The sequence below is a fragment of the Tinamus guttatus genome, unplaced genomic scaffold (genome assembly GCF_059628265.1).
Source record: "Tinamus guttatus ecotype Peru unplaced genomic scaffold, ASM5962826v1 Tinamus_guttatus_pri_ptg001139l, whole genome shotgun sequence".
Classification (NCBI taxonomy): Eukaryota; Metazoa; Chordata; class Aves; order Tinamiformes; family Tinamidae; genus Tinamus; species Tinamus guttatus.
In genome coordinates this window covers 1-56,219 of record NW_028289673.1, presented here as the reverse complement: position 1 = coordinate 56,219, position 56,219 = coordinate 1, and the positions used below count along the sequence as shown (strand labels likewise).

Genomic DNA, 56,219 nt, shown 5'->3' with positions numbered 1-56,219 from the left:
CTTGTCCCCATTGTCCCCCTTGTCCCCCTTGTCCCCCCATTGTTCCCCTTGTCCCCCTTGTCCCCCATTGTCCCCCCCCCTTGTCCCCATTGTCCCTGTTGTCCCCGTTGTCCCCCTTGTCCCCATTGTCCCCGTTATCCCCAATGTCCCCTGTTGTCCCCATCACTCCCATTGTCCCCATTGTCCCCATTGTCCCCGTTGTCCCCAATGTCCCCTGTTGTCCCCATCACTCCCATTGTCCCCATTGTCCCCATTGTCCCCAGGTCGGCGCCTCCCTCTTCGCCAGCAACGTCGGCTCCGGTCACTTCGTGGGGCTGGCGGGGACGGGGGCGGCCGGCGGCATCGCGGTGGGCGGCTTCGAGTGGCACGTGAGCGGAAACACCCGGAAACACCCCCGGAAACACCCCGGAGCGCCCTGAAACACCCCGAAACACCCCCGGAACGCCCCAAAACACCCCCGGAAACACCCGGAAATACCTCCGGAACACCCCCGGAGCACCCGGAAACACCCTGAAACACCCCAAAACACCCCCGGAACACCCAGAAATACCCCCGGAACACCCGGAAATACCCCTGGAACGCCCGGAAACACCCCAAAACACCCCCGGAACACCCCCAGAACACCCCCGAAACACCCAGAAATACCCCTGAAACACCCCCAAATACCCTGAAACACCCCAAAATACCCCCAAACACCCCCCAAACGCCCAAATACCCCCCAAAACAATGCCCAATCCCCCAAAACACCCCCAAATACCCCCAAAACCCCCAAATACCCCCAGAACACACCCAAATACCCCCCAAATATCCCCAAAACACTCCAAAATACCTCCAAAACACCCCAAAATACTCCCAAATACCCCTGAAACACCCCCAAATGCCCCCGGAACACCCCCAAATACCCCAAAACAGCCTGAAATACCCCCCAAACACCCCAAAATACCCCCAAATACCCCCCAAACCCTTCAATACCCTCCTAATACCCCCAGTTACCCCCATTCCCCCGCCCTGCCTAGCCCCGCCCCCGCCCTCGCCCCGCCCCTCGGCGCTGGCCCCGCCCCCTGAGCCCGTGGCCCCTCCCCCAGGCCATGTTCATCGTCCTCCTCCTGGGCTGGGTCTTCGTCCCCGTCTACAGGAACGCGGGGGTGAGCGGGGACAATGGGGACAATGGGGACAATGGGGGGACATTGGGGACAATGGGGACAACGGGGACGACGGGGACGATGGGGACGATGGGGACAATGGGGACCATGGGGGGACATTGGGGACAATGGGGACAATGGGGACAATGGGGGGACAATGGGGACAATGGGGACAATGGGGACGATGGGGACGATGGGGACGATGGGGGGACATTGGAGACAACGGGGACGATGGGGACAACGGGGACAACTGGGACAATGGGGACGATGGGGGGACATTGGGGACAACGGGGACGATGGGGACAATGGGGACAACAGCGACGATGGGGATGATGGGGACAATGGGGATGATGGGGACGATGGGGACACCTTGGGGACATCAGGGACCCTTGGGGACACTTGGGGACACTTGGATCCCTTGGGGGACACCGAGAGCCCTTGGGGACACCCTGGGGACACCAGGGCCCTTGGGGACACTGGGGACACCAGGACCCTTGGGGACACCTTGGGGACACCAGGGACCCATGGGGACACTGGGGACCCCTGGAGACACCTTGGGGACACTTGGGGACACTTGGGGACACTTGGGGACACTTGGATCCCTTGGGGGACACCAGGGCCCTTGGGGATGCCTGGGACCCTCCGGGACACCGGGGACACCGGAGACACCTTGGGGATCCTTGGGGACACTGGGAGCCCTTGGGGACACTGGGGACACCTTGGGGACACCTCAGGGACCGCTTGGGGACATCTGGGCTCCCACCGTGGACAGCCGACCCCCTGGGGACACCTTGGGGACACTCAGCGCCTTGGGGACACCTTGGGGACACCCCTGTCCCCGTCCCCAGGTGCTGACCATGCCCCAATACCTGCGCCCCCGCTTTGGGGACACCCTGGGGACACTGGGGACACCTTGGGGACACCCCGGTTGGTGACACCCCCGTCCCCAGGTGCTGACCATGCCCCAGTACCTTGGGGACACTGGGGACACCTTGGGGACACCCCAGTGACCGTTGGTGACACCCCTGTCCCTGTCCCTGTCCCTGTCCCCAGGTGCTGACCATGCCCCAGTACCTTGGGGACACCTTGGGGACACCCTGGTGACACCCTGGTTGGTGACACCCCTGTCCCCAGGTGCTGACCATGCCCCAGTACCTTGGGGACACCCTGGGGACACCCATCCCCTTGGGGACACCTTGGGGACACCTTGGGGACACCCCGGTTGGTGACACTCGTGTCCCCAGGTGCTGACCATGCCCCAGTACCTTGGGGACACTGGGAGCCCTTGGGGACACCCTGGGGACACCCTGGTGACACTGGTGTCCCTGTCCCCGTCCCCAGGTGCTGACCATGCCCCAGTACCTTGGGGACACCCTGGGGACACCTTGGGGACACCCTGGTGACACCGGTGTCCCCGTCCCCAGGTGCTGACCATGCCCCAGTACCTTGGGGACACCTTGGGGACATTGGGAGCCCTTGGGGACACCTTGGGGACACCCTGGTGACACTGGTGTCCCTGTCCCCGTCCCCAGGTGCTGACCATGCCCCAGTACCTTGGGGACACCTTGGGGACACCTTGGGGACACCCTGGGGACACCCAGCCCCTTGGTGACACCCCGGTTGGTGACACTGGTGTCCCCAGGTGCTGACCATGCCCCAGTACCTTGGGGACACTGGGGACAATGGGGACACCCTGGTGACACCTTGGGGACACCCCGGTTGGTGACACCCCTGTCCCTGTCCCCAGGTGCTGACCATGCCCCAGTACCTTGGGGACACCCTGGTGACACTGGTGTCCCTGTCCCTGTCCCCAGGTGCTGACCATGCCCCAGTACCTTGGGGACACCTTGGGGACACCCATCCCCTTGGGGACACCCTGGTGACACCGGTGTCCCTGTCCCCAGGTGCTGACCATGCCCCAGTACCTCCGGCGCCGCTTCGGGGGCCGCCGCATCCAACTGCTGCTGTCGCTGCTGTCGCTGCTGCTCTACGTGAGCACCAAGATCTCGGTGCGCCCCACGGCGGGGGGGGATCTATGGGGCTGGGGGGGCATCTATGGGGCGGGGGGGGAGCTATGGGGCGGGGGGATCTATGGGGCTGGGGGGATGTGGGGCGGGGGGGAGCTATGGGGCGGGGGGGGATCTATGGGGCTGGGGGAGGGATATGGGGCGGGGGGGGATATGGGGCTGGGGGAGATCTATGGGGCGGGGGGGGCATCTGTGGGGCTGGAAGGATCTATGGGGCGGGGGGGATCTATGGGGCTGGGGGGGAGCTATGGGGCTGGGGAGGGTCTATGGGGCGGGGGGGATCTATGGGGCAGGGGGGGAGCTATGGGGCTGAGGACTCCTATGGGGCCAGGGCTGGGGGCTGCTATGGGGCTGGGGGGGGCTGGGGGGCTGGGGGGAGTCTATGAGACCCAGGGGGGTCTGTGGGGCTGGGGGTGTCTAGGGGGCTCGGGGGGGGGTCTATGGGGCTGGAGGGGGCATCTATGGGGCCGGGGGGTCCTGTGGGGCCGGGGGGGTCTATGGGGCTGGGGCTGCTGTGGGGCTGGGGGCTCCTATAGGGCTGGGGATCCCCTATGGGGCCAGGGCGGCTCCTATGGGGCTGGGGGGGGCCCTTGAGAGGCTCCTCCTGGCCCCGCCCCCCGCCCCGCCCCTTCCCGACCCCGCCCCTTCTAGCCCCGCCCCACACTGACCCCGCCCCTTTGGCCCCGCCCCCTCCGGCCCCGCCCCCAGGTGGACCTGTTCTCGGGGGCCCTGTTCGTGCAGGAGGCCCTGGGCTGGGACCTCTACGTGGCCGTGGGGGCCCTGCTGGGGGTCACGGCCCTCTACACGGTCACCGGTAGGGGCGGGGCCTCGGGGGGGGGGGGGGCGGGGCCTCGGGGGGGCGGGGCCTCGGGGGGCGGGGCCTCGGGGGGGGCGGGGCCTCGGGGGCGGGGCTTGAGGGGCGGGGCCTGATGGGGCGGGGCCTGATGGGGGCGGGGCCTGATTGGGGGCTGACGGGGGCGTGTCCTGACTTGGGGGCGGGGCCTGCAGGGGGCGGGTCCTCATTTGGGGGGGCGGGTCCTCATTTGGGGCGTGTCCTCATTTGGGGGCGGGTCCTCACTTGGGGGCGGGGCCTGCAGGGGGCGGGTCCTCATTTGGGGGCGGGGCCTCATTTGGGGCGGGGCCTCATTTGGGGGCGGGTCCTGACTTGGGGGCGGGGCCTGCAGGCGGCCTGTCCTGATTTGGGGGCGGGGCCTCATTTTGGGGCGTGGCCTCATTCGGGGGCGGGGCCTGCAGGGGGCGGGGGCCGCAGGGGGCGTGTCCTGACGGGGGCGGGGTCTGCAGGGGCGGGTCCTCACTTGGGGGCGGGGCCTGCAGGGGGCGGGGCCTCATTTGGGGCGGGTCCTGATCTGGGGGCGGGGCCTGCAGGGGGCGGGTCCTCATTTGGGGCGGGTCCTGATCTGGGGGCGGGGCCTCATTTGGGGCGGGTCCTCATTTGGGGGCGGGTCCTGCAGGGGGCGGGTCCTCATTTGGGGCGTGGCCTCATTCGGGGGCGGGGCCTGCAGGCGGGCTGGCCGCGCTCATGTTCGCCGACGTCGTCCAGACCGGGGTGATCCTGGGAGGAGCCTCCGTCCTGGCCGGATACGGTGGGAACGGGGGGGGGATCGGGGATAATGGGGGGACACGGGGGGGGATTGGGGACAATGGGGACATTGGGGACACGGGGGGACATTGGGGGGGGTCTGGGGGTCTCCCGACGCCTCCCGGGATCCCCCACAATTCCCGGCATTCCCAGCCCCTTCCCAGCAGCTCCGGGGGGTGGGGGGGGGGGGGGGGGGGGCTCTGGGAGCCTCTGGGCAGTTCTGGGAGACTGCTGGGAACTCTGGGTATTCCCGGCATTCCCAGTATTCCCAACATTCCTGGTATTCCTGGCCCATTCCCGGCATTCCCATCTCATTCCCCATATTCCCAGCTCCTTCCTGGCTCCTTCCCGCTCATTCCCAGCCCATTCCTGGCTCATTCCTGGCACTCCCATCTCATTTCCCATATTCCCAGCCCCTTCCTGCTCATTCCCGCCCATTCCCGCCCATTCCCGCTCATTCCCGGCTCATTCCCATCCCATTCCCGCTCATTCCCATCCCATTCCCATCCCATTCCCACCCCATTCCCACCCCATTCCCACCCCATTCCCGCTCATTCCCATCCCATTCCCATCCCATTCCCACCCCAACCCCATTCCCATCCCATTCCCATCCCATTCCCATCCCATTCCCGCTCATTCCCACCCCATTCCCATCCCATTCCCATCCCATTCCCGCTCATTCCCATCCCATTCCCATCCCATTCCCACCCCATTCCCACCCCATTCCCACCCCATTCCCGCTCATTCCCATCCCATTCCCATCCCATTCCCACCCCATTCCCACCCCATTCCCATCCCATTCCCGCCCATTCCCATCCCATTCCCACCCCATTCCCATCCCATTCCCACCCCATTCCCATCCCATTCCCACCCCATTCCCACCCCATTCCCATCTCATTCCCACCCCATTCCCATCTCATTCCCACCCCATTCCCATCCCATTCCCATCCCATTCCCACCCCATTCCCACCCCATTCCCATCCCATTCCCACCCCATTCCCATCCCATTCCCATCCCATTCCCATCCCATTCCCACCCATTCCCACCCCATTCCCATCCCATTCCCACCCCATTCCCATCCCATTCCCATCCATTCCCATCCCATTCCCACCCCATTCCCATCCCATTCCCGCCCATTCCCATCCCATTCCCATCCCATTCCCGCTCATTCCCATCCCATTCCCATCCCATTCCCACCCCATTCCCATCCCATTCCCATCCCATTCCCATCCCATTCCCACCCATTCCCACCCCATTCCCACCCCATTCCCATCCCCTTCCCGCCCATTCCCGCTCATTCCCGGCTCATTCCCTGCCCATTCCCACCCATTCCCATCTCATTCCCAGCCATTCCCATCCCATTCCCACCCATTCCCAGCCATTCCCATCCCATTCCCACCCATTCCCATCCCATTCCCACCCATTCCCATCTCATTCCCAGCCATTCCCATCCCATTCCCACCCATTCCCATCCCATTCCCGCTCATTCCCATCCCATTCCCGCCCCATTCCCACCCCATTCCCATCCCATTCCCGCCCCATTCCCATCCCATTCCCACCCATTCCCACCCCATTCCCGCCCATTCCCATCCATTCCTGCTCATTCCCTGCCCATTCCCACCCATTCCCATCCCATTCCCATCCCATTCCCACCCCATTCCCGCCCATTCCCGCTCATTCCCATCCCATTCCCGCTCATTCCCATCCCATTCCCATCCCATTCCCATCCCATTCCCGCCCATTCCCACCCCATTCCCACCCCATTCCCACCCCATTCCCGCTCATTCCCGGCGTTCCGCAGCGCTCGGCGCCGTGGGCGGCTACGGCGGCCTCCGGAGCCGCTTCCCGCTGGCCCTGGCTCCCAACTCCAGCGGCCCCTGCGGCCGCCCCCCCCCCGACGCCTTCCGGCTGCTCCGGGCGCCGGATTCCCGGGATCTGCCCTGGCCGGGAATGCTGCTGGGGCTGGCGGTGCTGGGGGGCTGGTACTGGTGCACGGACCAGGTGGGAACGGGAACGGGAACGGGAACGGGGATGGGAATGGGGATGGGGATGGGATGGGATGGGATTGGGATGGGGATGGGGATGGGATTGGGATGGGAATGGGGATGGGATGGGGTTGGGATGGGAATGGGATGGGGATGGGATGGGGATGGGAATGGGATGGGATTGGGATGGGGATGGGGATGGGGTTGGGAATGGGATGGGGATGGGGTTGGGAATGGGATGGGGATGGGGTTGGGAATGGGATGGGGATGGGGTTGGGATGGGGTTGGGAATGGGATGGGATTGGGATGGGATGGGATTGGGATGGGATGGGGATGGGGATGGCGATTGGGATGGGAATGGGGATTGGGATGGGGATGGGATTGGAACTGAGATGGAATTGGGATGGGATGGGGATTGGGATAGGGACTAAAATGGGATTGGGATTAAGATGGGATCGGGATAGGGCTTGGGATAGGGATTAAGATGGAATTAGGATAGGGATTACAATGGGACTGGGATGCGATTGGGGTTAAAATGGGACTGGGATTGGGATGGGGTTGGAAGGGATTGGGATATGTGGGGACATTGGGGACATTTGGGGATATTCGGTGACATTGGGGACATTAGGGACATTCAGGACATCGGAGACATTGGTGACATTGGGGACATTTGGGGACATTGGTGCCACTGGGGACGTCGCCCAGGTGATTAGGATGGGATTGGAAGGGATTGGGATTGGGACATGGGGACGTTGGTGACATTGGGGACATGGGAACATTGGGGATGTTGCCGCCGTCGCCCAGGTGATTAGGATGGGATTGGAAGGGATTGGGATATGGGGACATTGGTGACACTGGGGACGTTGGTGACATTGGTGACACGGTGACGTTGGTGACATTGGTGACACTGGGGACGTTGGTGACATTGGTGACATGGGAGACATTTGGTGACATTGGGGATATTTGGTGCCATCGGCGCCATCGCCCAGGTGATTAGGATGGGATTGGGACATTGGGGACATGGGGCCGTTGGTGACGTTGGTGACATTGGTGACACGGTGACGTTGGTGACGTCACCGCCCCCCAGGTGATCAGGATGGGATTGGGACATGGGGACACTGGGGACGTTGGTGACATTGGTGACGTCGGTGACGTTGGTGACGTCACCGCCCCCCAGGTGATCGTCCAGCGCTGCCTGGCCGGGCGCTCCCTGACCCACGTCCGGGCCGGCTGCCTCCTGTGCGGGTACCTCAAGGTGCTGCCCATGTTCCTGATGGTGCTGCCGGGGATGGCGGCGCGCGTGCTCTACCCGGGTGAGAAAACATGGCCGCCAACATGGCTGCCAACATGGCTGCCAACATGGCTGCCAACATGGCTGCCGGGGATAGCGGCGCGCGTGCTCTACCCGGGTGAGAAAACATGGCCGCCATGGCCAACATGGCCGCCAACATGGCCAACAACATGGCCGCCAACATGGCCGCCAACATGGCCGCCAACATGGCCGCCAACATGGCTGCCGGGGATGGCGGCGCGCGTGCTCTACCCGGGTGAGAAAACATGGCCGCCAACATGGCCGACATGGCTGCCAACATGGCTGCCAACATGGCCAACAACATGGCCGCCAACATGGCTGCCAACATGGCCGCCGACATGGCTGCCAACATGGCTGCCAACATGGCTGCCAACATGGCCGACATGGCTGCCAACATGGCTGACAACATGGCTGCCGGGGATGGCGGCGCGCGTGCTGTATCCGGGTGAGAAAACATGGCCGCCAACATGGCCGCCAACATGGCCGCCAACATGGCCGCCAACATGGCTGCCAACATGGCCAACATGGCTGCCAACATGGCCGCCAACATGGCTGCCAACATGGCCGCCAACATGGCCAACATGGCTGCCAACATGGCCGCCAACATGGCTGCCGACATGGCCAACATGGCTGCCAACATGGCTGCCGGGGATGGCGGCACGTGTGCTGTACCCAGGTGAGAAAACATGGCTGCCAACATGGCCGCCAACATGGCCGCCAACATGGCTGCCAACATGGCCAACATGGCCGCCAACATGGCCGCCAACATGGCTGACAACATGGCGGCGCGCGTGCTGTATCCGGGTGAGTGACAACATGGCCGCCAACATGGCTGCCAACATGGCTGCCAACATGGCTGCCAACATGGCCGCCAACATGGCCGCCAACATGGCTGCCAACATGGCGGCCTGTGTGCTGTACCCGGGTGAGCGCCAAGATGGCCGCCATGGCCTGGTCAACATGGCTGCCTCCCCTATGGGTGCCTCACGGTGCCCCATAGCGCCCCATAGCCCCATAGTGCCCCATAGCACCCCATGGTGCCCCACGATGCCCCATAGCTGCCCCATAGCTGCCCCATAGCCCCATAGCGCCCCATAGTGCCCCACAGCTGCCCCATAGCGCCCCATAGCTGCCCCATAGCGCCCCATAGCGCCCCACAGTGCCCCATAGCCCCATAGCGCCCCATAGCCCCATAGCAGCCCCATAGCGCCCCATAGTGCCCCATAGCCCCATAGCCCCATAGCGCCCCATAGCTGCCCCACAGCTGCCCCACGTTGCCCCATGGCGCTTCCCGCAGACGAGGTCGGCTGTGCGGATCCCGCCGGGTGTGTCCGGGCCTGCGGGAGCCCGTCCGGCTGTTCCAGCGTCGCCTACCCCCGAATGGTGGCCAGGCTGCTGCCGCCCGGTACCGGGAACGGGAACGGGAACGGGAATGGGAATGGGAATGGGAATGGGAATGGGAATGGGACTATGGGAATGGGAATGGGAATGGGAATGGGACTATGGGAATGGGAATGGGGGAATGGGAACAGGAACGGGAACGGGAACGGGAATGTGGGAATGGGAATGGGGGAATGGGAATGAGACTGCGGGAATGGGACTATGGGAATGGGAATGGGGGAATGGGGGAATGGGAATGTGGGAATGGGAATGGGGGAATGGGAGCGGGAATGGGAACGGGAACGGGAGAGTGGTGGGAACATGGAGAAGCGGGGGGAAATGGGAAAATCTGGGAGGAAATGGGGAATATATGGGGAAAAGTGAAAAAATTTGGGGTATTTGGGGGTGTTTTGGGGTGTTCTGGGCTGTTTGGGGGGGTTGGGGGTGTTTTGTGCCGTTTTGGGGGTGTTTTGGAGGTATTTGGGTGTGTTTTGGGGTGTTTTGTGCTGTTTTGGGGCATTCTGGAGGTGTTGGGGTGCATTTTGGGGTGTTCCGGCAGTGTTTTGGGGTATTTTGGAGGTATTTGTAGGTGCTTTGGGGTGTATTGGGAGGATTTGGGTGTGTTTTGGGGTGTTTGGGGCTGTTTTAGGCTGTTCTGGGGTGTTCCAGGGTGTTTGAGGGTATTTTGGAGGTATTTGGGTGTGTTTTGGAGCGTTTTGGGGGTATTTGGGTGTGTTTTGGGGTGTTTGGGGCTGTTTTGGGGTGTTTGGGGGATGTTTGAGGGTGTTCTGGGCTGTTCTGGCCTGTTCCGGGGTGTTTTGTGGGTGTTCCGGGCTGTTTTGGGGGGTTCTGACCTGTTCCGGGCTGTTCCAGGGTATTCTTGGCTGTTCCAGGGTGTTTGGGGGTGTTTGGGGGGTGTTTTGGGGTATTTGGGGGTATTTTGGGGTGTTTTGGGGTATTTTGGGGTGTTCTGGGGGTATTTTGGGGTGTTTTGGGGTGTTCCGGGGGTATTTTGGGCCGTTCTGTCCGTTTCCGGGGTCGCTGAGGCCCCCCCGTGCCCCCCCAGGGCTGCGGGGGCTCATGCTGGCCGTGGTCCTGGCCGCCCTCATGTCCTCCCTGGCCTCCATCTTGGGGTGTTTGGGGGTGTTTGGGGGGTGTTTGGGGGTGTTTTGGGGTGTTTTTGGGGTGTTCTGGGGGTATTTGGGGGTGTTTTGGGGGTATTTTGGGGTATTTTGGGCCGTTCTTTCCGTTTCCGGGGTCGCTGAGGCCCCCCCGTGCCCCCCCAGGCCTCCGCGGGCTCATGCTGGCCGTGGTCCTGGCCGCCCTCATGTCCTCCCTGGCCTCCATCTTGGGGTGTTTGGGGGTGTTTTGGGGTGTTTTTGGGGTGTTCTGGGGGTGTTTTGGGGTGTTTTGGGGTTATTTTGGGGTATTTTGGGCCGTTCTTTCCGTTTCCGGGGTCCCTGAGGCCCCCCCGTGCCCCCCCAGGGCTGCGGGGGCTCATGCTGGCCGTGGTCCTGGCCGCCCTCATGTCCTCCCTGGCCTCCATCTTCGCCAGCGCCAGCGCCCTGGGAACCCTCGACCTCTACAGGCGGCTCCGGCCCCGCGCGGGGCCCCGGGAGCTGCTGCTGGCCGGGAGGTGCCGGGAAAGGGCCGGGAATCTGGGAAAGGGGCTGGGAATGCGGGAAAGGAGACGGGAATGCGGGAAAGGGCCGGGAATCCGGGAAAGGAGCCGGGAATCCGGGAAAGGGGCCGGGAATCTGGGAAAGGGGCCGGGAATCCGGGAAAGGGCCGGGAATCTGGGAAAGGGCCGGGAATCCAGGAATGGGGCCGGGAATCCGGGAAAGGAGCCGGGAGCCCAGGGGGGGCCCTGGAGTTCGTGCAGCCCCATCCCTCCCAGTGACACCGCATGGGTGACACCGCGGGTGACGCCGTGTGGGTGACACTGTGCGGGTGACGCTCTGGGTGCCACTCCGGGTGACACTGCGGGTGACACCGTGCGGGTGATGGTCTGGGTGACGCCATGCGGGTGACGCCGTGGGTGACGCTGTGCGGGTGACACCATGCGGGTGCCACTCCGGGTGCCGCTCCGGGTGATGCTGTGTGTGTGAGACGCTCCGGGTGACACCGTGTGGGTGACGCCGTGCGGGTGACACCGTGTGGGTGACGCTCCGGGTGACACTCCGGGTGACACTGTGCGGGTGACGCTCTGGGTGACACTCCGGGTTCCGCTCCGGGTGATGCCGCGGGTGATGCCGTGCGGGTGACACCGTGTGGGTGCCGCTCCGGGTGACACCGTGTGGGTGACGCCGTGCGGGTGACACTGTGCGGGTGCCGCTCCGGGTGACGCCGCGGCTGTCCCCGCAGGCTGTGGGTCCTGGCGCTCGTGGCCGTCAGCCTGGCCTGGCTGCCCCTGGTCCGTCACTCGCAGGGCGGCCGCCTGTTCGACTACGTCCAGGCCGTGGGCAGTTTCCTGGCGCCGCCTGTTGCCGCCGTCTTCGTCCTGGCCGTGTTCGTGCCCCGCGTCAACGAGCCCGTGAGCGTCACCCCCCTCCCCGCGCAGGGGGGGCCGGGCGTCCGGGGGGGAGAAAGGTCCAGGGGGCAAAAGGGGCCCAGGCGTCCGGGGGGAAAAAGGGGGCCCAGGTGTCTGGGGGGGGGGGGCAAAAAGGGACCCAGGTGTCTGAGGGGCAAAAAGGGGGCCCGGGCATCCAGGGGGAAAAGGGGCCCAGGCGTCCTGGGAGGGGAAAGGGCCCAGGCGTCCGGGGGGCAAAAAGGGGGTCCAGGCATCCGGGGGGCAAATAAGGGTCCAGGGGGCAGAAGGGGCCCAGGCGTCCGGGGGGCAAAAAGGGGCCCAGATGTCTGAGGGACAAAAGGGGGGCCCAGGCGTCCGGGGAGGGGGAAAAAGGGGCCCAGGCGTCCGGGGGGGGCAGAAGGGGCCCAGGCGTCTGAGGGGCAAAAAAGGGTCCAGGGGGCAGAAGGGGCCCAGGTGTCCGGGGGGGGTAAAGAGGGGCCCAGGTGTCCTGGGAGCCAAAGGGGGCCCAGGTGTCTGGGGGGGGGGCAAAAAGGGACCCAGGCGTCCGGGGGGAAAAGGGTCTAGGGGGCAGAAGGGGACCAGGCATCCAAGAGGAAACGGGGGTCTCGGGGGGGGTAAAAGGGGCCCAGGCGTCCGGGGGGTTAAGGAGGGGCCCAGGCGTCCGGGGGGGGTTAAGGAGGGGCCCAGGTGTCCGGGGGGTTAAAAAGGGGCCCAGGCGTCCGAGGTCGGGTAAAGAGGGGCCCAGGCGTCCGGGCCCCAACCCCCCCCCCCCTTGCAGGGCGCGTTCTGGGGCCTCGTGTCCGGCCTGGCCCTGGGGCTGCTCCGGATGGTCCCCGAGCTGCTCCTGGGGGGCGGGGGGGGCCCGTGCGGCCCCCCCGGGCGCTGCCCCCCCCTGCTCTGCGGCCTCCACTACCTCCATTTCGCCCTCGGCCTCTTCCTGGTCACCGCAATCGTCGTCGGCGCCGTCTCCCTCTGCCACCCGCCCATCCCCCGGCAGCACGTGAGGGGGGGCGGGAATGGGGGGGGGGGCGGGAATACCGGGAATGGGGGCGGGAATGTGGGGGGGGGCGGGAATACCGGGAATGGGGGCGGGAATCCCGGGAAGGGCCCCGGCGTCCGGGAATGACCCCAGTATCCGGGAGGAGGGTCCTGGTGTCCCAGAAGGGGGTCCCGGTGTCCGGGAAGGCCCTGGGATCCGGGAATGATCCCGGTATCCGGGCTGGGGTTCCCGGTATCCGGGAGGGGATTCCCGGTATGCGGGTGTCCCAGTGTGCGGGAGGGGATTCCCGGTGGCCGGGGCGGGGTTCCCGGTGTCCCGGTATCCGGGGGGGGTGTCCCGGTGTCCGGGTGTCCCGGTATCCAGGATGGGATTCCCGGTATCTGGGAGGGGATTCCCGGTGTCCCGGTGTCCGGGATGGGATTCCCGGTGTCCCGGTATCCAGGGGGGTTGTCCTGGTGTCCGGGAGGGGATTCCCGGTGTCCCGGTGTCCGGGATGGGGTTCCCGGTGTCCCGGTGCGCGGGATGGGATTCCCAGTGTCCTGGTGTCCCGGTGTGCGGGATGGGGTTCCCGGTGTCCTGGTATCCGGGGGGGTTATCCCGGTGTCCGGGATGGGATTCCCGGTGTCCCGGTGTCTGGGTGTCCCGGTGTGCAGGTGTCCCGGTATCCGGGGGGGTGTCCGGGTGTCCTGGTATCCAGGATGGGGTTCCCGGTGTCCGGGATGGGATTCCCGGTGTCCGGGTGTCCCAGTGTCTGGGATGGGGTTCCCGGTATCCGGGATGGGGTTCCCGGTGTCCCGGTGTCCGGGATGGGATTCCCGGTGTCCCGGTGTCCCGGTGCGCGGGCGCGTCGCCACGTCCGCCTGTTGCAGCTCCACCGCCTGTTGCAGCTCCACCGCCTGGTGTTCACCCTGCGCTACAGCCGGGAGCCCCGCGTGGACCTGGACCAGGAACCGGCGCCCAAGGAGGGACCCGGCGGGACCCGGCGGCAGGGTCGGGAACGGGAACCCGGGAACGGGAACCCGGGAAGGGGAACCCGGGAAGGGGACGGGAATCTGGGAATGGGAACCCGGGAAGGGGAATCCGGGAATGGGAATCCGGGAATGGGAATCCGGGAACGGGAATCCGGGAATGGGAATCCGGGAGTCCGGGAAGGGAATCTGGGAATGGGAATCTGGGAATGGGCCTGGGAAACCGGGAATGGGCTGGGAATCCGAGAAGGGGCCGGGAATCCGGGAATGGGAATCTGGGAATGGGAATCCGGGAAGGGGACGGGAATCTGGGAATGGGAATCTGGGAGTCCGGGAAGGGAATCTGGGAATGGGCCTGGGAAACCGGGAATGGGCCCGGGATCTAGGAAAGGGGACGGGAATCCGGGAAGGGGATGGGAATCCAGGAAGGGGCCGGGAATCCGGGAATGGGCCTGGGAAACTGGGAAGGGGCCTGGGATGTAGGAAAGGGGCCAGGAATCCAGGAAGGGGATGGGAATCCGGGAATGGGACGGGAATCTGGGAAGGGGATGGGATTCCGAAAAGGGGTCAGGAAACCAGGAAGGGGCCGGGAAACCGGGAAGGGCCCTGGGATCCGGGAAGGGCCCTGGGAACAGGGAATGGGCCGGGAATCTGGGAATGGGCCTGGGATCTAGGAACGGGGCTGGGAATCCGGGAAGGGCCCTGGGATCCGGGAAGGGCCCTGGGATCCGGGAAGGGGCCCAGGCGTCCGGGCCTGAACTAACCCCCCCCTCCCCCCGATCCCAGATGTGGAGGCGGAGCCCCAGGCGGCCCCGCCCCCCGCCTCGGCCCCGCCCCCGGCCCCGCCCCCCGAGCCGGCCGCCTGGCGCCGGTTGGTGGACGCCAACGCGGTCGCCATGGCGGCGGTCGCCGTCTTCCTCTGGGCCTATTTCGCCTGAATCCGCCCCAAAAACGTGTCCCCCCCTCCGCTGGAAATGTACAAAAACACCCCAAAAATTCCGCGATTTTGGAGCCGCTTTGGCGCTTTTTGGCCCCGTTTTTACTGCGGGGGGCGGGGCTTGGGCGCGTCGGCCCCGCCCCCCGGCCCCGCCCACTCCAGCCGCCATTCGTCGGTGGCCACGTGGTGGCGCTCGAGGTCCCAGCCCGCGGCCTCCAGCTCTGGGGGGGCAGGAAGTGACGTCACACGGCGTCGGGTGACATCACGTGACCGCGTGTGACGTCACCGCGGGGGGGGGCTTGGGGGACCTCATGGGACAATGGGGTGGGGGGGGCGACAGGTGACATCATCACGTGACATCACACGTGTGACGTCACACGGCACCGGGGGGGGTGGGGGGGGGGGTGGTGACGTCACCGCGCTGATGACGTCACCCGTGACGTCACCTCGCAGCATCCGGTCGGCCAGGCGGGCGCAGGCGGCCAGGGCGGCCCAGGGCACCGAGCCGGGCGCTGGGGGGACCCGAAACGGCCCCGATCGGCCCCAAAACGGCCCCAAGGGCCCCCAGACCCCCCCGTTGTTGTCCCCCCCATTGTCCCCAACCCCCCCTTGTCTTCCCATTGTCCCCATGTCCCCCATTATCCCCTTGTGTCCCCCCTTGTCCCCCCTGCCTCCATGTCCCCCCATTGTCCCCAATATCCCTTGCGTGTCCCCTCTCATTGTCCCCATTGCTCCCCATTGTCCCCCCATTGTGCCCGCGTCCCCCCATTATCCCCCCATCGTGCCCGTTGCCCCCCCATTGTGTCCCCCCATGTCCCCCCCATTGTCCCCATCGTTCCCCCTGTGTCTCCCCCCCTTGTCCCCATTATCCCCATTGTCCCCCCCTTGCCCCTTCATTGTCCCCCCCTTGTCCCCATTGCCACCCCATTGTGTCCCCCCCCATTGTCCCCATCGTCCCCCCCCATTGTCCCCATTGTCCCCATTGTCCCCGTGTCCCCCCCCATTGTCCCCATGTCCCCCCCCATTGTCCCCATGTCCCCCCCCATCGTCCCCCCCCCATTGTCCCCCCCCCCTTGTCCCCATGTCCCCCCCGCTCACGGTGCTGCCCCCCCCGCAGGCTCCGCAGGCTCCGCAGGGCGGGGGGCTCCAGGGGGGGCTCCAGGGGGGGCTCCAGGGGGGGTCCCGGGGGGGCTCCCGGGGGGTCCCCCCCCCCCAGCAGCTCCTCCAGCAGCAGAGCCTGGGCCAGGGCCCGCAGGGGGGCGCGGGGGGCGGAGCCACGGCGGAGCCCCGCCCCCACCCAGCCTGGGGGAGGAGCAAGGGGAGGGGTCACGGCGGAGCCCCGCCCCCACCCAGCCTTGGTGGTTGTCACCATCCCGGGAGAGGGACCCGGACACGTGGGAACCCCCCCGGGAATGACCTGGATACCTGGGAACCGCCTGGGAACATCCCGGACAACCGGGAACCCCCTGGGAATGACCCGGACACCCGGGAACCCCCAGGGACCCCCGGCCGCCTGGGCCCCTTCCCGTTCCCATTCCCATTCCCGTTCCCGTTCCCATTCCCGTTCCCCTTCCCGTTCCCGCGGCTCCCACCTCGCTCCGGCCGCAGCACCAGGATGTGGTCGGGGGAGCCGCATTCCAGGGCCTTGCGGAACTCGGCCTCGCTGGGGGGACGGGGGGGTCAGCCCGGACGCCGGGAACGTCCCGGGATCATCCGGGAACATCCCGGGATCATCCCGGGAACATCCCGGACACCGGGAACATCCCGGGATCATCCCGGACACCCCCCCTGGACACCGGGAACATCCGGGAACATCCGGGACACCGGGAACGTCCCGGGATCATCCCGGGATCATCCGGGACACCGGGAACATCCCGGACACCCCCCTGGACACCGGGAACATCCCAGGATCATCCCGGACACCGGGAACATCCCGGGATCATCCCGGGAACATCCGGGACACCGGGAACATCCCGGGAACATCCCGGGATCATCCGGGACACCGGGAACGTCCCGGGATCATCCCGCCCCCCCCGCACTCACTCCCGGACCAGCCGGTGCAGGGGGAGGCCGATCTCGATGCGGAGGCCGGAGCGGCCGGAACCTGGGCGGGAAATCGGAAAAGACCCAAAATGACCCAAAATGCACCCAAAATCCCCTGGTGTCCCCCCAGAACCCCCGAATTCCCCCCACCCCCCATATCGCGGGATACCCCCCGATATTCCCCGCACAATCCCCGGAACCCCCCAACCCTCCGAGACTCCCCCCATATCGTGGGATGAAACCCCAAATTCCTCGATATTCCCCCCAAAACCCCAAATATCGCGTGATCTCCTTAAATCTCGCGATACCCCCCCACATTCTGCTGCCCCCCCAGATCTCGCGATACCCCCCGCCGTTACCAGGCAACAGCAGCTCCTCCCCCCCGCGCAGCTCCCCCTCCCACATCCCGCTCTCGCGATACCCCCCGCCGTTACCAGGCAACAGCGGCTCCCCCCCGCGCAGCTCCCCCTCCCACATCCCGCTCCCCCCTCAATTCTCGCGATACCCCCCGCCGTTACCAGGCAACAGCGGCTCCTCCCAGCGCAGCTCCCCCTCCCACATCCCGCTCCCCCCTCAATTCTCGCGATACCTCCCGCCGTTACCAGGCAACAACGGCTCCTCCCCGCGCAGCTCCCCCTCCCACATCCCGCTCTCCCCTCAATTCTCGCGATACCCCCCGCCGTTACCAGGCAACAGCGGCTCCCCCCCGCGCAGCTCCCCCTCCCACATCCCGCTCCCCCCTCAATTCTCGCGATACCTCCCGCCGTTACCAGGCAACAGCGGCTCCCCCCCGCGCAGCTCCCCCTCCCACATCCCGCTCCCCCCTCAATTCTCGCGATACCTCCCGCCGTTACCAGGCAACAGCGGCTCCGCTCCCCCTCCCACATCCCGCTGCCCCCTCAACTCTCGCGATACCCCCCGCCGTTACCAGGCAACAGCGGCTCCACGTGACGCAGGTCCTCGGGCGCGGGCGCCGCCCCCCCGCGCAGCAGCGCCGCCAGCGCCAGGCGCATGCGCGGCGCGTTTAGCGTGCGCAGCCGCAGTGCCCGCAGCGCCCGCACGTTGGCGCCCGCGTGCGCCGCGGCCAGCGCCAGCGCGGCCGCCCACGTGACCCTGCGGGACACGCCCCCTCAGCGCCGGGCACGCCCCCTCAGCGCCGGGCACGCCCCCTCACGGCGGGACACGCCCCCCCGCGGGGGACACGCCCCCCGCCGCAGTCAACAACCCCCTCCCGCTGCAGGAGGAGCCCCCCCATTGACGAAGGACACGCCCCCTTGCAGGACACGCCCCCGGTGAACACGCCCACAGATGGACACGCCCCCCCCGGCGCTGAGTCAGGGACACGCCCCCTTCCCGGAGGACACGCCCCTTTATGGACACGACCCCTCCCACTCCCCGAGCTCCCCCGCCCAGTACTGAGGCCCTCCGAAGCCCCGCCCCCGGGAGCCCCGCCCCCCTTGGGCAAGCCCCGCCCCCGGGAGCCCCGCCCACCATGGCCGCCCGTCCAGCAGCGGCAGCAGCAGCAGCCCCAGCAGCAGCCCCAGCAGGTTCACGAGGGTCTCCTGGGGGCGACAGCGGCGGTGACAGGCGGCAACACCCGGCAACACCCCCAGGAACATCCCGCAACACCCGGCAACACCCCTAGCAACACCCAGGCAACACCCCAGAAACATCCGGGCAACACCCGGCAAGACTTCCAGCCACACCCCCAGTGACACCTGGCAACACCCCCAGCAACACCCCCAGTAACACCTAGCAACACCCCTGACAATACCCAGGAAACACCCCCAATAACACCCAACAACACCCCAGTAACCCCAGGCAACACCCGTAACCCCCGGTAACACCCCCCATCCCCCCGGTAACACCCCCTGCCCTCCCGGTCACCCCGGCAACCCCCGGTCACCGCGGCAACGCCCGGCCCCGCCCACCTGGCTGCCGTCCTTGGCCGCCACGTCGGCCATGTTGTCCCTCCGCGCCTGGTGCACGGCCAGGGCCGCCCGCGTGGCCCCGCCCGCCACGCCCACGATGCACTGCGGGGGGCGGGGCCGCTGTCACCGTGGTGACAGGGCCCCTCCCACCCCCACGGCACAAGCCCCGCCCAAGATCACCATGACAACAAGCCCCCCCCAAAACACGAAGCCCCTCCCACTCCAAGTCACCATGGTGACAAGGCTCCTCCCCTCTCTAAGACATGAAGCCCCTCCCATCCCACATCACCATGGCAACAGGGTCCCTCCCCTCCCTGAGGCACAAGGCCCCTCCCACCCCACGTCACCATGGTGACAAGGCCCCTCCCCTCCCTGAGGCACAAGGCCCCTCCCACCCCAGGTCACCATGGCGACAGAGCCCCTCCCCTCCCTGAGACACAAGGCCCCTCCCACCCCAGGTCACCATGGCAACAGGGCCCCTCCCCTCCCTGAGACACAAGGCCCCTCCCACCCCACGTCACCATGGCAACAGGGCCCCTCCCCTCCCTAGGGCAGGAGGCTCCTCCCACCCCGGGGCTGCCACAGCCGCGGGGCCCCTCCCCTCCCAGGGTTGCCATGACAACAGCGCCCCCTCCCTCCCCCCCGCGTCGCCGCGGCGACGGGGCCTAGCGGGGCCAGGGGAGCCTGGGGGGGGGGGGGCGTGACGTCACGGCTGACGTCAGCGGGGGCGCGCGGTGACGTCACGGCTGACGTCACGGGGGCGCGCGGTGACGTCACGGCGCACCTTGGCGACGGCGGTGACGCAGAGCAGGGGGGCGGCGGCCGCGCGGGGCCAGGCCGGCGCCGACACCTCGGCCAGCAGGGCCGCGTCGTTGAGCAGGTCGGCCGCCATGCTGGGGGCGGGGCCGAGCGGTGAGGGGCGGGGCCCGCGGTGGGGCGGGGCTGGGGAAGGGGCGGGGCTGGGAGGGGGTTATGAGTCTGGGGTGGGGCTAGGACAATGTGGGTGGAGCTAAAGGGAAGGGCGGGGCTTAGGATCTGGGGGTGGCGTTGGGAGTGGGGGCGGAGCTAAGGGGGGCTGGAGCCTGGGGGCGGGGTTAGGACTCCAGGGGTGGGGCCAGGCCCAGGGGGGGGCAGAGCCAGGATCAGGGGCCCAGGGGGCGGGGCCGGGCACCCCAGGGGGCGGGGGCAGAGCCGAGGGGCGGGGCCAAACCGAGGGGGGCGGGGCTCTCACCGCCACTGCTTGGCCTCACAGTCCAGGGCGCTCCTGAAAGACCCGGGGGGGGGGGGGGAGTGACCTTTGACCCTTCCCAAGCCACCCCCCCCAGGGCCCCCATGTCCCTCCGTGTCCCCATGACCCCCCCATGTCACCCCAATGTCCCCAATGTCCCTCCATGTCACCTTAATGTCCCCAATGTCCCCCACGTCCCTCCCTGTCCCCCTGTGTTCCCCATAACCCCCCCATGTCACCCCAATGTCCCCAATGTCCCCCATGTCCCCCCCTGTCCCCCCCCCATGTCCCCATGTCCCCCCGTGTCCCCCCATATCCCCCCATGTCCCCCCATGTCCCCCCATGTCCCCCATGTCCCCCCATGTCCCCACGTCCCCCCCATGTCCCCCCGTGTCCCCCCGTGTCCCCCCATGTCCCCCATGTCCCCCCATATCCCCCCATGTCCCCACGTTCCCCCCTGTCCCCCATGTCCCCCCATGTCCCCATGTCCCCCCATGTCCCCCCATGTCCCCCCATGTCCCCCCATGTCCCCCCCATGTCCCCCCATGTCCTCAATGTCCCCCATGTCCCCATGTCCCCGCTCACCCCTGCACCCAGGCGAAGCCGATTCTGGCCACCAGCCCCATCCCGTCTGCAGGAGCCACGGGGGGGACACGGGGATTTGGGGTGAAAAACGGCCCTTTTGGGGGCCCCGAGGCGCCGTTTGGGGCAAAACGGGGCCGTTTGGGGGACCTGACGGGGAGGGGGGCAGCTGGGGGGTCCCAAGGGATTGGGGGGAATTGAAGGATTTGGGGTGAAATTGGTGGATTTGGGGTGCCCCAGGGAGGGATTTTGAGGTCAAACATGGGGATTTGGGGCACTGTGGGAAGAATTAGATGCAAAACTGGGGGATTTGGGGTGTCCCGGGGGGAATTTGGGGTGAAACGGGGGGATTTGGGCACTGTGGGGCGGATTTTGGGGTGGACCGGGTGGTTTTGGCACCATGAAGTGGATTTTGGGGTGAAATGAGGGGATTTGGGGTGCGCTGGGGAGGATTTTTGGGTGAAACGCAGGGATTTGGGCACTGCGGGGAGAACTTCGGGGTGAAACAGGGGGATTTGGGCACCACTGGGCAGATTTTGGGGCCGAATATGAGGATTTTGGCGCCGCAGGGCAGATTTTGGGGTGAAACGGGGATTTTGGCACTGTGGGGCGGGTTTTGGGGTGAAACGGGAGGATTTCAGTGCTGTGGGGCGAGTTTTGGGGTGAAACGGGCCAGTTCTGGCACTTTGGGGTGAGTTTTGGGGTGAAACAGGGCCGTTCTGGCACCGCGGGGCGGATTTTGGGGCAGTTCTGGTGCCACGGGGCAGATTTTGGGGTGAAACGGGGCAGTTCTTGTACCGTGGGGTGGGTTCTGGGGTGAAACCGGGGGATTTCGGTGCCGCGGGGCAGGTTTTGGGGCAGTTCTGGCGCCATGGGGCGGGTTTTGGGGTGAAACGCGGCGGTTTTGGCCCCGCGGGGCAGGTTTTGGGGTGAAACGCGGCGGTTCCGGGGCGGGTTTTGGGGTGAAACGGGGTGGTTCTGGGGCGGGTTTTGGGGTGAAACGGGGCGGTTTCGGCACTGCGGGACGCGTTTTGGGGTGAAAGGGGGCGGTTCCGGGACGCGTTTTGGGGTGAAACGCGGCGGTTCTGGCCCCGCGCGGCACCCACCGCGCAGCAGCCAGGTGACGGTGGCCCCGGTGGCCGTGGCCGCGCTGTCCCCGACGCCCAGGACGGCCAACGTGGAGCGGGCGGCCAGCGCGGCCAGCAGCGACGAGCAGAGCCCCTGCGGGAGGTGTGGGGCTATGGGGGCTATGGGGGCTATGGGGCCTATGGGGCCTATGGGGGCTATGGGGGCTATGGGGGCTATGGGGCCCTATGGGGTTATGGGGGCTATGGGGGCTATGGGGACCCATGGGGAGCCTATGGGGCCTATGGGGTTATGGGGACCCTATGGGGGTCTATGGGGAGCCTATGGGGCCTATGGGGCCTATGGGGGCTATGGGGAGCCTATGGGACCTATGGGGCCTATGGGGCTTTATGGAGCCCTATGGAGCCCTATGGGGTTAGGGGGACCCTATGGGGACCTATGGGGAGCCTATGGGGCTTTATGAGCCCTATGGGGCCCTATGGGGTTACAGGGACCCTATGGGATTATGGGGACCCTATGGGGCCTATGGGGCCCTATGGGGCTCTATAAGGACCCTATGGGGTTATGGGGATCCTATGGGACCCTATGGGGCCCCTATGGGGAGCCTATGGAGCTCTACGAGGACCTTATAGGGCTTGTGGGGCCCTATGGGGTTATGGGGGCTCTATAGAGCCCTATGGGGACCCTATGGGGCTACGAAGACCCTATGGGGCCCTATAGGGCCCTATGGAGAGCCTATGGAGCCCTACGGGGACCCTATACGGCTTGTGGGGTCCTATGGAGCCCTATGGACCTCTAGGGAGACCCTATGGAGCCCTATAGGGCCCTATGGAGACCTACAAGGACCCTATGGGGTTATGGGGACCCTATGGGGCCCTATGGGGAGCCTATGGAAGCCCTATGGGGCCCTACGGGGACCCTATGGGGCCTATGGAGCCCTACGGGGACCCTATGGGGCTACGAAGACCCTATGGAGCCTTATGGGGCCCTATGGGGAGCCTATGGAGCCCTACAGGGACCTTATAGGGTTTGTGGGACCCTATGAACCCCTACGGAGACTTTATGAGGCCCTATGGAGCTCTACGGGGACCCTATGGGGTGTATGGGGCCCTACGGAGCCCTACGGGGACCATAGGGGGACCCTAGGAAAACCCTATGGGTACCCTACGGGACCCATGGACCCTTACGGAGATCCTATGGGACCTACGGAGATCTATGGGGACTCTATGGAACCCTACAGGGACGTTATGGGGATCCTATGGGATCCATGGGTTCCCTACAGTGACGCATATACGGACCTTATAGAACCTGAAAACATACGGAAATTCTCAGGTGGACCGTATTGAGTTATAACAACTTCTAAAGATCCCTACGGAACTATAAAGATCTGTAAGAACTGTATAGAATCTACAGGACCAGAAGAGCCGCTGAAAACCCCTATGGAGACTGTACGGAGCCCCGCAGACCCCCAGGGCCCGGGCCATTCCCAGCCATTCCCGGCCATTCCCGGCATTCCCGGCGTTCCCGGCATTCCCGGCCATTCCCAGCCATTCCCGGCGTTCCCGGCCATTCCCGGCGTTCCCGGCGCTCCCACCTGCACCGCGTCCCAGCCCTGGTACTCCAGGTAGTCGGGGCTGACGCTGTCAGGGAAGCCCTGGGGCAGCAGCACCCGCTGGGGGGCAGAGGGGGGTCTGGGGGACGGAGACCCCAAAAACACCCCAAAAACACCCCAAAACACCCGGAGAACCCCCAAAACACCCCCAGAACACCCCCAAAACACCCCCAAAACACCTGGGTACCCCCCCAAAACACCCCCAAAACACCCGGATAACCCCCAAAACACCCCCAGAACACCCAGAGACCCCCCAAAACATCCCCAAAACACCCAGAGACCCCCCAAAACACCCGGAGAACCCCCAAAACACCCCCAAAACACCTGGATAACACCAAAAACACCCCCCAAAACACCCAAATACCCCCCAAACACCCCCAAAACCCCTGGGTACCTCCCAAAAACACCCGGAGAACCCCCCAAAACCCCAATATCCCCCTAGAAACCCAAAAGCCCCCAGACACCCCCCAAACACCCTCCTGAGGGACCCCAAAACCCTCAAATTTCCCCCCAAATCCCCCCAAAACCCTCAAATTTCCCCCCAAATCCCCCCAATTCCCCCAAAACCCTCAAATTTCCCCCCAAATACCCCCAATTCCCCCCAAAATCCCTAATTTCTCCCCAAATTCCCCAATTTCCCCCCAAATCCCCCAATTTTCCCCCAAATTCCCTTAATTCCCCCTAACCCCGCCCACTCCCCCCGCTCCCCCCCCCGCTCACGGCGGCCGCTCCGCGCATGCGCGCGCCGAGCCCGGGCGGGGCCTGCCCGGGGGGGAGGAGCCGCTCCAGGCCCCCCCCCGGGGCCGCCACGTAGCGCGCGACGGGGCGGGGCCCGAGCAGCTCCGAGCACAGCGGGGGCGGGGCTGCGGGGGGCGGGGCGTCAGGGGGGCGGGGCCGCCCCGGGACCCCCCCGAAAGCACCGGAACCGCCCCGGAAACACCGGAGCCGCCCCGGAAACACCGGAACCCCCCCCGGAAACACCGGAACCGCCCCAGAAACACCGGAGCCGCCCCGGAACCCCCCCGGAAACACCGGAACCGCCTCGGAGCCCCCCCCGGAAACACCGGAGCCGCCCCGAAAACACCGGAACCCACCGAAAACCGCCCCCAAACCGCCCCGACAGCGCCCAAAAACCCCCGAAACCGCCCCAAAATCCGCCCGCCACGGTACCGCTGGGCGCCGCCATGTCCGCCGCGCAAAGGCCGTTGGGAGCGCCGCTCGCCTTATTTGCATAAACACCGCCCCGTCATTTGCATAAATAGACACCCTATATTTGCATAAGCACCGCCCTTTCGCCTCCAGAGGCACCACCCCTTCATTTGCATAGCCCTCCCCGGAGCACTGAGCGCGCGGGCCGGAGCGGCAGCGCGACGGAAGTGACGCGCTGGGCGGGCGCTTCCGCCGCCGCTCTATGGTGGTGGGGGCGCTCTGCGCTCCATGGCGCCGCGTTTCTATGGCCGCTGGGAGGCCCGAGCGTGTTGGTCAACCCACCCCCGCCATTTCCGCGTCTCTATGGTTGACCCGGAGGTCTCTACTGCTCCCGCCCCCTCCCCGTCTCTATGGTTGCCGGGGGAGGGGGCGCTCTGGTACCTCTTGGCGCCGCTCTCTACTGCTCCCCTCGGCGGCCCCCCCAACACGGACCCAGGCGCCATTGGGGGCTCCAAGCGCTTTATTGGGGTCAATAAATTTATTGGGGGTCAATAGGGGGGGGGGTCATGGGGGAGGGGTGGGGACACCGTGGAGGACCAATGGGGGGGGGGGGACACCCGGGCTGGGGGCTCTTGGGGTGGCCATGGACACCCCGAGGTGACGGGGGACGCCCACAGGTGACAAGGGACACCCATAGGTGACACAGGACACCCCTAGGCGACGCGGGACACCCATAGGTGACAGGGGACACCTACAGGTGACAAGGGACACCCATAGGTGACACAGGACACCCCTAGGCAACGCGGGACACCCATAGGTGACAGGGGACCCCCATAGGTGACAAGGGACACCCATAGGTGACACAAGACACCCCTAGGCGACGCGGGACACCCACAGGTGACAGGGGACACCCATGGGTGTCCACGGGACTCAAGTGACATCATCATGGAGGAAACGCTGGGTTGGGACCTTGGGCCAATGGCTCTTGTGGTGGCCACAGACGCTCTAGATGCTCCAGGGCACCCATAGGTGACCTGGGGACACCCCTGGGTGACAGGGGACGCCCATGTGTGACAGGGGCCACCCCTGGGTGACACAGGGCACCCCCGGGCACCATGGGGACACCCCTACGTACCATGGGGACGCCCCTGGGTGACACAGAATGCCAGTAGTGACATAGGGACATCCCTAGGTGACACAGGATGCCCTTAGGTGCCATGGGGACACCCTTGGGTGCCATGGGGACACCCCTGGGTGACAGGGGATGCCCATGTGTGACAGGGGCCACCCGTGGGTGACAGAGATCTCCCTGGGTGGCACAGGACACCCCTGGGCACCATGGGGACACCCCTATGTGACACAGAATGCCAGTAGCAACATAGGGACATCCCCAGGTGACACAGGACAGCCCTAGGTGACACAGGATGACCATAGGTGACATGGGGACACCCCTGGGTGCCATAGGGACACTCCTAGGTGCCAGAGGGACATCCCTAGGTGACATAGGATGCCCTTAGGTGCCACGGGGACACCCCTAGGTGACACAGGACGCCGCTGGGTGACACAGGACACCCCTAGGTGCCAGAGGGACGCTCCTAGGCGCCATGGGGACACCCCTAGGTGACACAGGACACCCTTAGGTGCCATGGGGACACCCCTGGGTGCCAGAGGGACGCCCCTGGGTGACACAGGACGCCCCTGGGTGACACAGGGGACACCGCTCAGCTGATGTAGACGCGGTGGAAGTCATGCGCGCCGAAGGCCGCGTTGAACTTGACATGGGGACACCCCGGGGCACACAGGATGACCATAGGTGACCCAGGGACACCCCAGGTGACCCAGGGACACCCCGGGTGACCCAGGGGACGCCCCGGGGCGCTCAGCTGATGTAGACGCGGTGGAAGTCGTGCGCGCCGAAGGCCGCGTTGCACTTGGGGCACTTGCGCTGGCGGCTCTCGTAGCGGCCGCGCACGCACTCGAAGCAGAACACGTGGAAGCACTTGGTGAGGACGGCGTCCTTCTTGCGCGCGTTGCAGCAGGGGCACGTGAGCCGCGCCTGGGGACGCAGCGCGCTGCCACCGCGGCCCGCGGGGTCCCCACGGTGTCCCCGTGTCCCCACGGCGCCCTCCGTGTCCCCACAGTGCCCTCCATGTCCCCATGGTGTCCCCACGGTGTCCCCATGTCCCCACACGGTCCCCATGGTGCCCTCCCTGTCCCCACGGTGTCCCCACGGTGCCCTCCATGTCCCCATGCTGTCCCCATGTCCCCACACGGTCCCCATGGCGCCCTCCGTGTCCCTACGGTGTCCCCATGTCCCCACAGCGCCCTCCGTGTCCCCACAGTGCCCTCCACGTCCCCATGGTGTCCCCACGGTGTCCCCGTGTCCCCACACGGTCCCCACGGCGCCCTCCGTGTCCCCACGGAGTCCTCCGTGTCCCCATCTCCCCACGGTGTCCCCATGTCCCTCCATGTCCCCCCATGTTCCCGTGTTCCCGCATCCCCACAGTGTCCCCATATCCCCCAATGTCCCCCATGTCCCTCCATGTCCCTCCATGTCCGCCAATGTCCCACCATGTCCCCCTGTTCCTGCATCCCCACGGTGTCCCCATGTCCCTCCATGTCCCCATGTCCCCACACTGTCCCCGTGTCCCATTCTGTCCCCGTGTCCCCCAGTGTCCCCATGTCCCCACGGTGTCCCCGTGTCCCCGTACCCGGTACTCCTTGATCTCCTCCTGCAGGATCTGGTCGGCGTCGGCGTAAACCTCCACCTTGCGCTGCTTCTCCAGCTTCCGGCGCAGCCGCGACAGCTCCTCCTGCGGGGACGGGGACGTTGGGGACACGGGGACACGGAGGGTCATTGGGGACACGGGGGACATGGGGACACGGAGGGTCATTGGGGACACGGGGACATTGGAGACACAGGGGACATTGGGGACACAGGGGACATCCCGAGCTCTCCCAGGGACACAGGGGACATCCAGGAACGTGGGGGACATCATGGGGACACAGGGAACAGCCCAGAGACCCAGGGCTGCCCCATGGGACCCCCCTGAGCCCCACGGGACCTCCCAGACCCCCTGGAGGACCCCCAGGAACCCCAAGAACCTCCAGGAACTTCCAGGAACCTCCCAGACCCCCAGGAATCCCCAGGACCCCCAAGGAACCTCCAGGAACCTCCCGGGACCCCTAGGAGCCCCCAGGAACCTCCTGGGACCCCCAGGAACTTCCAGGAACCTCCTGGGCCCCCAGGAACCTCCAGGAACCCCAAGAACCTCCAGGAACCTCCTGGACCCCCAGGAACCTCCAGGAACCCCAGAAACCCCCCAAGACCCGCAGAAACACCCAGGAACTTCCAGGAGCCCCAGGAACCCCCAGGACCCTCCAGGAACCTCCCAGAACCCCCAGGAACCTCAAGAACCTCCAGGAACCCCCTAAGACCCCCAGGAACCTCCAGGAGCTTCCAGGACCCCCAGGAACCTCCTGAAACCCCCAGGAGCCCCAGGAGCCCCCAGGATCCCCAAGAACCTCGAAAAACCCCAACAACCTCCCAGAACCCCCAGGAACTTCCAGGAGTCCCCAGGAACTCCCAGGAACCTCAATAATCTCCAAGAACGCCTTAAAACCCCCAAAAACCTCCAGGAACTTCCAGGACCCCCAAGAACCTCCAGGAACCTCCTGGGACCCCCAGGAACCTCCCGGAACCCCCCAGAACCCCGAGAAGCCCCCGGGAACCTCCTGGAACCTCTTGGAAGCCCCAAGAGCCCAGGAGCCCCCCAGGAACCTCCCAGACCCCCAGGAGCCCCCCAAGACCCCCAGGAACCTCCCAGAATCTCCAGGAGTCCCCAGGATCCTCCAGGAACCCCGAGGAGCCCCCAGGATCCTCCAGGGACCCCCCGGACCCCCCGGGCGCCCCGTCCCACCTGGGCGCGCTTCAGGCTCAGCGACTCCTTGTCCTTGGCCGCGCGGTTCTCGGCCGCGCAGGCCTGGAGCTCCCGCAGCCGCCCCTGCACGTGCTCCCCCTGCGCGCGCAGGTCCTCGGCCAGCTGGGCCGCCTCCACGGCCTGGGGACACGGGGACATCCCGGAGATCGGGGACGTCCGGGACGTTGGGGACATCCGGGACAGTGGGGACGTCCGGGACAGCGGGGACATCCCGGGCGTTGGGGGCGTCCCGGACATTGGGGGCTTCCCAGATATTGGGGACATCCCGGACACCAGGGGCATCCCGGGCGTTGGGGACATCCTGGACACCGGGAGCGTCCCGGACACCGGGAACATCCGGGACATTGGGGACATCCTGGGCATTGGGGACATCCCGGACATTGGGGACATCCCGGACACCGGGGACATCCCGGACATTGGGGCGTCCCGGATATTGGGGACATCCTGGGCATTGGGGACGTCCCAGACGTTGGGGACATCCAGGACATTGGGGGCTTCCTGCCCACCAGGCTCCCCCGGACGCCGGGGCCCCTTTCCCAGACACCAGGTCCCTCTCCTGGACCCCAGGGCCCCTTTTCCGGACATCTGGACCCTTCCTGGACCCCAGGTCCCCTCTCCCGGACGCTGGGGCCCTCCCTGGACCCCGGGTCCCCCCCCGGACGCCAGGGCCCCCCCCGGACCCCAGGTCCCCTCCCTGGACCCCAGGTCCCCCCCGGACGCCGGGGCCCCTTTCCCAGACACCAGGTCCCTCTCCTGGACCCCAGGTCCCCTCCCTGGACCCCAGGTCCCCCCCCGGACGCCTGGGCCCCCCGCACCTTCCTCTTGTTGAGCTCCAGCGCCTGCGCCCGCAGCGCCAGCTCCTTCTCCACGGCGCCCAGGCTGCCCTGCAGCAGCCGCTCCTTCTCCTCCAGCTTCTGCACCAGGAGCAGCTGCGCGTCCACCTGCGCGGGGACATGAGGGGACAGCGCGGGGATGGGGACAGCGTGGGGACAACATGGGGACGGGGACAGCGTGGGGACAGCGTGGGGACAATGTGGGGACGGGGACAGCGTGGGGACATGAGGGGACAGCGTGGGGACAGGGACAGCGTGGGGACAGCGTGGGGACGGGGGGACAGCGTGGGGACAGGGACAGCGCGGGGACATGAGGGGACAGCGTGGGGACGGGGCAGCGTGGGGACAGGGGGACAGCATGGGGACAACGTGGGGACGGGGGGACAGCGTGGGGACAATGTGGGGACAATGTGGGGACGGGGGACAGTGCGGGGACGGGGGGACAGCGCGGGGACGAGGGACAGCATGGGGACAGGGGGACAGCGTGGGGACAACGTGGGGACAGGGGGACAGCATGGGGACATGAGGGGACAACATGGGGACAACGTGGGGACAGCGTGGGGACAGGGGACAGTGTGGGGACAATGTGGGGACAAGGGGACAATGTGGGGAAGGGGGGACAGCGTGGGGACGGGGGACAGTGTGGGGACAACGTGGGGACGAGGGGACAACATGGGGACGGGGGACAATGTCAGGACGGGGGCAGCGCGGGGACGGGGGACAGCGTGGAGACGGGGACAATGTGAGGATGGGGGGACAGCATGGGGGGATGAGGGGGGACGAGGGGACACATCGGGGACACGTTGGGGACACATTGGGGACATGAGGGGACACAGGGGGACAGCGTCGGGGACACGAGGGGACAGCACAGGCACGGGGGGACAGCGCGGGGACACGTGGGACGCGTTGGGGACACGGAGCGACACGTTGTGGACACGAGGGGACGCGTTGGGGACATGGAGGGATGCGTTGGGGACACGCAGGGGACGTCTCAGAGACACATAGGGGTATTTGGGGACGTTTTACGAGACGTTTAGGGACATTCAGGCACGTTTTGGGGACGTTTCAGGACATTTAAGGCACAGCTGGGGGATGTCGTGTCCCCACCTGCGCCTCGAGCGCCAGCACCTCCCCGGCCAGCCCGTCCTCTCGGTGTCCCCATGTCCCCTCGGTGTCCCCATGGTGTCTCCCCGTGTCCCCATGTCCCCATGGTGTCCCCATGTCCCCCCCATGTCCCCATGGTGTCCCCATGTCCCCCCATGTCCCCTCACTGTCCCCACCTGCGCCTTGAGCGCCAGCACCTCCCCGGCCAGCCCGTCCCCTCGGTGTCCCCATGGTGTCTCCCCGTGTCCCCATGTCCCCATGTCCCTGTGTCCCCCATGTCCCCATGGTGTCCTCATGTCCCCGTGTCCCCTCGGTGTCCCCATGTCCCCATGGTGTCCCCATGTCCCCCCGTGTCCCCCCATGTCCCCCCGTGCCCCCACCTGCGCCTTGAGCACCAGCACCTCCCTGGCCAGCCCGTCCCCTCGGTGTCCCCATGGTGTCCCCATGTCCCCATGGTGTCCCCATGTCCCCCCATGTCCCCCCATGTCCCCCCACCTGCGCCTTGAGCGCCAGCACCTCCCCGGCCAGCCCGTCCCCTTGGTGTCCCTGTGCCCCATGGTGTCCCCACGGTGTCCCCATGTCCCCCCCCATGTCCCCATGGTGTCCCCATGTCCCCCCACCTGCGCCTTGAGCGCCAGCACCTCCCCGGCCAGCCCGTCCCCTCGGTGTCTCCCCATGTCCCCATGTCCCCATGGTGTCCCCTCGGTGTCTCCCCGTGTCCCCATGGTGTCCCCATGTCCCCACGGTGTCCCCATGTTCCCATGGTGTCCCCATGTCCCCACCTGCGCCTTGAGCGCCAGCACCTCCCCGGCCAGCCCGTCCCCTCGGTGTCCCCGTGTCCCCATGGTGCCCCCACGGTGTCCCCATGTCCCCATGGTGTCCCCATGTCCCCATGTCCCCCCATGTCCCCCCACCTGCGCCTTGAGCGCCAGCACCTCCCCGGCCAGCCCGTCCCCTCGGTGTCCCCGTGTCCCCATGGTGTCCCCATGTCCCCCCATGTCCCCCCATGTCCCCACGGTGTCCCCATGTCCCCCCACCTGCGCCTTGAGCGCCAGCACCTCCCCGGCCAGCCCGTCCCCTCGGTGTCCCCGTGTCCCCATGGTGTCCCCATGGTGTCCTCATGTCCCTGTGTCCCCTCGGTGTCCCCATGTCCCCATGGTGTCCCCATGTCCCCATGGTGTCCCCATGTCCCCATGTCCCCCCATCTCCCCCCACCTGCGCCTTGAGCGCCAGCACCTCCCCGGCCAGCCCGTCCCCTCGGTGTCCCCATGTCCCCACGGTGTCCCCGTGGTGTCCCCACGGTGTCCCCATGTCCCCTCGCTGTCCCCACCTGCGCCTTGAGCGCCAGCACCTCCCCGGCCAGCCCGTCCCCTCGGTGTCCCCATGTCCCCATGGTGTCCCCATGTCCCCAAGGTGTCCCCATGGTGTCCCCACGGTGTCCCCATGTCCCCATGGTGTCCCCATGTCCCCCCACCTGCGCCTTGAGCGCCAGCACCTCCCCGGCCAGCCCGTCCCCTCGGTGTCCCCATGTCCCCTCGGTGTCCCCATGGTGTCCCCATGTCCCCCCTCGCTGTCCCCACCTGCGCCTTGAGCGCCAGCACCTCCCCGGCCAGCCCGTCCTTCTCGTCGCGCAGCAGCCGCTGGATCTGGTTGGCCTTGATGCGCTCGGACATGAGTTTGAAGTTGGCGTCGTCCTTCTCGCGCAGCTGCTGCAGCAGCCGCAGGTTCTGCTCCTGCATGTCCTCGAAGGCCTGGCCGGTCACGTCCATCTCGGACAGCAGCGCCTCCTCCTCCTGCGGGGCGCGACGGCAGCGTGACGTCAGCGTGAGGTCAGTGTGGGGTCAGCGCAACGGCAGCGTGACGTCAGCGTGACGTCAGTGTGGGGTCAGCGTGAGGTCAGCACAACGGCAGCGTGACAGCAGCGCAACGTCAGTGTGACGTCAGCGTGACGACAGCGCAACAACGGCGTGACGTCAGCGTGGGGTCAGCGTGAGGTCAGCACAACATCAGCGTGACGTCAGCGTGACGTCAGCGCGACGGCAGTGTGACGTCAGCGTGAGGTCAGCGTGAGGTCAGCACGACGTCAGCGTGACGTCAGCGTGAGGTCAGCGTGACATCAGCGTGACGTCAGCACAACGGCAGCGTGAGGTCAGCACACCGTCAGTGTGACGTCAGCGTGACGTCAGCGCAACGTCAGTGTGACGTCAGCGTGACGACAGCGTGAGGTCAGCGCAACAGCGGCGTGACGTCAGCATGGGATCAGCGTGAGGTCAGCACAACGTCAGTGTGGGGTCAGCGTGAGGTTAGCGTGACGTCAGCGTGAGGTCAGCACAACGTCAGCGTGACGTCAGTGTGACGACAGCGTGACGTCAGCACGACGTCAGTGTGACGTCAGCGTGACGTCAGCGTGAGGTCAGCGTGACGTCAGCGTGACGTCAGTGTGGGGTCAGCGTGAGGTTAGCGTGACGTCAGCATGACGGCAGCGTGACAGTGCCATGACATCAGCACAAGGTCAGCGTGGCGTCAGAGTGACATCAGCGTGACATCAGCGTCACAGCGGCATAAGGTCAGCGTGACGTCAGCGTGACGTCAGTATGAGATCAGCACGACGTCACCGCAATGTCAGCGTAAGGTTAGTGTTACGTCAGTGTGACGTCAGAGCAAGCTCAACGTGACATCAGCACAATGGCAGCGCGACGTCAGCGTCACAACAGCATGACATCAGCATGACATCAGCGTGACATCAGCGTGACAGCAGCGTAAGGTCAGCGTGACAGCAGCATGAGTCAGCGTGACGTCAACGCGACGGCGGTGTGACGCCATCAAACAGCAGCATGACATGAGCATGATGACAGCATGATAGCACCATGACATCAGCATGAGCTCAGCATGACATCAGCACGGTGTCAGTATAAGGTCAGTGTTACGTCACAGTGAGCTCAGCATGACGTCAGCGTGACATCAGCGTGAGGTCAGCACGATGCCAGCGCAACAGCAGCACGAGGGCACCATGTCGTCAGCATGACATCAGCGTGAGCTCGGCATGACATCACTATGAGGTCAGTGTGACGTCAGCGTGACGTCACCGGCAGCGCCATTGGTGGGGTGGGAAGGGGACAGCCTGGCCCAAGAGCGGCGTGGCCGCGTCCTGCTCGTTCTCTGACGTCACCCATGACGTCATCGTGATGTCATGGGGTTGGGGACAGGCGCAAGCGCTGCAGGTGCTCGATGGTGTCCGAGGCCCCGCCCCCTCGTGGCCCCGCCCACGAGGCCCCGCCCTCCCGAGGCCCCGCCCACCTGCTTGGTGGCCGCCAGCTTGCGCTGCAGGTGCTCGATGGTGTCCGAGGCCCCGCCCCCCCGAGGCCCCGCCCCCCCATGGCCCCACCCACCCCGAGGCCCCGCCCACGAGGCCCCGCCCACCCCGAGGCCCCGCCCACCTGCTTGGTGGCCGCCAGCTTGCGCTGCAGGTGCTCGATGGTGTCCGAGGCCCCGCCCCTCCGTGACCCCGCCCCCCGAAGCCCCGCCCCCCCCGAGGCCCCGCCCACCTGCTTGGTGGCCGCCAGCTTGCGCTGCAGGTGCTCGATGGTGTCCTCGGCCGCGCGCAGGCGCCGCAGGGCGTCGTCGTCGGCGCCGCGGCGCCCGTCCCGGCGCTCCCGCTCCTCCAGCTCCCGCGCCCGCGCGCGCAGCTCCTCCACCTGCCGGGAATGCCGGGAATGCCGGGAATGCCGGGAACGCCGGCAGGAGCGAGAAAACCCGGCGGGATAACAGGAAATGCGGGATGGGGAGGGATTCGGGTGTGCGTGGCGTGTTTTTGGCATGTTTTTGGTGTGTTCTTGGCGTGTTCTTGGTGTGTTTTTGGCATGTTTTTGGTGTGTTTTTGGCATGTTCCTGGTGTGTTTTTGGCATGTTCTCAGCGTGTTTTTGGTGTGTTCTTGGCGTGTTCTCAGCGTGTTCTCGGCGTGTTTTTGGCGTGTTCTTGGTGTGTTCTTAGCATGTTCTTGGTGTGGTTTTGGCGTGTTCTTGGTGTGTTTTTGGTGTGTTCTCAGTGTGTTTTTGGCGTGTTCTCGGCGTGTTTTTGGTGTGTTTTTGGCGTGTTCTCGGCGTGTTTTTGGCGTGTTCTTGGTGTGTTTTTGGTATGTTTTCGGTGTGTTTTTGGTGTGTTCTCCGCGTGTTCCCGCTCACCTCGGCCTTGCTCTTGCGCTCGGCCGCCATCAGCGTCACCTTGTCCCGCTGCTCCTTGGGCGCCGACTTGTACATGTCCAGCAGCAGCTTCATCTCCTTCTGGCTCTCCTGCGCCTTCCTGCGCACACCCGTGGCACACCCGTGTCACACCCGTGTCACACCCGTGTCACATCCGTGTCACACACGTCACACGCGTGTCACCCCCCCATGTCCCTATCCCACCCCCACGGGGAGGAGTGAGATGCGAGGAGGGGGGAACACGCGTGTGCTTGGCGTGTGCTTGGTCTATAGCCCCCCCGACACCCCATAGGACCCTATAGAGACCCCAAACCCCCCATAGGTGCCCCCCACAGCCCTCCCAGGCTCCCTATAGACCCTATAGATGCCCCCTGGCACCCTACAGCCCCCCCATAGCCGCCCCATAGGCCCCCCATCACCCCATAGCCCCCTATAGCCCCCCCATCACCCCATAGCCGCCCCATAGGCCCCCCCATCACCCCATAGCCCCCCACGGACCCCACAGCCCCCCCCAAACGCCCTAGAGCCGCCCCCCCGCAGCCCCTCCTCACTTAAGCTCCGCCCGCAGCTGCTTCAGTAGCTCCGCCTCCTTCTTCTTAGGCTCCTCCCCCGAGGAGGAGGAGGAGGCCTTGGGCCGGGCCCCTCCCCCCCCGGGGCCCCTCCAGCCCCCGCGGGGGGGGGCCGGGGGAGGCGGCGGAGGGGGCGGCTCCCGGGGGCGGGGCGGGGGCGGGGCCACCGCTGGCTCCTCCTCCTCCGCCCGCCGGGCGCCGCCCCCCTCGGTGGGGGTGGGAGGGGGCGGGGGCTCCTCCCGTGGCCGGGGAGCAGGGCGGGGCTCGGTGGGGGGCGGGGCTTGAGGCGCCGGCCCCGCCCCCTCCTTGGGCAGCGGCTCCTCCTCCTTGGGCGGGGCCTCCTCGGGGCCGCCCCCCCCTCCTCCTCCTCCTCCTGGAGCTGGGGGGGCAGGGGAGGGGCCGGGGGTGGGGCCTGCGGGGGGCGGAGCCACCGCGGCCGCGGGGGGCGGGGCCTGAGGGGCGGCACCGCTCGCCTGGAGGCGGAGCTGGAGGGAAGCAGAGACGGGGGCGGGGTTAGGGGAGGCTCAAAGCCCCCCCAGTGCTTAGCCCCGCCCCTACAGGTTTGACCCAGCCCCGTGGAGCTGTGGCCCCGCCCCCAGGCACTTTAGCTCCGCCCTCAAGGTTATCAAAGCCCCCCCCACTTGGTCCCGCCTCCAGGCACTTTGGCTCCGCCCCCAAGCTTGTCCAGGCCCTGCAAGGCCTGGCCCCGCCCCCTCGGGTTGGGCCCCGCCCCCGGCACCCTGGCCCCGCCCACCTTGGCGATGTCGGCCTGCGCCTCGCGCAGCTTCCGCTTGTAGCGCTGGACGTCACCCTTGAGCTGGTGGTTGTGGTTCTGCAGGCTGGAGATGAGGTGGCGCATCTCGCGGTTGATGGGGCCTGGGGACACCAAGGGGACATGGGGACATTGGGGACACAGGGACATCTCGCGGTTGATGGGGCCTGGGGACACCAAGGGGACATTGGGGACATGGGGACATCTCGCGGTTGATGGGGCCTGGGGACACCAAGGGGACATGGGGACATTGGGGACATGGGGACATCTCGCGGTTGATGGAACCTGGGGACACCAAGGGGACATGGGGACATGGGGACATCTCGCGGTTGATGGGGCCTGGGGACACCAAGGGGACATTGGGGACATGGGGACATGTCGGGGTTGATGGGGCCTGGGGACACCAAGGGGACATGGGGACATTGGGGACATGGGGACATCTCGCGGTTGATGGAACCTGGGGACACCAAGGGGACATGGGGACATTGGGGACATCTCGCGGTTGATGGGGCCTGGGGACACCAAGGGGACATTGGGGACATGGGGACATCTCGCGGTTGATGGGGCCTGGGGACACCAAGGGGACATGGGGACATTGGGGACATCTTGCGGTTGATGGGTCCTGGGGACACCAAGGGGACATGGGGACATCTCAGGGTTGATGGAACCTGGGGACACCAAGGGGACATGGGGACATTGGGGACATTGGGGACATCTCGCAGTTGATGGGGCCTGGGGATGTGGGGACGTTGGGGACGTTGGGGACATCGCGGACGCGGACACGGACCCGCCTGCTCGTTGGCCGCCAGGTTCTGCTCGAACTCGATGCGCAGCATCTCGTACTCCTTGCGCACCTGCGCCAGGGTGTCCTCCAGCTGGATCACCTCCGTGCGCAGCTTCTTCTGCACGTTCAGCTCGTCGCTCTGCGCGGAGCGCGGGCGCGTGAGCGGCGCCGGGACCCAGCGGGACCCAACACAACCCAACGGGACTCAACTGGACCCAACAGGAGCCAATGGGACCCAACAGAACCCAACGGGACTCAACTGGACCCAACAGGAGCCAATGGGACCCAACAGAACCCAGCGGGACCCAACGGGACCCAATGGGACCCAACGGCAGCCGATGGGACCCAACAGGACCCAACTGGACCTGGCACGACCCAATGAGACCCAATGGGACCCAACGGGACTCAATGGGAGCCAACGGGACCCAGCGGGACTCAACTGGACCCAATAGGACCCAACAGAACCCAATGGGACCCGGCACAACCCAATGAGACCCAACGGGACTCAATGGGAGCCAACGGGACCCAGTAGGACTCAACTGGACCCAATGGGACCCAACAGGACCCAAAAGGACTCAACGGGACCCAGCAGGACCCAACAGAACCCAACGGGACTCAATGGGACCCAGCAGGACCCAATGTAACCCAGTGCAACCCAATGGGACCTAATGTGACCCAACATGCCCCAACAGGACCCAACATGAGCCAACGCAACCCAACGTGACCCAACGGGACCTAAGGTGACCTAACGGGACCCAACATGAGCCAACGGGGCCAACGCGACCCAACGCAGCCCAACAGGCCGCAACGCAACCCAATGCGCCGCAAGGCGTCCCCGCGGTGCCACCTCCATGTGCTCGATGTGGCGCAGGTGGCTGTTCTTGGTGGCCAGCAGCAGCGCACGGGCCTCGTCCAGCTGCGTCTTCACCTGGAGGCTCTCGTTGTAGAGCAGCGAGAACTGCGACTGCAGCACCTTGTACTCGAGCGTCTCCTTCACGGCCTCCTCGGGCAGCGCGCGCAGGGCCACCTGCGCCAGCGGCGTCACCGGGCGTCCCCGCGCGGCCCCGCGGCGCCCCGCGTTCCCCGCGCCCACCTTGAGGCGCTCGTGGCCCCGCACGGCCTCCTGCAGCTCCTGCTGCAGCTTCTCCAGCTCCGCCATGCGGCTGTTGGCCAACTCCTGGTTGCCCTCGAGCTCCGCGTTCAGCATCTCGAACTGGGGGGAACGGGGCCGTTCGGGGGGTTCTGGACGCTCGGGGACGTCCCCAGGGCCCAAGGGACATCCCTGTCCCCATCAAGTCCCCAATGTCCCCCTAGATCCCACAGGAACCTCCCAGGAACCCCCTAGGTTCTCCAGATCTGTGTACACCTCCCCAAACTGTGGGGAAATGGGGCTTTTTGGGCATTTTGTGGGATTCTGTGCACTCAGAGACACCCCCCAGCCCCCAAGGGACATCCCTGTCCCCAACAGGTCCCCAGGGTCCCCCTAGACCCAACAGGAACCTCCCAGGAACCCCCCCAGATCCTCCCACCCCATGGTTGATATTTCGAAACACAAGGAAAAAGGGAAGAATTTGGGGGTTTTGGGGTGTTCTGGTCACTGAGGGACCCCCCAGCCCCCCGGGACACCCCCGTGTCCCCAGTGTCCCCAAGGGCTGTCACCTTCTGCATGCTGAGCGTGATCTGGCCTCCCTGGAAGCCCCCCGAGCTCCCGGACGCGTAATAGCCCGAGTTGAGCTGCCACCGGGGGGACACGGGGGACACGTCAGGGGACACGTCAGGGGACACGTGTCCCCATGTCCCCCGTGTCCCCTCGTATCTATCCATGTCCCCCATGTCCCCCCGCGTCCCCCATGTCCCCCGTGTCCCTCCGTGTCCCCTATGTCCCTCCATGCCCCTCTACGTCCTGCCATCCCCCACACATCCCCAATGTCCCCATTATCCTTGATGTCCCCAAATGTCCCCAACGCCCCCCGTGTCCCCATTGTCCCCAATGTCCCCGTGTCCCCGTGTCACCTGCTCCAGCGCCTCGGCCAGGTGCCGGTTGAGCCGCTGCTCCCTCTTGCGCACGCGCGCGCTGTCCCCAATGTCCCCAATGTCCCCAATGTCCCCGTGTCCCCAATGTCCCCAATGTCCCCAATATCCCCATTGTCCCCAATGTCCCCAATGTCCCCGATGTCCCCTGTCACCTGCTCCAGCGCCTCGGCCAGGTGCCGGTTGAGCCGCTGCTCCCTCTTGCGCACGCGCGCGCTGTCCCCAATGTCCCCATTGTCCCCAATGTCCCCGTGTCCCCAATGTCCCCATTGTCCCCAATGTGCCCAATGTCTCCAATGTCCCCAATGTCCCCGATGTCCCCATTGTCCCCAATGTCCCCTGTCACCTGCTCCAGCGCCTCGGCCAGGTGCCGGTTGAGCCGCTGCTCCCTCTTGCGCACGCGCGCGCTGTCCCCAATGTCCCCGTGTCCCCAATGTCCCCAATGTCCCCATTGTCCCCAATGTCCCCAATGTCCCCATTGTCCCCGTGTCCCCATTGTCCCCAATGTCCCCAATGTCCCCGTGTCACCTGCTCCAGCGCCTCGGCCAGGTGCCGGTTGAGCCGCTGCTCCCTCTTGCGCACGCGCGCGCTGTCCCACTGCAGATCCTCCACCGTCGTCTCCATCTCCAGCACTTTGGTCTCGGCCGAGGTCGCCTTGTCCTGCAGCTCCGCCAGCTGCCACCGCGCGCCCGTGTCCCCGTGTCCCCGAGGGAGAGAGGGCGGCGTCAGGGGGCCACCAAGGGGTCCCCAAGGTGTCCCCGAGGGTGCCCAAGGGAGACAGGGTGACATCAGGACACTGGTTTTGTCCCCAGTGTGTCCCCAAGGGGGTCCCCAGGAGGACAGGGGCACCCTGGGGTCCTGCAGCTCCATCGCTTGTGTCCCCAAGGTGTCCCCAAGGGTCACAGGGTGGCATTAAGGGGCTGCTTTGGCTACTTGTGTTCCTGTGTCCCCAGGGTGTCCCCGAGATGTCCCCAAGGGTCACAGGGTGACATTAAGGGGCTGCTTTGGCCACTTGTGTCCCCAAGGTGTCCCCAAGGGGGGGTGCTCTGACACACAAGGAGGTGACAGGGACCAGGAAAAGGTGACAACAAGTAACAGAAACCCCAGAAACAAAACAGAAGCTGACAGCGGGTGACAGGTCATGGGAGACAACAGAAAATGACAATGGGTGGTAATAGGTGGCAGCGGGGCACAGCAGGACACTGAAGGTGACAGATGATAACAGCTACTACGAAACCGTACGAGGTGACACTAGATGACAAGAGACGACAAGAAACAATGAGAGGCGACAAGAGCTGCCAGTGGGTGACAGCGGGTGGCAGGAGGTGGCACTGGGGGCACGGAGGGCGCAGCGGGTGACACGGGTGACGCGGTGACGCGGGGGATGCGGGTGACGCGGGTGACGTGGTGACGCGGGGACGCGGGTGACGCGGTGGCACTGGGGACAGGGAGGGCGCAGCGGGTGACACCGGGTGACACGGGTGACACCGGGTGACGCGGCGACGCGGCGGCACCTCCAGCCCCGCGCGGTGGTGCTGGGGACAGGGAGGGCGCAGCGGGTGACGCGGGGGACGCGGGTGACACCGGGTGACGCGGTGACGCGGCGGCACCTCCAGCCCCGCGCGGTGGTGCTGCTCCTGCAGCTGCAGCGCCAGCTCCTGCAGCCGCCGGTTCTCGCGCAGCAGCTCCCGGGTGACGGCGCGCGGGGCCTCGGCCACCTCGGCTGGGGACAGGGGACACCGCGACGTCACCGCGATGTCCCCCCTTGTCCCGGGTGTCCCCACAGTGTCCCCATGTCCCCCCCCGGTGCTCACTGTGCACCAGCAGGCGGGCGCCTGGCTCCCGGCCGTGTGTCCCCCATGTCCCCCCGTGTCCCCAATGTCCCCACATTGTCCCCAATGTCCCCTGGTCCCTATCGCTCACCGTGCGCCAGCAGGCGCGTGCCCAGCTCCCCCGCCCCCAGCAGTGTCCCCGTGTCCCCAGTGTCCCCCCGTACTCACCGTGCGCCAGCAGCCGCGCTCCAGTGCGTGTGGCCGCCGCTGCGCCGCCACCAGCCATGTCCCCATGTGTCCCCATGTCCCCATGTCCCCTCACTGTCCCCAATGTCCCCATACTCACCGTGGGCGAGCAGCCTTGCTCCCAGCACATGCGGCCAGCACTGCACCGCCACCAGCCGTGTCCCCATGTGTCCCCATGTTCCCATGTGTCCCCATGTCCCCGTGTGTCCCCATGTGTCCCCATGTCCCCTCATTGTCCCCATGTCACTCACCGTGCGCTATCAGCCGCGCTCCCAACGCGTGGGGACGCCGTTGTGCCGCCGCCAGCCCCCGCACCAGGCGGCAGAGCAGGGCCCGCGCGGGCGCCAGCCGTGTCCCCGTGTGTCCCCGTGTGTCCCCATGTCCCCTCATTGTCTCCAATGTCCCCATACTCACCGTGTGCCACCAGCCGTGCTCCCAACGCGTGCGGTCGCCGTTGCACCGCCGCCAGCCCCCGCACCAGGCGGCAGAGCAGGGCCCGCGCGGGCGCCAGCCGTGTCCCCGTGTGTCCCCATGTCCCCATGTCCCCTCATTGTCCCCGTGTCCCCTCATTGTCCCCATGTCCCCATGTCACTCACCGTGCGCTATCAGCCGTGCTCCCAACGCGTGGGGACGCCGTTGTGCCGCCGCCAGCCCCCGCACCAGGCGGCAGAGCAGGGCCCGCGCCGGCGCCAGCCGCGGCCGCAGCTGCAGGGCCCCCTCCTCGGCGCTGCCCCCCGCCAGGGCCGCCAGCAGCGACGCCAGCGCCGACGGCAGCGGGGACGGCAGCGGTGACGTCAGCGGTGACGTCACGCAGGCCCCGGGCGGGGACGGCGCCGCCGGCCCCCCCGGCGGGGGAGGGGGAGGGGGGGAGGAGAGGGGAGGGGGCGGAGGGGGCGGCGGGGGGAGGGGGGGGGCGGCGGCGGAGGGGGGGCACCCGGGGGGGCCGCCCAGGGCGGGTCTGGGGGAGGGGGGCGGGGTTAAGGGAGGCTCCTCCCCCATGACCCCCCATTGACCCCCCTCCATTGACCCTGGACCCCCCCCACCTGGATCCCTCCCCCATGAGCCCCCCACGACCCCCCCATTGACCCCACCCACTTGGACCCCCATGACCCCCCCATTGACCCTGGACCCCTCCCCCATGACCCCCCCATTGACCCGCCCCCACCAGGACCCCCCCCCATGAGCCCCCCACGACCCCCTCATTGACCCTGGACCCCCCCCACTTGGACCCTTCCCCCATGAGCCCCCCCATTGACCCTTGACCCCCCCCAACACCAGGACCCCCCCCCATGAGCCCCCCCGCAACCCCCCTATTGACCATCGACCCCCCCTTCTCCTCCAGGGCCCCCCCCAGATACCCCAGAGCCCCCCCAGCCCTTTGCCCCCTCCCCAAATAACCCCCCATGTCCCCTCCCCCCATGTCCCTTTGTCCCCCCCCCCGTGTCCCTCGTCCCCCCCTCCTCACCGCTGCCCGCGGGGGGGTCTCCAGGTGCGGGGGGGGCCCCCGGGGGCTCGGGGGGGTCCCCGGGGGGGGGGGCTCTCGCCCTCGACCCCCCCCCGCCGCAGCAGCAGCGCCTGGAGCTCCGTGTCCAGCTGAGGGGACAAGGGGGGACGTTGAGGACACGGGGGGACGTTGAGGACACGGGGGGGACACTGAGGACACGGGGGGACACTGAGGACACGGGGGGACATTGTGGACACGGGGGGACACTGAGGACACGGGGGGCATGGGGGACATTGGGGCAGTTTAGGATGTTCTGGGGTCACTTTGCCATCTCGACCCATTCTTGATCACTTTGGGGTCATTTGGGCACAATTGAAGGAAATAGGAACTGCATTAGGAGCAATTGACCCAAAATTGGGCACCCTGGACCTATTATCACTCCCACAGAGACCCTTTTGGGCCATTTCCAGTCACTTTGGTGATGTTCTGGGCCATTTTCATTCCCCGGAGCCATTCAGGGCGAATTTCACTCCTTTTTGTGCCATTTTGGACCAATTTTGGGCACCTGGGAGCCATTTTTGGCCATTTTCACTCCCATCGGGGCCATTGAGCACCATTTCCAGTCACCCTAAGTCCATTTTGGGCCATTTTCAGTCTCCTTGAATCCCTTTTAACCCATTTCCAGTCATCTGCGGTTCATTTAGGACCATTCCCAGTCACCTACGGGCCGCTCAGCGTCATTTTCTGTCCCCAGAACCCATTCAGGGCCATTCAGGGCCACCTGGGGGCCATTTCGGGACATTTCCTGCACCCCCAGCCCCATTAAGGGCCATTCCGCACCCCCTGGGTGCCATTTCGGGCCATTCCGAGCCCCCCGGGTGCCATTTCGGGCCATTCCGAGCCCCCCTGGACGCCCTTTCGGGCCATGTGGAGCCCCCCGGGCGCCCTTTCGGGCCATGTGGAGCCCCCCGGCGCCCCTCGGGGCGTCCCCCCATCCCCAGCCCCATTTCGGGCCATGCGGAGCCCCCCAGCCCCATTTCGGGCCATGTGGAGCCCCCCGGGCGCCCCTCGGGGCCGTCCCCCCGTCCCCGTCCCCGCTCCCGTCCCACCTGCGCCCAGTAGCGGTGCACCAGGCGCAGGGTGGCGTCGTCCGTGGCCTGGCGCTTCTCCAGCTTCTCGATGCGCTCGCGCAGCTCGTCCTCGCACGCCTGCCGCTGCTCCAGCCGCTCCGCCAGCTTCTTGTTGCGGAACTGCAGCACCTTGGCGTCCATCTCCTCCTGCGGGGGGGCCGGCAAGTCGGGGGGGCCCCGGTGTCCGGGGGGGGGGTCTGGAGGGGGGGTCTGCAGGGCCCCGGCGTCCGGGGGGGGGTCCGGGGGGGGGGGTCCGAGAGGGGGTCCAGGGGGAAGTCCGGGGGATCCAGGGGGCCCCGGCATCCAGGTGGGGGTCCGGGGGATCTGGGGGGCCCCAGCGACCGGGTGGGAGTCTGGGGGGCGGTCCAGGTGGGGTTCCGGGGGGCCCCGGTGTCCGGGTGGGGGTCCGGGTGGGGGTCCGCGGGGCCCCGGTTGTCCGAGTGGGGGTCTGGGGGGTCCCGGCGTCCAGGTGGGCGTCCGGGGGGGCCCCGGTGTCCGGGGTGGGGGTCCGGGGGGGGGGGGGGTCCAGGGGGGCCCCAGCATCCGGGTGGGGGTCCCGGGGGCCCTGGCGTCTGGGTGGGGGTTCAGAGGGGGTCCCGGCATCCGGGGTGGGGGTCCGGGGGGGGCCCTGGCGTCCGGGGGGGGGGGGTCTGGGAGGTCCGGGGGGGGGTGGTCCGGGTGGGGGTCCAAGTGGGGGTCTGGGGGGGCCCCGGCGTCCGGGTGGGGCCCCAGGTGGGGCCCTGGCGTCCGGGTGGGGGTCTGGGGGGGGGGGGGTGTCCAAGTGGGGGGTCCAGAGGGTCCAGGGGGCCCCAGCGTCCGGGGGGGGGTTCCGGGGGCCCCGGTGTCCGGGGGGGGGGTCCAGGGGTTCCGGGGGCCCTGGTGTCCGGGGGGGGTTCCAGGGGGTCCGGGGGCCCCGGTGTCCGGGTGGGGTCCCGGGGGGGTTCCCGGGGGCCCCGGTGTCCGGGGGGGGGTCCCAGGGGGTCCGGGGGGGGGTCCCAGGGGTCCGGGGCCCCGGTGTCCGGGGGGGGTTCCAGGGGTTCCGGGGGCCCCGGCCCCCCGCGCACCGTGCTCGACACCCCCCCCAGCCGCAGCGGCTCCATGAGGGTCGTGGGCGGCTGCTCCTCCCGCGGCGCCTTCTTGTCGGGGGGGCCGGCGCCCCCCCTCCCCCGCCGCCGCCTTGGTCCCCGCCCCCGACATGGTGCCGTGGGGGGGGGGGGCTGGGGGGGACCTGCGGGGAGAAATGGGGTAAAAAAGGGGGAAAATGGGGGCAGGAGAACACCAAATGGGGGAGGAACAGGGGAGAGTCCCGGCCCCCCTGCCCGAGGGCTCTGATCCCCCCCAGCCCCATAGACCCCCCCCCAAACTCCCCCATAGACCCCTCCCGGGCCCCATAGACCCTCCGGGCCCCATAGGCCCCCCAAACTCCCCCATAGACCCCCTCGGGCCCCATAGATCCCCCCGGGCCCCACAGACTCCCCCTAGCCCCCATAGATCCCCCCAAGCATAGACCCCCAACCCACCCCACAGACTGCCCCGCGGGCCCCATAGACCCCCACCCGCCCCATAGAACCCCCAAATTCCCCCATAGACCCCCCCGGGCCCCATAGACCCCCCCAACCTCCCCCATAGACCCCCCCGGCCCGGCCCCCACCCTCGGGCCGCGGCGCCTCGCGCAGAGACACAGAAGCGACGGAGGCGACGCCGGAACTGACGTCACCGCGCGCGCCTCGGCAACGTAGGGGACGGGGCGTGGAGGGAGGGGGCGTGGCCAGGCGCCCTAGTGCCGCGCGGCGGAAGCGGCCGCCATCTTGCCGTACGGCAGAGACGGCTGCCATGTTGCCGCGGGGCAGAGGCGGGCGCCATCTTGTTGTCCCGGGCGCCTTCCTGTCACGGGTCGGGGCAGGCGGGGCGGCCCCCCGGCGGCGCCGTCCTCGATGGTCAGGCGGCTGCTCTGGGCCGCCCTCCAGGCCGACTCTATGGTTTTCTGGAGGTGTAACGGTCTGGGGCGCGTCCCCCCTTGTCTCCCCTTTGTCCCCCTGTCGCCTTATGGCCCCCCGCGTCCCCATCGTCCCCCCATTGCCCCCCTGTCCCCCCGCGCCGGTGTCGCCATGGCTGCACGGGGAGTGCGCAGGCGCAGTGGGGGGGGGGGCTGCACGGGGGCGCGCAGGCGCAGTGGGGGAAATCGCACGGGGAGCGCGCAGGCGCAGTGGGGGAAATCGCACGGGAGCGCGCAGGCGCAGTGGGGGGGGTTGCATGGAGAGTGCGCAGGCGCAGTGCGGCGGGGCGGGACCGTGCCCGCTCGCCCCGCCCCCGCGCAGGAGGGAGGCGGGCGCGCGCCGAGGCCTGACGTCACTCGTGACGTCATGCGCGCCGGGCCCGAGCGGCAGGTGGGCGGGGCCTCCGCTCGTGGGGAGGCGGGGCCTGCGCAGGAGGCAGCGGGGGGGTCGGTACAAGGTGGGTGGGGCCTTGCAACCCCAGAGGGGGCGGGGTCACTGGGGAGAGGGCGGGGTTGCAAGACGGAAGTGGGTGGGGCCTGGAAAGCAGAAGGTCTCCTGGTCCTCCGGGGGCGGGGCTCCCGCTTGGGTGGGCGGGGCCAAGCGAGCCCTCCCCCCGTGGGAGGTGGGTCCTGGGGCAGGGGGTGTGTCCCGGGGGCGTGTCCTGGGGGGCGTGTCTGGGGGGCGTGTCCCATGAAGGTGCAGCTGCTGCGGGGGCGGGGCCTCCAGGCCGCCCTCGTCACGGATGGCCCCACCCCCCTCAACCTCTGCGCGGGGGCTGCTGGTCCTGGCCCCGCCCCTGGCCCCGCCCCCTGGCCCCGCCCCGCCCCCTGGCCCCGCCCCGCCCCCTCCCATGCCCATACACCAATAAACGCAGCTTCAGCAGCAGCGATGTCATATGTGGGGGCGGGGCTGTGACATCATAGCTGCGGGGGCTGTGTTGTAATCATTGGGAGAGCCATGATGTCATAGCCCATGTGATGTCACCACGCTGGGCTGCGCGTCGCTGTGATGTCACAGCCCAGGGGGCGGGGGGGACAGCTATGAGGTCACCATTGCAGGCCGGCGCTGGTGTCTGTGACGTCAGCAAGCTGGGAGCATGATGTCATCAGGAAAAGGTGTGATGTCATCAGGCTGGGGCATGATGGGGGGTGGCACAGGGTGATGTCAGCAGGCTCCAATGTGACATGGGGGAGGTGTGATGTCACCAGAGCAAGGTGTGACATCACCAGGGTGCGGTGTGACATCACAGGGCTCGGGGGGGGGGGGTGACGGCGACGCGGGCCCGGACGCCTGGGCCCCCAAGGAGGACACAGCAGCTCCAGAGGCTCCTTTAATACTGAGGTTATTGCTGCCGGGGGCCCCGCCCCCGCGGTGACGTCACCGACGCGGGGACACGGGGGCTGCTACAGTCCTGGGGACACCCGCGGCGGGGCGGGGGGTGTCCTTTGGGGACACGAGTGACACCTGCAACGGGGGTGGCCAGTTCCTTGGGGACACCCGGGGGGCCTCCCAGGAGCCGGTCACCAACCTGGTGACACCCCTGGGTGCCCCTAGGAGGGACGTGTGGCCTTGGGGACACCCTGGTGACACCCCTGGGTGCTCCTAGGAGGGACATGTGACCTTGGGGACACCCCGGTGACACCCCTGGGTGCTCCTAGGAGGGAGCCGGGACCTTGGGGACACCCTGGGGACACCGAGTGACACCCCTGAGTGCCCCTAGGAGGGAGCCGGGACCTTGGGGACACCCTGGGGACACCGAGTGACACCCCTGGGTGCTCCTAGGAGGGACATGTGGCCTTGGGGACACCCCGGTGACACCCCTGGGTGCTCCTAGGAGGGAGCCGGGACCTTGGGGACACCCCGGTGACACCCCTGGGTGCCCCTAGGAGGGACATGTGACCTTGGGGACACCCTGGGGACACCGAGTGACACCCCTGGGTGCTCCTAGGAGGGACATGTGGCCTTGGGGACACTCTGGTGACACCCCTGGGTGCCCCTAGGAGGGAGCCGGGACCTTGGGGACACCCCGGTGACATCCCTGGGTGCTCCTAGGAGGGACATGTGGCCTTGGGGACACCTAGGGGGACTCCTGGGGGCCACTCACCACCCTGGTGACACCCCCGTGTCCTTGGGTGTCCCTCTGCGTCACTGAGTGTCCCCACGTGTCCCCACGTGTCCCCGTGGCGCAGCAGGTGGCAGAGCAGCCCGAACCAGTAGATCTGGGGCGCCAGGAGGGCCCCCCCGTGTCACTGGGTGTCCCCACGTGTCCCCATGTCCCCCCGCGGTGTCACTGGGTGTCCCCACGTGTCCCCGTGTCCCCTCGCGGTGTCCCCGCGGTGTCCCCGTGGCGCAGCAGGCGCCAGGCGCGGCGGCAGAGCAGCCAGAACCAGTAGATCTGGGGCGCCGGGAGGGACCCCCCGTGTCACTGGGTGTCCCCACGTGTCCCCGCGTCCCCTCGCGGTGTCACTGGGTGTCCCCCCGCGGTGTCCCCGCCGTGTCCCCGTGGCGCAGCAGGCGCCAGGCGCGGCGGCAGAGCAGCCCGAACCAGTAGATCTGGGGCGCCAGGAGGGACCCCCCGTGTCACTGGGTGTCCCCACGTCCCCCCGCGTCCCCTCGCGGTGTCACTGGGTGTCCCCACGTGTCCCCGCCGTGTCCCCTCGCGGTGTCCCCGCGGTGTCCCCGTGCCGCAGCAGGCGCCAGGCGCGGCGGCAGAGCAGCCCGAACCAGTAGATCTGGGGCGCCAGGAGGGCGGCGGCGGCCGCGTTGACGCCGGGGGGCAGCGCGGGGGGCACCCGCAGCAGCGGCAGCCCCCGGTGCCGCCCGTAGGCCCAGTACAGGTAGGGGAACAGCAACACCCGGCAGCCCAGGAAGGTGACGAGCGCCGCGGCGCCGTTCAGCTTGTGCAGGGCCGTGTGCTGCCGCTTGTACTGCGGACAGGCGGACGGCGTCACCCGCGCGTCACCCGCACAGCCCCATGTCACCCACGCATCACCCCCATGTCACCCGCACATCCCCCGTGTCACCCGTGTGTTCAGCTTGTGCAAGGCTGTGTGCTGCCGCTTGTACTGCGGACAGGCGGACGGCGTCACCCGCGTGTCACCCGCACAGCCCCATGTCACCCACGCATCACCCCCATGTCACCCACACATCCCACGTGTCACCCGTGTGTTCAGCTTGTGCAGGGCCGTGTGCTGCCGCTTGTACTGCGGACAGGCGGACAGCATCACCTGTGTGTCACCCCTGTGTCACCCGCACAGCCCCATGTCACCCACGCATCACCCCCATGTCACCCACACATCCCACGTGTCACCCGTGTGTTCAGCTTGTGCAGGGCCATGCACTGCCGCTTGTACTGCGGACAGGCGGACGGTGTCACCCGTGCGTCACCCTCGTGTCACCCGCACATCCCCCGTGTCACCCGTGTGTTCAGCTTGTGCAGGGCCGTGTGCTGCCGCTTGTACTGCGGACAGGCGGACAGCGTCACCCTCGCGTCACCCGCACAGCCCCATGTCACCCACGCATCACCCCCATGTCACCCACACATCCCACGTGTCACCCGTGTGTTCAGCTTGTGCAGGGCCGTGTGCTGCCGCTTGTACTGCGGACAGGCGGACGGCGTCACCCGCGCGTCACCCTCGTGTCACCCGCACATCCCCCTGTGTCACCCCCATGTCATCGCCGTGTCACCCGCACAGCCCCTCCATGTCACCCATGTGTTCAGCTTGTGCAGGGCCGTGTGCTGCCGCTTGTACTGTGGACAGGCGGACGGTGTCCCCTTGGGCCCCCCTGTGTCACCCGGGTGTTCAGCTTGTGCCGCGCCACGCGCTGCCGCTCATCCCCACGTTGTCCCCCTGTCCCCGTCCCCCCGTGTCCCCCCGTGTCCCCCCGTGTCCCCACGTCCCCCCGTGTCCCCCCATGTCCCCACGTGTCCCCCTGTGTTCCCGTGTCCCCCCGTGTCCCCCCGTGTCCTCACCAGGATGAGCACCTTGCCCAGGCACACGAACGGGGTGCTCAGCTCGGCCATGAGGAGGCAGCCCAGGAAGAAGTCGCCCTTGTCCTGACGCCACAGCTGGGGACACGGGGGGGACCTGGTGACTCCAGCATGTCCCCGAGGTGTCCCCAAGGTGTCCCCGCGGTGTCCCCGAGGTGTCCCCAAGCCCGTCCCCACTCGCGGTGGCCACGGGGAAGCACACCAGCACCATGGCGGCCACCACGAGATCCAAGGAGGTGGCCCCCAGGCCACATCCCCACGAGGTTCCTCCAACCCCAGCCCATCTCAGTGTCCCCAAGGTGTCCCCAAGGTGTCCCCGAGGTGTCCCCACGGTGTCCCCAACCCCGTCCCCACTCACAGTGGCCACGGGGAAGCACACCAGCACCATGGTGGCCACCACGAGATCCAAGGAGGTGGCCCCCAGGTCACATCCCCACACGGTTCCTCCAACCCCAGCCCATCTCAGCGTCCCCGAGGTGTCCTCGAGGTGTCCCCGAGATGTCCCCAAGGTGTCCCCGAGGTGTCCCCAAGCCTGTCCCCACTCATGGTGGCCACGGGGAAGCACACCAGCACCATGGTGGCCACCACGAGATCCATGGAGGTGGCCCCTAGGCCACATCCCCACGCGATTCCTCCAACCCCAGCCCATCTCAGCATCCCCGAGGTGTCCCCGAGGTGTCCCCAAGCCCGTCCCCACTCACGGTGGCCACGGGGAAGCACACCAGCACCATGGCGGCCACCACGAGATCCACGGAGGTGGCTCCCAGGCCACATCCCCACGTGGTTCCTCCAACCCCAGCCCATCTCAGCGTCCCCGCGGTGTCCCCGAGGTGTCCCCAAGCCCGTCCGCACTCACGGTGGCCACGGGGAAGCACACCAGCACCATGGCCGCGTGGTGCAGCACCATGAGCAGGTCCTTGCGCAGGTAGGCGGCGGCGGCGGCGCGCAGCGGCGGGGGCGGCCCGGCCTCGTGGCCCTTGACGCGGCCGCGGTGCCGGTGGCACAGGAACATGGCGTAGACGTCGTACACGAAGTAGGGCACCGCGAAGGGCGGGTAGGCGCGCGCCAGCCAGTGCCTGCGGGTGTGCGGATGAGCGCGGAGGGGCCCCGGCGTCCGGGGGGACCCGGGGGGATGTGGGGGGATGGGGACACCCCGGGGACGGGGACACCCGGGGGACAGGGACACCCAGGGGGGAGGGACACACGGGGGAACGGGGACACCCGGGGGGGACGGGGACACGTGGGGGGACAGGGACATGTGGGGGGACAGGGACACCCAGGGGGGAGGGACACACGGGGGAACGGGGACACCCGGGGGACAGGGACACGTGGGGGGACAGGGACACCGGCATCCCGGGACTCTTTGGTCACTGCTAGGGGTACCCAGGTGTCTGGGGGGTGGGCCCTGTGACTCCCGTGTCCCTATGTCCTTCCATGTCCCCTCATGTCCCTCCATGTCCCCCATGTCCCCCAATGTCTCTCCGTCTCCCCTCATGTCCCTCCATGTCCCCCATGTCCTTCCATTCCCCCAATGTCTTTTCATGTCCCCCAATGTCCCTCCATGTCCCCTTGTGTCCCTCCATGTCCCCCATGTCTCTCCATGTCCCTCCATGCCCCCCAATGTTCCCCGATGTATCCCCATGTCCCCTCGTGTCCCTCCATGTCCCAAAGTCCCCCAATGTCTCTCCGTGTCCCCTCATGTCCCTCCATGCCCCACAATGTCCCCCAATGTCTCTTCATGTCCCCCATGTCCCTCCATGTCTCTCCATGTCCCTTCGTGTCCCTCCATGTCCCCCATGTCCCTCCATGTCCCCTCGGGTCTCTCCATGTCTCAATGTCGTCCAATGTCTCTTCATGTCCCCTCCTGTCCCCTTGTGTCCCTCCATGTCCCAATGTCCCCCAATGTCTCTCCATGTCCCCTCGTGTCCCTCCATGTCCCAATGTCCCCCATGTCCCTCCATGTCCCCCATGTCCCTCCATGTCCCCCATGTCCCTCCATGTCCCCACGTGCCCGTGTCCCCTATGTCCCTCTATTGCTGACCCAGGCATCCCGGTGCCATCCCGCCCCCCCCGCAGAGGGCCCAGGCATCCGGGCACTGCCCCTCCCCCCGCCGAGGGGCCCCGGCGTCCGGGCGCTCCGGGTTAATCCCCGCCAAGGACGGACGGGGCTGCGGAAGGGCCCAGGCGTCCGGGGGTCACCCCTGCCCCCCCCCGCGGAGGGCCCAGGCGTCCGGGCTAATCCCCATCTGCCGGCCCTGCCTAATCCCCCCCCGGAAGGGCCCCGGCGTCCGGGCCCCTCCCCCCGCTCCGCGGGCCCCGGCGTCCGGGCGCTGTCCAGTGCTGAAGCGGCGCCAGCGCCTGCGGGGCCCTATGGGGCCCTATGGGGAGGAGCTGGGGGGCTGATGGGTGCCCTATGGGGCAGAGGGAGCTGCCCTGGGGGGCTGTGGGGCAGGGCTGACACCCTATGGGGGGGAGCTGGGCGCCCTATGGGCTCCTATGGGGCCCTATGGGGTGGAGCTGGGTGCCCTATGGGCTCCTATGGGACCCTATGGGTGCTGTAGGGCAGAGCTGGGTGCCCTATGGGCTCCTATGGGGCCCTATGGGTGCTGTAGGGCAGAGCTGGGTGCCCTATGGGCTCCTATGGGGTCCTATGGGGTGGAGCTGGGTGCCCTATAGGCTCCTATGGGGCCCTATGGGGTGGAGCTGGGTGCCCTATGGGCTCCTATGGGGCCCTATGGGTGCTGTAGGGCAGAGCTGGGTGCCCTATGGGCTCCTATGGGGCCCTATGGGGTGGAGCTGGGTGCCCTATAGGCTCCTATGGGGCCCTATGGGGTGGAGCTGGGGGGCTGATGGGTGCCCTATGGGGCAGAGGGAGCTGCCCTGGGGGGCTGTGGGGCAGGGCTGACACCCTATGGGGGGGAGCTGGGTGCCCTATGGGCTCCTATGGGGCCCTATGGGGTGGAGCTGGGTGCCCTATGGGCTCCTATGGGGCCCTATGGGTGCTATGGGGCAGGGCCGGGGTCCGTTGGGTCCCAGCGTCACCCCCCGGTCCCGGTGCCACCCCCCGGTCCCGGTGTCACCCCCCCGGTCCCGGTGTCACTCACTGGTCATCCATGACGTGGTGGCAGGAGCTGGAGATGATGTAGCCGGCCGTGGAGGCCATGATGGCCTGGACCGAGGACACCAGCCTGCGGGGACAGCGGCGTCACCGCGGGGGGACGGGGGACATGAGGGGACATCTGCCTGCTGGGGGCCCCTCCCCCTCTGTCCTCACACTGTCCCTGTCCCCAGGGCCACCCCTGTCCCCTCCTTGTCCCTTCAGGACCCTGTCCCCCTCCATGTCACCATGATGTCCCCGTCCTCGTCCCCTCCCCCCCGTGTCCCTCATTGTCCTCCCGGTGTCCCTGGCCCCGCCCCCTCCACCATCCCTGTCCCCACAGTGTCCCCTCGATTCCCCCCCCGCGGTTCTTGTCACTGTCACCTCAACGTCCCCTCAGCCCCTCCCCCGTCCCTGTCACCATCCCCCCCATTAATGTCACCTCTGTCCCCCCATTCCTTCCAATGTCCCCTCAGGATCCCCCCCCCGTCACTGTCCCCTCCATGTCCCTCATGTCCACCCCCGTCACGGTCCCCTCAACGTCCCCCCCCCCGATTAGTGTCACCTCCCCCCCCGTTCCCGTCACGGTCCCCTCGGTCTCTCCTCACGTTTCCCCCCGTTCCCGTCACGGTCCCCTCGGTCTCCCCTCACGTTTCCCGCCGTTCCCCCATTCCCGTCACGGTCCCCTCGGTCTCTCCTCACGTTTCCCGCCGTTCCCCCATTCCCGTCACGGTCCCCTCGGTCTCTCCTCACGTTTCCCGCCCTCCCCCCCGTTCCCGTCACGGTCCCCTCGGTCTCCCCTCACGTTTCCCGCCGTTTCCCCCGTTCCCGTCACGGTCCCCTCGGTCTCCCCTCACGTTTCCCGCCGTTCCCCCCGTTCCCGTCACGGTCCCCTCGGTCTCCCCTCTCTCCCCTCACGTTTCCCGCCGTCCCCCCGCGCTCCCCGCCCGCTCCCGCCGTTACCGCGCGGCCACGATGACGGCGTCGGGCTCGGGCCAGCGCAGCCCCGGGAGCCGCCGCAGCGCCGCGCGCGCCGCCACGAACAGCAGCGGGAAGAAGGCGGCGCCCGCGGCCAGGAGCGCGGCCGCCGGCGCCGCCATCTGCGGCCTCGCGGGCGGCGGGGGCGGGGCCGGCGGGGGCGGGGCTAGAGGGGGCGGGGCCGGCCGGGAGAGTAACGGACCAGCCCAGCATCGAGGTACCGGGGGGCGGAGCTAGAGGGGGCGGGGCTAGAGGGGGCGGGGGGAGTAACGGACCAGCCCAGCATCGAGGTACCGGGGGGCGGAGCTAGAGGGGGCGGAGCTAGAGGGGGCGGGGGGAGTAACGGACCAGCCCAGCATCGCGGCACGGAGGGGCGGGGCTAGAGGAGGCGGGGCTAGCGAGGAGGGAGGAAGTAATGAACCAGCCCAATCAGAGCATGGGGCGCCGGGGGCGGGGCTAAAGGAAGGGCGTGGCTAGAGAGGGGGCGGGGGGGCTAGGGACCGGCCCAGCTGGAGCACCGCGGCACCGGGGGCGGGGCCGGCAGGGGCGGGCCTAGAGAGGGGCGGGGCCAGAGAGGGGGCGGGGGCTCACGGGGAGAGTAATACCCCAGCACAGGGAGGCCCCAGTATTTGCACATGTTTGCATAAATCTACATAAATTCGCATGCGGGCGGCGCTATTTGTTGCCTTGCCACACGCCCCTCCTTCTCGAGGGCGCCGCGCGTTGCCGCGGCAACGGCCGCCGCGCATGCGCAGCGCTCCGCTAGTGCCCCTCCCCGTTGGCCGCAGCGCCAGCCAATGGGAGCGCGTTGCCAGGCAGAATCTCGAGGCGCAGCGTGGACAGGACGGCGGCTCTAATTGGCTCCAGGGGATCGGCGCCTGAGGCCCCGCCCGCAGCGTCCTCATTGGCTGGGTAACGCCCACCCATCCACCCCAGCCAATAGAAAGCCGCGACAAGAGGTTTCCATGGCAGCCGCGCAGGTGGGAGGGCGGGGTGTCGCCGCGGTGCGTGCGCCACAGTGGCAACCCAATATCCATTACGTCACGATGAATATTCATGAGGGGCGGGGCCGCGCCAGGACAGATAACATATGCTCATGAATATTAATGAGCGAGCCTCATTAATTGCTAACTACGGCGCTGTTCCTCCCTCCACGTGACGCTGGAAAATGCTCCCCCCCCCCCGTGCGCGGGGGGGGGGGGGCTGTCTGGTTGCCATGGAGACCCACAGCCTACCCCATCGCCATGGCAACTGTGAGCTCGTTGGGGGGGCACTGGTTGCCATGGCCATGGCGGGGGGTTGCCACGGCAACCAGCAGCCTCCCCCCCCTTCCCTATGGCAACTATCCCCCCCCACCCGGTTCTGGGGCCTGGACCGTTTCCATGGTTACCCGGAGCCTGCAGGCAGTGCTGGGGGGGGAGGGGAGGGGGTCAAGATGGCGGCGGGGGGGGAGGGGGTGGCCCCTCCTCCCGGTTAATGTCACGGGGGGGGGGAGGGGGCGGGGGGGGCTATTTTTGGCTCCCCGCAAAGGGCAGGGGTCGGCGGGAAAGGTCGCGGGGGGCGGGGGGGGGCGGCCCTAGATAAGGGGCGGCCGCGGGGCCGGGGGGGCAGAGGGACCCGGTGCTGCCCCCAAGGTGAGTGCGGGGGTCCGGGCCCCCCGCCCCGGATACCCCCAAATACCCCCGGATACCCCACAAATACCCCAAATGCCCCTGGATACCCCCCAAATACCCCACAAATAACCCTGGATACCCCCCCACTACCCCCAGATACCCCCCAAATACCCCCCAAATGCCCCTGGATACCCCCCAAATACCCCCAAATGCCCCTGGATACCCCCCAAATACCCCCCAAATAACCCTGGATACCCCCCACTACCCCAGATACCCCCCAAATGCCCCCAAATAACCCCCCCACTACCCCCAGATACCCCAAATGCCCCCAAATAACCCTGAGTACCCCCCCACTACCCCCAAATGCCCCTAAATAACCCCACATACCCCTATACTATCCCATATATCCCCCCTCTGGCACCCCTATATTGCCCCCAGCACCCCATATACCCCCTTGGCAACCCTATAGCCCCCACATTCCCCCCCCGTCACCCCTATATTGCCCCCAGGGACCCTCCCCCGGCAGCCCTACACCCCCATGCACCCCATATACCCCCAGCACCCGTATATTGTCCCCTAGGGAGCCCTTACAGCCCCTGCCAATACCCTATAGAGCCCCTTGGCAACCCTATATCCCCCCCGTGGACCCTATAGGCCCCTGCAGATACCCTACATGCCCCTCCAGCACCCCTATAGCCCCCCCCCAACACCCTATAGCCCCCCCCAACACCCTATATACCCCCCTGACACCCTATATACCCCCCCAACACCCTATATACCCTCCCGACACCCTATATCCCTCCCAGCACCCTATATACCCCCCTGGACACCCCCCTGCGCAGCCCCATAAGCCCCCCCCCCAGCTCCCTGGTACCCTATATACCCCCCATACCCTATATAACCCCCTGGAACCTCCCCCAGACACCCTAAATACCCCCTTAGATACCCCTATACCCCCCTGTACCCCATACACCCCCCCGGACACCGCCCCCCCGCATCCTATAGACCCCTTTGGACACCCCTACACCTCCGATCACCCTATACCTGTACCCCCCCAACACCCTAAATACCCTATGGCCTCCATGTACCCCCCATACCCTATAGACCCCCCCCCCGTGACTCAGCGCTCCGGGACGCGGCCCCTTTAAGGCCCCCCCCGCCCTTTCCCGCCGCTTCCGCACGCGCGCTCTGACGTCACGACCCCC

General features: G+C 67.4%; 4 protein-coding genes across 4 annotated transcripts; 1 reads left to right on the top strand and 3 right to left on the bottom strand.

Annotated features, from left to right (window-relative positions):
- Positions 1–269: 269 nt before the first annotated feature.
- On the top strand, positions 270–14,890 carry LOC148590723 (sodium/glucose cotransporter 2-like). Its single transcript, XM_088538665.1, has 13 exons — positions 270–368; positions 1,086–1,145; positions 3,047–3,151; positions 3,878–3,983; positions 4,693–4,773; positions 6,571–6,770; positions 7,932–8,067; positions 9,364–9,471; positions 10,932–11,082; positions 11,811–11,979; positions 12,755–12,976; positions 13,864–13,966; positions 14,731–14,890. The coding sequence occupies exons 2-13, from the start codon at positions 1,089–1,091 to the stop codon at positions 14,880–14,882; spliced, it is 1,590 nt and encodes a 529-aa protein (XP_088394791.1). The 5' UTR covers positions 270–368; positions 1,086–1,088; the 3' UTR covers positions 14,883–14,890.
- Positions 14,891–14,983: 93 nt separating this feature from the next.
- LOC148590722 (RUS family member 1-like) lies at positions 14,984–24,549 on the bottom strand. The gene is made up of 13 exons (XM_088538664.1): positions 24,534–24,549; positions 24,084–24,226; positions 23,346–23,423; positions 21,772–21,886; positions 20,669–20,714; positions 20,087–20,119; positions 19,640–19,748; positions 18,856–18,957; positions 18,416–18,486; positions 17,853–18,037; positions 16,925–16,985; positions 16,474–16,544; positions 14,984–15,102 (listed from the first exon to the last, which is right to left on the bottom strand). The coding sequence occupies exons 1-13, from the start codon at positions 24,547–24,549 to the stop codon at positions 14,984–14,986; spliced, it is 1,149 nt and encodes a 382-aa protein (XP_088394790.1).
- Positions 24,550–26,385: 1,836 nt separating this feature from the next.
- Positions 26,386–43,485, bottom strand: LOC148590721 (E3 ubiquitin-protein ligase BRE1B-like). Its single transcript, XM_088538663.1, has 19 exons — positions 43,318–43,485; positions 42,309–42,357; positions 40,357–40,469; positions 39,275–39,421; positions 38,375–38,449; positions 37,809–37,928; positions 37,563–37,742; positions 36,719–36,854; positions 35,914–36,035; positions 35,534–35,644; positions 35,352–35,422; positions 35,142–35,249; positions 34,573–34,690; positions 33,936–34,085; positions 31,971–32,183; positions 29,269–29,394; positions 28,433–28,573; positions 27,224–27,325; positions 26,386–26,568 (listed from the first exon to the last, which is right to left on the bottom strand). The coding sequence occupies exons 1-19, from the start codon at positions 43,477–43,479 to the stop codon at positions 26,392–26,394; spliced, it is 2,421 nt and encodes an 806-aa protein (XP_088394789.1). The 5' UTR covers positions 43,480–43,485; the 3' UTR covers positions 26,386–26,391.
- A 1,630-nt stretch (positions 43,486–45,115) lies between these two features.
- LOC148590720 (ceramide synthase-like) lies at positions 45,116–53,510 on the bottom strand. Its single transcript, XM_088538662.1, has 6 exons — positions 53,387–53,510; positions 52,431–52,514; positions 50,183–50,402; positions 49,309–49,404; positions 48,008–48,262; positions 45,116–45,322 (listed from the first exon to the last, which is right to left on the bottom strand). The coding sequence occupies exons 2-6, from the start codon at positions 52,487–52,489 to the stop codon at positions 45,116–45,118; spliced, it is 837 nt and encodes a 278-aa protein (XP_088394788.1). The 5' UTR covers positions 52,490–52,514; positions 53,387–53,510.
- Positions 53,511–56,219: the final 2,709 nt, after the last annotated feature.

What these genes read in the sequence shown, in the direction of transcription:
- LOC148590722 (XM_088538664.1), bottom strand. An exon ending in CGTCACCTGGCTGCTGCGCG is followed by an intron (nt 20,715 to 21,771) that starts GTGGGTGCCGCG and finishes TGGCTCCTGCAG; the next exon opens with ACGGGATGGGGCTGGTGGCC. An exon ending in CGTGGAGCCGCTGTTGCCTG is followed by an intron (nt 16,986 to 17,852) that starts GTAACGGCGGGG and finishes TTTCCCGCCCAG; the next exon opens with GTTCCGGCCGCTCCGGCCTC.
- LOC148590723 (XM_088538665.1), top strand. Translation starts at nt 1,089, where the DNA reads ATGTTCATCGTCCTCCTCCTGGGCTGGGTCTTCGTCCCCGTCTACAGG. An exon ending in ACGTGAGCACCAAGATCTCG is followed by an intron (nt 3,152 to 3,877) that starts GTGCGCCCCACG and finishes CCCCGCCCCCAG; the next exon opens with GTGGACCTGTTCTCGGGGGC. An exon ending in CTCCGTCCTGGCCGGATACG is followed by an intron (nt 4,774 to 6,570) that starts GTGGGAACGGGG and finishes GGCGTTCCGCAG; the next exon opens with CGCTCGGCGCCGTGGGCGGC.
- LOC148590720 (XM_088538662.1), bottom strand. Translation starts at nt 52,489, where the DNA reads ATGGCCTCCACGGCCGGCTACATCATCTCCAGCTCCTGCCACCACGTC. An exon ending in TGGGCAAGGTGCTCATCCTG is followed by an intron (nt 48,263 to 49,308) that starts GTGAGGACACGG and finishes GCCTGTCCGCAG; the next exon opens with TACAAGCGGCAGCACACGGC. An exon ending in TGCTGCGGCACGGGGACACC is followed by an intron (nt 45,323 to 48,007) that starts GCGGGGACACCG and finishes TTACACCTCCAG; the next exon opens with AAAACCATAGAGTCGGCCTG.
- LOC148590721 (XM_088538663.1), bottom strand. Translation starts at nt 43,479, where the DNA reads ATGGACGCCAAGGTGCTGCAGTTCCGCAACAAGAAGCTGGCGGAGCGG. An exon ending in GCCACATCGAGCACATGGAG is followed by an intron (nt 36,855 to 37,562) that starts GTGGCACCGCGG and finishes CGCTCCGCGCAG; the next exon opens with AGCGACGAGCTGAACGTGCA. An exon ending in ACCGAGGGGGGCGGCGCCCG is followed by an intron (nt 35,250 to 35,351) that starts GCGGGCGGAGGA and finishes CGGGGGCTGGAG; the next exon opens with GGGCCCCGGGGGGGGAGGGG.